A 51,927-nucleotide genomic window follows, 5' to 3' on the forward strand; every position below is an offset into this window, starting at 1 on the left:
TTCCTTCCACTGTGCCCACAAGCAAAGAGAAAACCTTCCCAAGTGTCAGCACAGAGAGAGGAGCCAACATGCCATGTGTTAATTGCTTCAACTGGTGTGATTAGAATGAGAGGAACAGGGTGATTGGAGGAGGAGCAACATATGCTCCCACCCACCTGATCCACGAAACACTTTAAGACCTCCAAAGGGAAACCACCAATGAGAGTTTGATTGACTGAACTGTACGGTCTTTGAAGAGCAGGGATCATGTCTACTGCACACTCTTAAGTGTTCTGCATAGAGTAAGTGCTCAATAAATACTATTGATTGGTTGAATGAATGGAAAATCCAAATGCTTCTCCAGACTGTAAGCTCCTTGTGGGAATAATAATAATACTATTTGTTAAGCACTTACTATGTGCCAAGCACTATATTGAACATTGGGGTAGATACAAGATAACAACATTCCACAAGAGGCTCACAGTCTAAGTAGGGAAACAGGCATTGAATTTCCACTCTGCAGATGAGGGAACTGAAGCACCGAGAAGTCAAGTGACTTGCCCAAGGTCACACAGTAGGCAAATGGTGGAGCCAGGATTAAACCCCCGGTCCTCTGACTTTCAGGCCTGTGCTCTTTCCACTAAAACCACACTGTCTCCTGTGGAATGCGTCTACCAACTCTGTTATATTGTACTCTCCTAAGCACTTGGTACAGGCTCTGCACACAGTAAGCACTCAATAAATAGGTTTTAATATGAATGCTTGACCACTTATCTGTATCTCCCCGCCGGACCACCAAATGTTTGCTGGAAACCTCTTAAAACTAGATTTCTCTGCAATGTTCTTGAGAAATGTAATCTATTCAATTAACAGAATACCTTTCTCCAGGGACTCCAAGGACAATATAAACGGCCTTATTTATCTTGGACCTAAACTGGGGGCCTGTATTGACCACTCCCTTGTAGAGATGGCAAGACTGAAGCACAGAGAGCTGAAGTTATTTGCCCAGTATCATTCAGTGAATTAAGAGCCAATGACAGGGGGCCTGACTTCTGGAGAAAATTTTATCTTCTAGATCATATCGCCTCTCTGCGTAAATGCCATTCCAGGGGTAAGTTTTGAAATGAGAAAAAGGGGGCTCTTTCAAATGGACCAGTTTCCTTTTTCAAGCAGGCCACTCTTCCAGAGCAAGGGGAACACCCTCCGGAGGGTAATGTATCAGAAGCTTTTTGAGGATGCGGCTAAAGATGTTGGATAAATTTCCATTCCAAACTTGCTATTTCCCTAATAAATTAGAACAGTAAGTTAGCATAGGGAGTGTTGGTGAAGGAGTCTCCCATCAAGTACACATTTGCCCTGAGACTTCAGGACCAAGAAACTGTGTGCAGAAATCGATGCTAGAGCTAGTAGTTTGCACTGCACCATGACGCTCTCTCCCCCTAGTCAGTCTTGTTATCACTAGGGCATGGAGGGCAACAAGGCAGAGGGAGCAGGGGACATCTCCGACTAAATCTCTATACGGTGACTTATCCACAACACTTTCCTCGCTCTGAACAACCTCTCCGTGTGGCAGTGAGAGTGGAGGCTTTGTATTGCTGAATGTGAGTACCCCAGTACGGTCTTTCAAATCTCCAATCAAGGAATGAGCTGGAGGATGGTTGCGGGAGTGACTGGGGGAGGATAGGGAAAGGGAAGCACAGGGAAGGTTGGTCAAGGGAGGGACAGAGGAAGGCAGTCGGGGAGGGGAAAGGATTCTTTCTAATACCCGATGGCGGCGGCGGCAGCAGCAGCTCAGCCCTGGTCTATGGGTGGAGCGGGTGCCACATGGCGATCTGCCTGCGGGGGTTCTTCAGCATCTCCTCCCAGTGGCTGAGCATGGAGCCCGAAGCGTGGAGGCCCAGGCTGCAGCGGCCCAGCACGAGGGTCTGCCCGGCTTCGTCCTGACCGAGCATCTCCAGCTCCACACTGGAGGCCCGCAGCAGGTCCTGGGGCACCTCGAACATGATCATCTCGTTCCACACCGGATTGATCTTATGCTTGGCCCGTTTTGTCTGCTTCTTCTTCAGCTTCAAGGCCTGGTGCTTCAGCATCACCTTGACTGACACATCTGCCCAAGTGGCAGAGGGAGAGGAAGGAAGGGAAAGGAGGGTCAGGAAACAAGGGGAAGGGAATGATGTACAATAATAATAATTGTAGTATTTGTTAAGCGCTTACTAGGTGCCAGGCACTGTACTAATCACTGGGGTGGATATGGGCAAATCGGGTTGGACACAGTCCCTATCCCATGTGGGGCTCACGGTCTCAATCCCCATTTTACAGATGAGCTAACTGAGGTATACAGAAGTGAAGTGACTTGCCTAAGGCCACACAGCAGGCAAGTGTCAGAGCCGGGATTAGAACCCATGACCTTCTGATTCCCAGACCCATGATCTACCCACTATGCAAAAGGTAAGTTTCTGGCCCTCTGCCTCTTTGGTTCTCAAACTGTGTCCTGTTGTCTGATAAAGGGATTAGCAGCTCTGGTGTACGGAATGCAGAGGAGAAGAAACCTGTCCAGCTTCCGTGCAGTAACTTGGGATCTGGTAGACTGTACGAACAGGAGCGTGGGGGGAAGAAAGGATGACCAGAGGATGAGGGAGTGAGTGAAAATAGGGAACTCAGTCTTTCAAGCAGTTCACATGAGTTCCTCTGAGGCCTACAAACTCCCCAGTGTACAAAATACAGGTAATTTCACTTCGGTAATTTTCCATAGTGTCTGCTTAACGCGTACTTTTTATGACTTCGTTTCACTAAAATCCCATCAGGACTAAAGCCATTAGCTATGGATAGAGACTTGGTCCCAAGCATTTTATGTATATATCCATTCATTATATTTTGTAAATTATTTATATTTTAATATCTGTCTCCACAACTAGACTGTAAAGTTCATTGTGGGCAGGGAACATGCCTACCAACTCTGTTGTATTGTTCTCTCTCAAGTGGTTAGTACAGTGCTCTGCCCACAGTAAGTGCTCAATAAATAATAATAATGATGGTATTTATTAAGCGCTTACTATGTGCCAAGCACTGTTCTAAGTGCTGGAGGGATACAAACCATTGATGATGACTTTAGTAAGGAGCCATTCTCAAGTACTACAGGAGAACTAAAGAACCAGCATGGCCATCCTCCCCAACACAAACTGTGTTTTCAATACACTTTCAGCCAAGTCTCTGGGCTACCTTACTTTATCCCATCTGCCTCCCTACTGTTAACAAGGTTTACTGAAATTTGAGATCAAATTTTATTAGGTACATGAAAATGGCTCCCACATTCTAAGAAAAAGTGTGATAAGGTTTGCTAGGTACCACATCAGGGTCTGGTCAATTATTTTAATTAGGATTACTGTGGCTAATTACTTTTCTAGGTTTATAGTTCTAATTATCACCCCTGGATGGTGAGTGTGTTATTTCACAACAGAAATTTGAGATGCAAAGTAGTAGGGCCTGATTGCCCCAGAAGGAAGCTGAAATGGAGGGTGAAGAGGTAAGAAACAGTGTAGCCTAGTGGATAGAGCACAGGCCTGGGAATCAGAAGGACCTGGGTTCTCATCTCTGCCACTTGTCTGCTGTGTGACCTTGGGCAAGTAACTTCACTTCTCTGTGCTTCAGTTACCTCATGTATAAAATGGAGACGCAGGCTGTGGGAAGTGGACTGTGTCCAACCTTGTACCTACCCCAGTGCTTAGTACAGTGGTAGAGAGTACTACTTAGTATAGAGAAGCAGCATGGCTCAGTGGAAAGAGTAGGGGTTTAGATCAGAGGTTGTTGGTTCTAATCCTGGTTCCGCCACTTGTCAGCTATGTGACTTTGGGCAAGTCATTTCACTTTTCTGTGCCTCAGTTACCTCATCTGGAAAATGGGGATTAAAGACTGTGAGCCCCACATGGGACAGGTTCACAGAATAACCTTGATCATTTAACCTTGAACAATGATTATAGAGAAGCAGTGTGGCTCAGTGGAAAGAGCCCGGGCTTTGGAGTCAGAGGTCATGGGTTCAAATCCCAGCTCCACCACTTGTCAGCTATGTGACTTTGGGCAAGTCACTTAACTCCTCTGGGCCTCAGTTACCTCATCTGTAAAATGGGGATTAAGACTGTGAGCCCCACATGGGACAACCTGATCACCTTGTAACCTCCCCAGTGCTTAGAACAGTGCTTTGCACATAGTAAGTGCTTAATAAATGCCATTATTATTATTTGCTTCTGTCTAAGGATTTAAAATGCAGAAGTCACACTTTCCAGGGAAACCAGGGAGCCCACTTGTCTGCCTTCCCCTCTAGACTGTAAGCTCTTTGTGGGCTGGGAAAATGTCTACAGTGCTCTGTATGCAGTAAGGACTCAATCATTACCATTGATTGATTGCTACCCTGAGATCAGGAACCAAGAAATCTTGCCATCCGACCAGGTCAAGCCAGGAGACCATGTTTCCACTCTAGTTTTCCTGAAGAACCCACTTCTCTCCCAAAGTTCCCCGCTAGCACTAAGGAAGGCCCTGGATCCTGGGCACTGGGAGAGTGTGATTTTGCAGACGATCTGGTGCATCTAATCCAAGATGGAGCAGATTTCTACTGCCTCGAGCCCCACTTTGCACACCCACCTCCCTTCTGCCATCACCCACTCTCAGCTGGTGTGGATGGAGTGATCTGCCAAATGCTGGTGAGTGAGAGAAGGGCTGGAACTAGGTAGGAAAAGAGAGAGGGAGAAGACCCTGAGTTGTGTTTTAGTTAGACCCAATGTGGCCTTTCTCTCCTCCTAGATTGGCCCAGGATTCAGTGCAAGCATTCAGCCCCGTCTTCATTTCTCCTTTCTTCCTGAACCTTCTCACATCGAGTCTGTCTGGATGCAGCGGGACATAATGCCGGAAGAAGTAGTTTGTGCGTTTGTGAGCAACATCAGACAAGGTACTTGCAAAAATGTGAGTGTTCCTTCAGGCAGAGTTTTGTAAGAATGCAGCCACCACAACAGGGGCAGCCTGGTTGTGCGATCTTTGCAATCCCCCCTTCCAACCTAAATATATACATTGCGTGTGTGTGTATGTGTGTTAGTGTGAGTGTGTGTGTTCGCAGGTAGGGGCAGGGAACGTGTCTGCTAATTAGGAAAAATTAATGGTATTTGTTAAGCGCTTACTATGTGCAAGGCACTGTACTAAGTGCAGGGTTTGGACAAATCGGGTTAGACACAGTCCCTGTCCCACGTAAGGAACACAGTCTCAATTCCCATTTTACAGATAAGGTAACTGGGGCACATTTAAGCAAAGTGACTTGCTCAAGGTCACACAGCAGACAAGTGGCAGAGCTGGGATTAGAACCCATGGCCATCTGACTCTCAAGCCCGTGCTCTATCCACTACATCATCATCATCATCAATTGTATTTATTGAGCACTTACTATGTGCAGAGCACTGTACTAAGCGCTTGGGAAGTACAAATTGGCAACATATAGAGACAGTCCCTACCCAACAGTGGGCTCAGAGTGTAGTGTACACACTCCAGTGCTTCTACAGAGAAGCAGCGTGGCTCAGTGGAAAGAGCACGGGCTTGGAAGTCAGAGGTCACAGGTTCAAATCCCGGCTCCGCCAATTGTCAGCTGTGTGACTTTGGGCAAGTCACTTCACTTCTCTGTGCCTTAGTGACCTCATCTGTAAAATGGGGATTAAGATTATGAGCCCCACATGGGACAACCTGATCACCTTGTATCCTCCCCAGTGCTTAGAACAGTGCTTTGCGCATAGTAAGCACTTAACAAATACCAAAATTATTATTATTATTATTATTACACCATGTAATTCGCTTTTATTGTATTCTCTCAAGCGCTTAGTACCGTGCTCTGCATATAGTGCTCAATAAATATAACTGGTTGATTGATTCAGGCACACATTTGAAGGCATGAATAGAAGCATCGGAACACCAGCTTTTCACCATATATCACAGATATCCTCGCCCCCTCTTGGCACACAAGCTGGTAGACCTCGCTCTGCCTCACTTACCTTTCCCCAGGAGATCTTTTGACTGGTTAGAGTGCAGATTCTTGGCTTTTATCAACACTACAAGGAGGCGGTTGGCTGCCGGGAGGTAGCTGATAGAGAGCAGAACTTCACCAGTTCCAGCTGCCAGCTCCTGAAAGACAAGGAGAGAAGCTGATTTGGTGCCGGATCCTTCTGGACCGGGATGGGGTCTGTCAGCCGATCGGCTTTCTGAACCTTCCAGGGAGCTGGGATGGAAGCAGGAGGCTCTTCGTTCTTCTCAGACAGCTGCCAAATGATGATAAGAGCTAGGGGCAGCATCCCAATCTACCTCCCATTACACACATTTGTGCAGCGTCCGCACTTCCGACATCAATTCCATCAAGCGCTTAGTCCGGTGCTCTGCACACAGTAAGCGCTCAATAAATACGATTGAATGAATGAACTTGCTTCGAATTTCAATCGCAGGATTAAAAGGACAAGGAGCAGGTCCAGCCACAGACCCACATAAAAACAACAAACTGGAAGGATCCCCACAGATTCATTCAAGGGCAAGAAGAGCCTCTAGGGAATCAGAAAATATCAGCAGCTATGCCTGCTGCTCTTAGCTAAGAGAGCAGCATGGGATCCTATTTAGTAGAATGAGGATGTCTTCCAGTGCTTAGAACAGTACATTGCACATAGTAAGCGCTTAATAAATGCCATTATTATTATTATTAAGCTGTATTATTATTATTATTATATATGTCAATTGGGGCTTTTTTAAATCAATTCTGGAGATTTCCTTTTTTTATTATCGTTATTTGTTAAGCGCTGACTGTGTGCCAGGTACGGTACTAAGCGCTGTGGTAGATATAAATTAATCAGGTTGGACACAGTCCCTAGTATTCATTCAATCATATTTATTGAGTGCTTACTGTGTGCAGAGCACTGTCCCATATAGGGCTCACACTCAATCCCCATTCTACAGATGAGGTAACTGAGGCAGAGAAAAGTGAAGTGACTTGCCCAAGGTCACACAGCAGACAAGAGGCTGAACTGGGATTAGGAGCCAGGTCCTTCTAACTCCCAGGCCCATGCTCTAACTGCTAGGCCATGCTGTTTCTCAGCGAGGGACTTCACTGGAAATGTCTGTTCCAATTTCTCTGTAACCTGGAGGGGGGAGAGAGGATGAAGACTGCAGCTTGCTATCTGAGAACACATTTCTTTAAGAATCAGAATTTGGTGTCTCACAAAGATATTAGTATGAGGGGCCAGTTGAACGATTCCAGCTGTAAGATACTTCCTAGTTCCACCTGTTTGTCTAATATGCTGTGGGGGTTTCCAGTTTAACACTGAGCAGGCCACAACACTTGTGAAAGGTGAGGATATTCAGGATCAGACTTCTTACTCCTGCATCCTTCCTTCTTTCCTTGACTCCCTTTCTTTTTTCCCCCACCTCATTCTCTGCCTTCTTTCTTTGCATCCTCCCTCATTCCATCCTTTCCTCCCTGGCCACTCTTCCATTTCTATTTAATCATTTTGGCTTTATGTTTAAGCTGCCTATGCAGTGGGATACCTTCCAGGGTCCCTGGTGACGCAAGTAGTATAGCTTTTCGCTAAGTGTTATCCAGCTAGAACTGGAACACAGCTCACTTGTCACCAATGTGACCGTTAACACATTCCTGACCAGCTATTGTAGCATCTCCTTATTTACGAGCCAGGCACTGCCCATCATTTGAATGTATGTGTCAATAATAATCAACAGCGAGAAGCAGCGTGGCCTGATGGAAAGAGCACGGGCTTGGGAGTCAGAGGACGTGGGTTCTAATCCCAGCTCTGCCACTTGTCTGCTGTGTGACCTTGGGCAAGCCACTTAACTTCTCTGTGCCTCAATTACCTCATCTGAAAAATGGGAATTAAGACTGTGAGCCCCATGTGGGACAACCTGATTACCTTATATCTACCCCAGTGCTTAGAACAGTGCTTGGCACATAGTAAGTGCTTAACAAATACCATTATTATTATTTTTAATAATAATGATAATAACAATAGTAATAATATTAAGCACTTATTATTTTTAATAATAATGATAATAACAATAGTAATAATATTAAGCACTTGCTACGTGCCAAGCATTATTGTAAGTGCTAGGGTAGATGCAAGATAATCAGGCTGGACATAGTCCCTTGTCCCCCATGGAGCTCACAGTCTAACGTAGGAAGGAGAACAAGTTTTGAATCCTCATTTCACAGATGTGGGAACTAAGGCCGAGAGAAGTTAAGTGACTTGCCCAAGGTGACCCAGCAAGCAAGTGGCAGAGCCAGGATCAGAACCCAGGTCCTCTGATATGCAGGCCCATGCTCCTTCCACTAAGTCACGATGCTTCTTTATATGCAAGTGCACACACACAAACACATATATACTTTGAAACATCCTCCAACCTACATCAAATATAGTTTCCAGATTTCAGAATACAGAGTGAAGTCCTGGACCCAGAAACAGAAATAACCAGCTCTGCAGTTTCCATGACTCTTGCTTTTAATAAGTTGTGCTCCATCACAGTCAGAGTAATTGTTCTTCTCAATTGTCATTCTCTCCAAAGATCCCTAGCCTTCAACAGGAGTCCCATATAGATAGAATTGTGGTATTTGTTAAATGCTTACTATGTACCAAGCCCTGTACTAAGAGCTGGGGTAGATACAAGATAATCAGGTCCCACACTGGGCTCACAGTCTAAGAGGTAGAACAGCAATTGAATCCCCATTTTACAGATGAAGGTAGCGAGTCACAGAGACATTAAGTGCCTTGCCCAAGGTCACACAGGAGGCAAGTGGCAGAACTGGGGTTAGAACCCAAGTCCTCTGACTCTAGGCCCATGCTCTTTCTTCTAGACTGTGAGCCCACTGTTGGGTAGGGACTGTCTCTATATGCTGCCAACTTGTACTTCCCAAGCGCTTAGTACAGTGCTCTGCACACAGTAAGCGCTCAATAAATACAATTGATTGATTGATTGATTTCTTCTAGGCCATGCTGCTTCCCTACAGATATGTGCCATTTACCCAGGCAGGGCTGCCTGTGGTCTGTCTTCTCCTGCCTAAAGCAATGTGATTGGCAGGAGAGATTTTTGTTTTGTTTTTTAATGGTATTTGTTAAGCACTTACTATGTGCCAGGCACTATACTAAGCACTGGGGTAGATACAAGCTAAGTTTGACCCAATCCATGTCCCACATGGGGTTCACAGTCTTAATCCCCATTTTACAGATGAGGTAACCGAGGCACAGAGAAGTGAAGTGACTTCCCAAGGTCACACAGCAGACAAGTGGTGGAGCCGGGATTAGAACCCAGCTCCTCTGACTACCAGGGCCGTGGTCTATCTACTAGGCAAAGTAGCCTCTCTCAGCCCTTTAGGATTTCTTCTATTCTAGAGAATGGGTTTTCCTGTTGCCAAAGCCTGGGCTTCTTCTATAACTACCCTGTGTCAGGGAGGTGAAAAGAGAGGAGAGGTTGGGACAAAGATATCAGGAACACCTGAAAGAGGACCCTAGCCCTATGGGGCGGGGGTCAACCACTGAAGGAAAAACTGGTGCTGAATCAACCCCCAAGTATTTCCCAGTCCCTTCCAATCTTTGCTTCTACTATTCTGTGACAGCAGCTTCAGCTCTACTCAGTTCCCCTCTACATTCTAGATTCTTGCCCTCTAAACTGTAAACTCACTTTGGGCAGGGAACATGCCTGCCAATTCTGTTGATTGTACCCTCCCGGGCATTTAGCGCTTAGAACAGTGCTCAGCACACAGTAAGCGCTCAATAAATACGATTGAATGAATGAATGAATTTAGAACAGTGCTCTGCACATAGTAAGCACTCAATAAATACTATTGATTGATTGTCAGTCAGCCTCACAGCACCTCTCCGCCCCCATCTCTAATAGTAATAATAATAATTATTGAGGCATTTGTTAAGCGCTTACTGTGTGCCAGACACTGTACCCGCGCACTGGGGTGGATACAAGCAAATCAGGTTGGACACAGTTCCTGTCCCACGTGGGGTTCCCATTCTCAATCCCTATTTTACAGATGAGGTAACCGAGGCACAGAGAAGTGAAGTGACTTCCCAAGGTCACACAGTAGACAATTGGCAGAGCCGGGATTAGAACTCACAAACCATGCTCCATCCACCACGCCATGCTGCTTCTCTAGAGGAATAGTCTCACTAAGGCTAGCCAATTTTACTCCAAAAAGCCTCTCACTAATACTGCAAGGTTCACGGCACATAAAATCTGGGAGCAAGTAATCATGTGAAGAACAATATTCTTTCACAGGGATGAGCAAGGTTCTCCTACATCTCCTTGCCAATCTCCTCACCAGTCCTCACCAATCTCCTCACCAGTCCTCACCAATCTCCTTCCTCCAGTGCCAGCCCAGCTCAGGGCTGGTCTTTTCCCCTTCCCCGAGTTTTGATTTATTCAAGACCTGGATTTCTTCACAGGTCAGCGAATACATCAGTTATGGCTGCTGCCCTAATAGGAGCTCAACATCCACTGCTGTAGTGAAACCCAGAGCAGGGAATCGTTTCAGCTTCCAGGGATTCCAAGTTTATTAACCTAATAGACCAGAATGCAAGTTCGTCTAACCGGGTCCAATTCTGTGACTGTTTCGCAAGTCCCTAATCATCGGACTAACTGTAGCATGTTTCAGACTTTTACTGTGTCTTCTTACCGTTTTTAATAGTAATAATTATGGCATTTCTTAAGTGTTAAAAGCACTGGGGTAGATACAAGGTAATCAAGGTGGACAAAGTCCCTATCCCGCATGGGGTTCACAGTCTAAATTGGATGGAGAGGAATTTAATCCCCAATTAACAGATGAAGTAACTGAGGCACAGAGAAGTTAAGTGACTTGCCCCAAGTCACATGGCCTTGGGTTCTAATCTTGAATCCGCCAGTTGCCTACTGTGTGACTTTGGGCAAGTCACTTAAATTCTCTGTGCCTCGGTTACCTCATCTGTAAAATAGGGATTAAGACCGTGAGCCCCAAGTGGGACATGGATTGTGCCCACCCTGATTATATCTACCCCAGCTCTTAGTACAGTACATGGCACACAGTGAGTCACAGTGAGTGCTTTACAAATGCCATAAAAACAAAGTGGCAGAGCCAGGATTAGAACGCAGATCCTCTGACACTAAGGCCCATGCTTTTTCCACTAGGCCATGGTCCTTCTGCTTTACTCACACAAAGGTTGCATGGCACTTATATCAGTTTTTCAAGTTCAAAATAGGGGGTGGGAGGGAGGGGAAGATGATAAAAATAGTGTTTTGACTAGATCACGTTTCTCTCCTAAAGTCAAATTGATCAATCAGTGGTATTGCTAGGATGAGTTCAGTAGAGTTAGTAGACACAGTCCCTGTGCTCTAGACAGTTTACAATCTAGTGAGGAGCTAGATTATCAAGCCAGTTAGGCAGTGGCAGCTATCATAAATTCTTCCAAAAAGCAAAGTTTCCAGAGGATTGTGGACATTCTTAACCAAACAGTTTCCAGATTTAAGCGTAGGTGATGGAGGTCTGAATCCAGAAACAGAAATAAACTAGTTCTGCAGTACCCTGTTTCTTCCTCCTCCTACCCCACCCCCAGCCAATATTATACTTTCCCAAAGTGAATTACTCTGTAAAAATTGCTACTTTTCACAAGTTCCTTCCCTGAAATCCTAAAGACCTGAATAGTAATCAGCTCACTCACTGAGTACAAAAAGATAACATAATAATTATGGTATCCGTTAAGTGCTGACTGTGTGCCAGGCACTGTACTAAGTGCTGAGGTAGATACAATCTAATCAGTTGAGGACACGGCCCCTGGCCCACCTAGGGCTCACACTCTTAATCCCCATTTTACAGATGAGGTAACTGAGGCCCAGAGAAGTGAAGTGACTTGCCCAAGGACACATAGGAGACAAGTGGTGGAGCTGGGATTAGAACCCAGGTCCTCTGACTCCTAAACCGGTGTTCTTTCCACTAGGCCGTGATGAGAAGTAGTGTGGCCTAGGGGAAAAAATACAGGACTGGAAGCCAGGACACTTGGATTCTAATCCCAATCCCACCCCTTATGTGATTTAGGACATATCAAGCAAATTATCTGTGCCTCAGTTTCCTCCTCTCCAAATTAGGAATGAAATATTTTTCTCCCTCTCCCTTAGGCTGTCAGCCCCATATGGAACATGAACTGTATCTAATCTAATTATACTGCATCCATCCTACAGCTTAGCCCAGTGCTTGGCACAGAGTAAACACTCATCAAATACCATAATTATTATTATTATTGCTATTTCTATTATTGTTGTCCCAGGACATGGGTCACTATCTGAAAACAGAACCAAGGCACTTTAGCTCTCAGTCAGCCAGTCAGTGGTATTTACTGAGCACCATGCTGAGCTCTGGGGAGGGTACAATACAATATTAAACAGACACATTCCCTGTCCATAATGAGCTTACAGTTCAGGGGGGAGACAGACATTAATATTTCTCAGTCCTGTTAGATCAGGAACTCTTTTACTATAAAACACATGGAGAAAGCAGTGGGCGATCCCAATTAGCTCTGGAACCCAGGAGACCCCAAATTCCGAGGCCCACGCCAGTCCTTCCTCCCCAAAGGAACCAAATCGGCTCTTGGGATAACACCAAGGCAGAAGGAGAAATACCTTCTCAGAGGTCTTCAGCTCTCCGCACTGGGCAACTCCCCAGGACACCCCCGGGCCGGCCAGGCTGAGCTTCATTTCCCCAGCCACGCTGTGCCGGGAGAACCTGTCGCAGTTCCTCAGGGTCAAGGTCAGGATAGCGGCGGCGAGTTCCTCCTCGGCCAGGGGGAACACGAGGGCTTCCTCCCAGACCGTGCGCGGCAGCCTCTTCTTCAACACCGTCTGGGCCTCGGTGGTGCCCGTCCTGCTCGTCACGCGTCCCTGGATGTAGCAGTCGCACCCCGCGTCCTGGTTCCCCGTCACTGCTGCAAAGCAGAGATAGGGCAGAGCTGGAGCAATGCAATCCTAGAAGCCTCTCGGGAGCCATGCTCCCAAGAATCCTGCTGGAGATTCCAGGTGGCTGGGAAGGGGCTTAAATTAGAGCCAGAAGGATTTATGAGTACGGGACTGGATCTGAAGGCTATTGTGCACTGGGACAGGCCAAAGGATTTGTACTGTCCTTTCCACTCAATAATAATAATGATAAAGACGGTATTTGTTAAGTGCTTACTATGTGCCAAGCACTGTTCTAAGCACTTGGGCAGATACAAGGTAATCAGGTTGTCCCACATGGGGCTCACAATCTTAATCCTCATTTTACAGATGAGGTAACTGAGGCATGGAGAAGTTAAAAGACTTGCCCAAGGTCACACAGCAGACAAGTGGTGGAGCCAGGAATAGAACCCATGTCCTCTGACTCCCAAGCTCGTGTTCTTTCCGCTAAACCATGCTGCTTTTCTGATCTGCACTAGATCTGGGCAGGGAATGTATCTACCAACCCTGCTGTATTGTAGTTTCCCAAGCACTTAGTAAAGTGCTCTGCATTCAGTAAGCACCCAATAAATACCACTGATTGAGTGAGAAAATCATCTGTTGGGGAGTGCGGAAGGTACCCTGCTTGGAGGCCACTTCCAGCTTCAGGGTTCTTTCCCTTGATTTATCCTTCCCTTCCCTGCTTGGGCTGCTCTATCAGCCACTTTATCATTAATCTATTTTTAGCATATTTTATTTGATAGCTTACCTTTGCTTTCATCATTTTGTCTTACATAAATATAAGTTAATATATATATATATATATATATATACTATGTGAAAGTATTTACCTATATATCGGGCCATTACCGTTCTTCCATCTCCCACATTAGATTAGAAGGTTCAAGGGGACAGGGAACATGTTTTTTACTGGCTTGTTTCCCAGGTACCTAGCAAAGTGCTCTGCATATAGAAGGTATTCAAAAAGTGCTGATGATTATGAACACTGATGTTTCAGGAGCAAATGGCTCAAGAGAACAAACTGGCCATTGTTTTTTATTAGTGTTGCTATTATTTTAATAGCATTTTAAATGGCTCATTTTTTGTTTAAAGTATTTGGCCTAAGCATTTGGCAATGTCAATTGTTTTGCTTTTACATCTTTATCATTCATCCATGCTAATAGTAATCATAATACTTATTATGATTATGATTATAATAATTATGGTACTTGTTAAGCACTTACTTTGTGCCAGGCACTGTACTAAGCCTGGGGCAGATAAAAGCAAATCGGATTGGACGAAGTCCCTTGTCCTGCGTGGGGCTCACAGTCTCAATCCCCATTTTACAGATGAGATAACTGAGGCACAGAGAAGTGAAATGACTTGCCCAAGGTCACATAGCAGAGAAGTGTCGGAGCTGGGATTAGAACCCAGGACCTTCTTACTCCCATTCTGCTTCTTAAAATGATCTGGCCTGGGACACCATCTGGATAGTTGAGGGAGTTGGCCCCAGGAGTTGCTGGACTATGGGGTAGAATCTGGCTCGGGGTTCCTAGAGAGGTGGGATTATGTCTATCAGATCAAGTGCTTAGTACACTGTTTTTCACACACTAAGTGCTCAGTAAATGCCACTGATTGATTGGCCATTCTTCTCTACCGCTTTTCATCTCCTCTGAGGGGAACCAAACAGGGCTAAAGGCTCTGAAAACAGCTCCAAACTCAATGGGAGATAACAAGACTGAAATATCCATTTACCTGTCTGCAGCTCAAGCACTACCATCTCTCTTGGGTATTTGCTGCCAAAAAAACTCTACCTGCACAAGTAGCCAAAGTTGAACCATTTAAGGGGACTGCCTCCCCTTCAACCAATTGGCTACAACGAATTAAATCTTAAAAAAAATAAAATAAAATCAGTGGGAGTTTAAATAGACTGGACTCAAAATTTTTCTAAAACAGCTGAATCCCTGAAAATCTCGCTAGAAAGAAGTCTTATGTGGGGAGACATCTCTAAGACAATCAATCAATTAATCATTGGTATTTATGAATCACTTATTACGCACAGAAGTGCGTAAGTACTTGGGAGAGTACGATACAACGGAATTTGCAGACACATTCCCTGCCCAAAATGAGTTTACAGTCTAGAGGGGGAGACAGACATTAGTAGGAATAAATAAGTAATTTATAATAAATAATTTAAAGATATGTACATCAGGGCTCTGGGGTTGGGAGTGGGACGAATAGCGAATGTCTAAAGGTCACAGATCCTACTGCTTAGAAGATGCAAAAAGGGCAGTTAGACAGAAAAAAGAGGGCTTAATCAGGGAAGGCCTCGTGGAGAAGATGTGACCTTAATTTTGCTTTGAAGGTCGAGAGAGTGGTGGTCTGGCATATATGGATGGGGAGGGAGTTCCCGGCTAGGGTCGAGATAGATGACAATGTGCAGACACAGCTGCTGCTGCCTGGAAACAAGTTGGAACCCTGTAACTGGTGAGAGTTTTAATCTGGCATGGACAATCTAGACACAGATTTGTGGAATGTCAACAACCCTAGGGTCCGTCCTTGGTGCTGGAGAGCCCAGGCAGGAGAAAGGTTTATCTTAACTTACCCAGGAAGAAGTATTCACCTAAGTGGATACAATTTATTTTTTTTCTGTGTGTATGTAAGTATGCATGTGTATTTGTTAAGCGCTTATTATATGTTATGCACCATTCTAAGCACTGAGGTAGGTACATGTTAATTAGGTCAGACACAATCCCTGTTCCACATGGTGCTCACAGTCTAAGAGAAGGGAGAAGAAGCATTTAATCCCCATTTTACAGAGGAGGAAACTGAGGCCCAGAGTAGTTAAGTGACTTGTCCAAGGTCCCACAGCAGGCCAATGGCAGAGCTGATTAGAACCCAGAGCCTCCTACTCCTAGGCCTTTGCTCTTTCCACGAGGCCAAACTGCTCCTCAAGTTTGGCCAAGTAGATGTGTGAGCTTTTTCACCTTAAATATGTGAGTATCACTTTGATTGTTTTCGATCATCGGGAAGAGAAACAATTTGGCCAGGTGTTCTATCGCAGCAAGCATGGTGCCTTCACAATTTCTCTCTTCCTCAAGACAGCAGATGGCTTTCATGTGCGTGAAGAGAGTTGGATTGAACAGCGTTGGAACCACCCAGTTCTAGAAAAAGAGAGCTTCCACTAGTGAGTAATAATAATAATAATAATAATAATAATAATAATAATAATAATAATGGTATTTGTTAAATGCTTACTATGTGCCAAGCACCATTCTAAGCACTAGGGAGGACACGAGGTAATCCGGTTGTCCCATGCGGGGCTCACAGTCTTAATCCCCATTTTACAGATGAAGTAATTGAGGCACAGAGAAATTAAGTGACTTGCCCGAAGTCACACAGCTGACAAGTGGCGGAGGTGGGATTAGAACCCATGACCTCTGACTCCCAAGCCCGGGGTCTTTCCACTGAGCCACACTGCTTCTCTATGAATGCAAGGACTACAGATGTATGAGTGGAGGCCAGGAGTCCCACTACGTGGATAATAGGATGACTAAATTAAACACTTAGGTCAGACCTAAATAAACAAATTATCTATATTATTCAGACAAAAAAAATGCACTTTGATCCAAACTATATAGATAATTATCCAGGTAGGCATATTTTTGTTTAGGGGCTGGAATTAATTATCTGGACAAATAAAAGCCACCTGTATTATGTGGCCTGAATTTCCTGGATAATTTGCTAGTGTAACACTGCCTCAAGTGAAAACTTTTTCTTTCATCTTAATGAGAAACATATAGTCACAATGATTTTTAATAGCTTTAAAAAACCCCACAAACATTCATTCAACTTTTCATGGGACTCGATCTAGGTGTTTGGGAACCTTCAAAGAGTTTAAGGTCATTTAAGTGAAAGAATGTCTACAAGAAGAGTTTAAGGACCACTCTGCTGATTGGCCTGAATCACACACTTGCCTCTAGACTGTGAGCTTGTTGTGGGTAGGGAATGTGTCCATTTATTATAATATCGTACTCTCCCAAGAGCTTTGTAGTATAGTGCTTTGCAAACACTAAGCGCTCAATAATTGAATGATTATGATTATGATTAATTGAATGATAATGATTGAATGAATGAATTTACCTAAGGAAAGGATGACTGAAGCCCAGTGGCAGAACAGGTGTTGGAGAGGACATTATGGCTCCCTAGGAGGTCACTCTCTGACTGCATGCCTTTGGACACAATGGGAGCAGAGGCTAATGGGATCACTTACAATACCATAATTAAAGAACAGGAACTCTTGTCCCAACTTACTGCCCTTTCTGCCTCAGGCTCACTCGCTCTGATTCTGTTCCTTGAAGCAAGTACTTGAAGATGCCTTGGCTGCCCTCCCGTGAGCTGGAAGGAGGTGGACAATCTCACCAATAAAACGTGAAGGGTAAGAGGACAGAACAGATTGATCTTTTACCTTCCAGGAGAGACACAGAGAGCTTGGCCTTCTGTCGGTCATAGGTCAGGGTGTAGTGGAGCTTAGGTGCCTGGTTCCAGCTGGCAGCTTTCTCGGGGTTCCACGTCTCAATGACGCACACATCTTCCACCACACCTGCATTAAGGTACACACAGCAGTCACCTCTTCTCCCCCCGGAAACTTCCTTCCCACCCTCCCTCCCAGCACTTCTCCTTTTTCTCAGGGAGGCAGCAGTCTCCGTAGAATCCCAGAACCTCCAGGCATTCCATGGAGACTGGACCTTCTCCTTTTGTGTATGCTCCCAGGTTCCCAAGACAGTGCTCTGTAAACATCTGGTGCTCAACAAATTCTGACAAGGATGACAACATCTCCCTCTCAAGAGAGAGAGAGGATGGAAATTATCCTCCCCATTTTTGGAGATGGCAGCAATTGAGGCTCATTATTATCACCAAAAGTCCACCTTTAAAACCCTCCTAAAATTACATTTCCTCCGAGAGGCCTTCCCTGATTAAGCCCTCATTTCTCTTACCCACCCTACCCTCTGCATCGACTAGGCACTTGGATGTGTACCCCTTAAGCACTTTGATTCTCACCCCAGATCCACAGCACTTAGGTAAATATCCTTTTACTCTACGATTTCACCTGTTTGTAATTTATTTTCAAGTTTTTCTTCTTCTGAGAAGCAGCGTGGTTTGTAGATACAGTCCTGTCCTGGGAGTCAGAACGGACTTAGGCAAGTCACTTAACTTCTCTGTGCCTCAATTCCCTCATCTGGAAAATGGGGATTAAGACTGTAAGCCTTATGTGGGACAGGGACTATGTACAAACCAGTTACCTTGCACCAACCCCAGCACTAAACACAGTGCCTGGCACATAGTAAGTGCTTAACAAATACCACAGTTATTATTATTCTCCTGTGGACTTCTGCTCTTTATGGACTGGGATCATGTCTACCGACTCCACTATATCATACTTTTCCAAGTGCTTAGTACAGTGCCCGATATACAGCAAGAAGTCAATAAATACCATCAAAAAATCGTATTTGTTAAGCACTTACTATATACCAGGTACTGTACTAAGCTCTGGGGTAGCTATAAGCTAATCAGGTTGGACATAGTCCATGTCCTACATGGGGCTCTGTCAGCCATCGCCCCGGAGATAGGTTCGTTCAGTAATCGGCGCAGCGAGAGAGAGAGAGGCCGGGGACGGAGAGCCTGAGTTTTATATAAAATTTATTCCGTGAGGTGAATTGAATTATTTAATTGTTTAGGTGCAATTATGAATTGAACTTCCCTTTCCAGAGGAATGTGATTGATTAGTAATATTCGAGCTTCCCTAACAGGAGGAACACAATCATATGTTACTTGCACGTGGGTGAGGCGGCTAGCTCTCACCCAGGAGCACTTCCCACTCGGGAAGAATCCACGTGCTTTCCCACAAAGGAGGAATCCATTACATTACCCGCGCACGTGGTGGGTGGCTAGTTCTCACCATGTGCTCTCCCTACACAGGAGGAATCCACTTCTATTTCCCATCTGCAGCAGGGCAACTGGCTCCCACCCACGAACGTTCAGCGAGACACTCACCCATCCCGCGGCCCTACCCTCAGTGTGTTGGTTCTGGTTGCAGAGTGGGCGTCTGGCCTTCTGGGCAGAGAAAGACACATGGGCCACTGCTGCTGCTGCGACTGCTCCTCCTGCTGCTGCGTGACCTTGGGCAAGTTGGTGTTCTGCCCCAGAAGGTCAGAGGCAACAGGTATTTATCACTCTGCTCCTAGGCCATTCCAGCTTCCAGCCTCAGTTTATCCAATCTCTGCCCTCCCCCTTCCTCCATAACTGATTTGATTGCCACGGAGGCGAGGGACACCTTCTGTATTCCCGGCTTGGGCTGTCAATCTAGCAGTTTTGGTTGTGGGGGAGGTATCTCAACCTCACTTCCAAGTTCCGCCTGCTGACTCAGGCGACCACGAGATAGCATTCGACCTTGAGATCGTCGGTACCTCAGGGTCACCTTGGGACAGGCTCACTGTCTTAATCCCCATTTTACTGATGAGATAACTGAGGCGCAGAGAAGTGAAGCGACTTGCCCAAGGTCACAGAGCAGACAAGTGGCAGAGCCAGAATTAGAACCCAGGTCCTTCTGATTCCCAAGCCCATGCTCTATCCACTACACCACACTGCTTTTGGTTAACTGACAAACAGTCCCTCTGAATAGATGCTAGAAGCCACCATTTCTCTTTAGTCCTATAGAGGCTTGAAAGAGTTAATGTATTTTACAATGAGACCTCACTTATGAATCGGGAGCTACTTAGACTGTGGGAGAATCTGACTCATTACCATACTACAGGGATGTGTAACAAAATTGAGCAACTGCGGAATGTGGTGGATCATCATTCAATCGTATTTGTTGAGTGCTTACTGTGTGCAGAATGATAAATCATTCACCGGTATTTATGTTGCAGTTACTATGTGCAGAGCACTGTACTAAGCGGTTGGGAGAGTACAACAGAATTAGCTGACAAATTCCTCTCCCATAACGAGCCTACAGTCTAGGTGAAGAGTCAAAGGAGTTTGTTGCTTTCAATTATGTCAGGTTGAGCACGACTTTGGTGAGATAGCGACACTCAGAAACTCAGGGAGAATTTTACACTAGAGACTCTACTTCATTTGATCATAGTACTAGGACTGGCAGGACCCCCAGGAGATCCTTGAAGACCTGGCCAGGGCTATTTGGTAAGGGATGATGTTGCCAGTGTCTGCAGGGAAAATGGAAAGTAGTCCAAATCGGCGAGTCGGTTTCCAGTAGCCTCCGCAAGTCTGACTTAGATCAGAAGGGATGTTGGGATGGTTTGCTGAAAGGGCTTTAAAGCCAATCTGCACCTGATCCCAGCTCCCATCGCCAAGACTAAGACCGTGACATCGAGGACCTTACGGTTCACCCTGAAGTCCTCTCAGGTACACTGACCTGACCAACTTCCCCTTTTGAAAAGCCAGGGAACCAGAATATACAAGTGATTTGTGTGTTCACATGGAAAGTGGAATCACCACAGCCTTCTTCAGCCTTGCAGAAGCGGCGTGGCTTAGTGGAAAGAGCCCAGGTTTGGGAGTCAGAGGTCATGGGTTCTAATCCCACCTCCGCCACTTGTCAGCTGTGTGACTTTGGGCCAGTCACTTCACTTCTCTGTGCCTCAGTTACCTCATCTGTAAAATGGGGATGAAGACTGTGAGCCCCACGTGGGACAACCTGATTACCCTCTATCTACCACAGCGCTTAGAACAGTGTTTGGCACATAGTAAGCACTTAACAAATACCAACATTATTATTATTATTATTATTATCATCATCAACGGGCTCAGTCTGGTCTGGTCTGGTCTTCTAGACTGTGAGCCCACTGTTGGGTAGGGACCGTCTCTATATGTTGCCAACTTATACTTCCCAAGCACTTAGTACAGTGCTCTGCATACAGTAAGTGCTCAATAAATATGATTGAATGAATGAATGAATGAATGGTCACTTATGTATCTCCCAAGACTCCCAATGAAGCCCCAAACCTTGGTCTCCCTCTGAATACTCAGACCTTTGGGTGACTGGTAGTCATTCCTCGGCCTACTCCACTTCAGACTTATAATAATAACAATAATGTTGGTATCTGTTAAGTGCTTACTATGTGCCCAACACCGTTCTAAGTGCAGGGGTAGATACAAGGTTATCAGGTTGTCCCACGTGGGGCTCACAGTCTTCATCCCCATTTTACAGATAAGGTTACTGAGGCACAGAGATATTAAGTGACTTGCCCAAGGTCACAAAGCTGACAAGTGGCAGAACCTGGATTAGAACCCACAACCTCAAGCTCCCAAGCCTGTGCTCTTTCCACCAAGCCACACTTCTTCCATAAAGGACATGCTTACATTCTGGATATCTGAGGAAGAACGAATCAGGTAATATTCCCTCGCATTTAGTCGCAAATGAGCTCCAAGGAGCTTCAAGGGCTTTAATAGGCTCCAGTTTGTTCAGGCACAAGACAGCTCTCTGAAGAGAGAAAGGTTGAACTAGGCCTCAAGAGTGCTCTTTCTCTCCATTTAAGTACAAGCAAAAATCCATCCAAGAACACCTCAGTGTCGAGCCTGTAGACAAACGGGCTTTAGCCTCAATCTCCCTGAGGTAGTCTAGCCTGTTCAGGGATTTTAGGATCCATTTTTCCAGAGTGGTGTTGGGAAGGAGCTGGGTTTAGAATTTTGGATTTCTGACTCCCAGTCTTCATAGGTCACACCAGAATGGAGTTACTCCAATGCCTCAGAGCAAGGGCTGAGATTCTGACTAGCAATCCATTGTGTATATATGTACATGCTTATTATTCTACTTATTTTATTAATAATGTGTATATATCTATAATTCTATTTATTAATACTGATGCTATTGATGCCTATCTACTTGTTTTGTTTTCTGTCTCCCCCCTTCTAGACTGTGAGCTTGTTGCTGGGTAGGGATTGTCTCTGTTGCCGAGTTGTACTTTCCAAGTGCTTAGTACAGTGGTCTGTACACAGTAAGCACTCAGTAAATACGATTGAATGAAGGAATGAAATAAAAAACACTCTTCTGTGCCAAAGTCCCGGAAAGCAGGCTAGGGACCTGGTTTAAAGACGAGCTTGGGAGTCATGACTTGGATGCTAATCCCAACTCCACTTGTCTACTGTGTGATTTTGGGCAAGTCACTTCATTTCTCTGTACCTCAGTTCCCTCATGTAAAATGGGATTAAGACTGTAAGCCCCATGTGCAACAGGGACTGTGTCCAACTTGATTGTCTTGTATCTACCCCAGCACTCAGTACAGTGTCTGGCACAAGGTAAGTGTTTAAAAAATACTATAAAAATCCCCCAAAACCTGACGACCTTTTATCTATCCCAGTGCTTAGAACAGTAAGAGCTCAACACATACGACAATTATTACTATTATCGTTATAAGACTCAAGTTTCTTAGAACCACAAATGTGTCCCCTAGGGCTGGAGGGAGGTGCCTTTACCATTCTGAGGAAGGATGAACAGCTCCTCTGTGACCTGCCGCTTGAGCCGGCTATCATTCAGGGCTGGGATGCTGACGGGAGTGGCCTCCTCGGCAACTTTCAGGCTGTAATCGGTGTAGTTGATGACCTCTGGAGCAGTTACTGCTGGCTTTGGCCCATAGATATCAGGGAACTTCAGGAGGGCCCGAGGCTGCACAGGTTCTGTCGATTTTTTAACATTGAACTGTAATACAAACCATTCAGATTAATAATATCCCGGCCCTTTCAGCTGCCCAAGGATCCTCTATGTAGCACCGAGGGGACATTCATTCATTCAGTCATTCATTCAATTGTATTTATTGAGCGTTTACTGTGTGCAGAGCACTGTACTGAGCACTTGGGAGAGTACAATATAACAGACATTCCTTGACAACGAGTTTACAGTCTATCACCACAGCACTTACATAATAATGATGGCATTTGTTAAGCGTTTACTATGTGCAAAGCACATATGTAGAAGCACGTATGTAGAAACATATGTTTAAATCATAGGTTATAAAATATTTATGTCTGTCCCTCTACACTTTAGAGCTCATTATGGACAGAGAACGTGTCTGCTAATTCTGTTGTATTGTACTCTCCCAAGTGCCTGGTACAGTGCTCTGCACACAGTATGAGCTCAACAAATATCATTGATTGATTGATTTATTGATCACCACTACCCTGTGGAGGACAAAGACAGGACTCATCTGATGACACAGGCAGTACATAGAGTAGGACTGCAGGACAGGAAAGTAGGAATGGGGAATAGCATCCCAACCGCAGGCAAGAAAATGAGCCCATTCCAAACTGGTCTGGTCTACACCCTCTAACACCAGTGGTCTTCTCAAGACATGACAACTTTGCAAGTGGCACAATTCCCCAGATGCCATTGCATCTGTAGACACCAACGGAGCCTCTTCGCTTTACTTCACTTTTCTCAATATTTTTGAGCAAATTCATTCCCTTCAGGGGAGAACAATCTCATATTACTCCAGGCTGAGGGATGTTGACACATCACTGATGTGACATTCATTCATTCATTCATTCATTCATTCAATCATATTTATTGAGCATTTACTGTGTGCAGAGCACTGTACTAAGCGCTTGGGAAGTACAAGTTGGCAACATATAGAGACGGTTCCTACCCAACAGTGGGTTCACAGTCTAGAAGGGGGAGACAGAGAACAAAACAAAACATATTAACAAAATAAAATAAATAGAATAAATATGTACAAATAAAATAAATAAGTAAATAGAGTAATAAATACATACAAACATATATACATATATACAGGTGCTGTGGGGAGGAGAAGGAGGTAAGGTGGGGGGGATGGAGAGGGATAGGAGGGGGAGAGGAAGGAGGGGGCTCAGTCTGGGAAGGCCTCCTGGAGGAGGTGAGCTCTCAGTAGGGCCTTGAAGGGAGGAAGAGAGTTTGCTTGGCTGATGTGGGGAGGAAGGGCATTCCAGGCCAGAGGGATGACGTGGGCCGGGGGTCGACGGCGGGACAGGCGAGAATGAGGCACAGTGAGAAGATTAGTGGCAGAGAAGCGGAGGGTGAGGGCTGGGCTGTAGAAGAAGAGAAGGGAGGTAAGGTAGGAGGGGGTGAGGTGATGGACAGCCTTGAAGCCGAGGGTGAGGAGTTTCTGCCTGATGCGTAGGTTGATTGGTAGCCACTGGAGATTTTTGAGGAGGAGAGTAACATGCCCAGAGCGTTTCTGGACAAAGATAATCTGGGCAGTGGTGTGAAATACGGATTGAAGTTGGGAGAGACAGGAGGATGGGAGATCGGAGAGGAGGCTGATACAGTAATCCAGACAGGATAGGAGCTATACTGTGAGCCCACTGTTGGGTAGGGACTGTCTCTATATGTTGACAACCTGTACTTCCCAAGTGCTTATCTGCACACAATAAACACTCAATAAATGCGAATGAATGAATGAATGAGAGCTTGAACGAGCAGGGTAGCTGTTTGGATGGAGAGGAAAGGGCGGATCTTGGCAATGTTGCGAAGGTGAGACCGGCAGGTTTCGGTGACAGATTGGATGTGAAGGGTGAACGAGACAGCGGAGTCAAGGATGACACCAAGGTTGCAGGTTTGTGAGACGGGAAGGATGATAGTGCCGTCAACAGTGAACACAGCATCCATTTTCACTCTGTTAATCTCCCCCAACTGGTTCCAACTGGTTCTCTTTTCTCATGTTGGATTTTAGCTATGTTGCTTGAAATTTGGGGGCACCACTTCCTTCTACCTCTCCTTAATCTTTTTCACCAGGTGCTGAGGATCACAGAAGGTAAAAAGGAGATGGGAGTGAAGGGGATTAGGCGCGACGGCCTGGGAGTCCAGGAATTTGTTTCCAACTCTGTCAGCGGTGTTCTAGGCGAGAGTAGTTTTTAAAGAATGGCCCACTAGATGCCTCCTTTTGTTTTCTATCCCCTTCTTGATAAGTGTTCACCACTGGGCAGACCTTTCGGGCAGTAGTGATTTAAGAGAATGGCCTACAGTGGCTCAGACTTTTCCTCTGTCCCCAGCCACGATCGTAACTGTCATCCAAGCCTATCATCAGGAAGTGATCATTTCAGCCCTCACCGGTGGGTGGATTTCTTGTTTCACATCTGCTTCATCAATTAGATCTAAAACATCCCGTGGCAGTGTTTGGCAAATAGTAAGCTTAACAAGTACCATACAACAAACAAACAAACAAACAATTTGTTCCAGGTCCTCTAACCTGGCAGTGAGGCCCCTGTCAATTTGGATGTGAGACCCCAAGCTTTTTTTCAGTACCTAGGAAGGGAGAGAGAAGGACGAGTGGAAAGAACTCGAGAGAAGACTGTGTTGCTAACTGCACTGGTTAACAGAACCAGAGTGGCAAGGGTAGGAATGTGCTCAGCTGGCAGTATTTAGCCTCCTACTCTTTTCCACTTTCCTTGGACGTAACTTCTCTAGATCTGGCAGAGACCTGTTAAGGTGGCAGCATCCTGGGCAAAGGGAGCCCAGAGCCCAGTTCACTGGAACCTGTCAGTTCTCTTCTGTGTCTCCCTTGCACTGTGTCTCCTCACCCTTGCACTCTATTCACCCATCTCCAGTCCCACAGCACTTCTGTACATATCCATAATTTATTTATTTATATTAATGTATGTATCCCTTCTAGACTGTAGGCTCATTGTGGGCAGGGAATGGGTCTACCAACTCTATTATATTGTACTCTCCCGAGCTCTTGGTACACTGCTCTGCACACAGTAAGTACTCAATAAATACGATTGATTGGTTGATTCTCCAGGATATTTAAGCTTGGGAGGTAGTAAGGCAGGGGTTTATTTCCCAGCCAAACGACCTCCTGAAGAATCCCACTTTATTTGCACATTCGGTTACTGTATATTCCCAGGCCAAGAAGAAATCAACAAAAAAGGCATCAGCACTTCAAGGATCTTCTCAATGCACCTTCCACCTCTGAGGATGGCACATTAGTGGAAAGAGCCCGGGCTTGGGAGTCAGAGATCATGGGTTCTAATCCTGGCTCTGCCACATGTCTGCTGTGTGACTTTGGGCAAGTCACTTAACTTCTCTGAACTTCAGTTATCTCATCTGTAAAATGGGGATTAAGACTGTGAGCCCCACGTGAGACAACCTGAGCACCTTGTATCCCCCCCAGTGCTTAGAATAGTGCTTCACACATAGTAAGTGCTTAACAAATGTCCTCCTCATCATCATCATGATGAAGAATATTTAACTGGCCAACAACTGAAGACCTAGATTTCCCTCCAACAGACCACTAATGTAAGCTCTTTGAGGGGTGAGATCTTGTCTACAAATTCTATTGTATTATATTCTCCAAGGTGCTTAGTACAGTACACACAGTCAGCACTTAATAAATTCCACTGACTGCGAACACAATACCACAGTTAGAGGTAGAGCTCCTGAATCTGATGACCTATAGATAGGGAGGAAATATTGCTCGCAAGATCCTAGCCAGTCTCAGACTGACTACTGAATAAAATATAATAATAATAATAACAACAATATTAAGTGCTCACTAGGTACTAAGCACTAAGAGCTAGGGTAGATACAAGAGAATCAGGTTGGACACAGTCCAGGTCCTACATGGGGCTCACAGTCAAAGGAGGAGAGACAGCAAGTATTGAGTCCCCATTTTACAGATGAGGAAACTGAGGCACAGAGAAGTTAAGTGTCTTGCCCAACGTTACCCCTCAGGTAAGTGGCAGAACTGGGATTGGAATTCAGGTCCTCTGACTCCTAGCGCAGGGCTCTTTCCATCAGGCCACACTGCTCCTTAGCCACGCACTACCAGTGTGACATCCCAACTTCTAACCAGAGTGGGGCACAGGGGTCATGTTCTTTATTGCAAGACAGATAGAGTGGGAATAGCAAGCAACATCCAAGCCTGTATAAGGTGCTTCTAGACCTTACAAGAACACTTGCCGTGCCCAGCACATCTTGGCTGTGGCACATACTAAAAAAGTTTGGCTGCCCTGAAAATTCAGCACAATGTTAAGACCACTCCATGAAAATATGGAATCGGAGGGGTCTTGTCTGTTCCTCTTCCTGTCACCCACGGAGTAAAGTGGAGTTGTGTTCAAGTCCACCCTTGGTCAGTTTTCTCTGCCCGACCAAGCTAGGGGCCCATGTCAACAGAATCTGGAAGCTGGCATCAGAATACCATTCCAATGCCCTTGGAAACTCTTTCAATTTAGGACAAGAACATCACTAAAAGACCCTGCACATTCAGGAGGTCGTATAAGCTGTTAACTGGACTCACACAGAGTCTTAAAAACTGCTTAGGAGTGAAAAAAACAGCTGGAGAGAATCCTGCTTTTAGTCGAGAGACATAGTTGCAAAGGGCTGGCTTCTACTTCATTCATTCATTCATTCAATCAATCACATTTATTGAGCACTTACTGTGTGCAGAGCACTGTACTAAGCACTTGGGAAGTACAAGTCGGCAACATATAGAGACATTCCCTACCCAACAACGGGCTCCATTCATGGTGGAGTTCCTCAGTTTGTTTAATTGAATCAGAGTACTTGAAAATGTCAAACTGTTTTCTCAAAGCTACTTTAGATAGCAAACCCAAGGTATTTCTTGAGAAGGGCATCATTCATTCAATCAATCAGTGGTATTTATTGAGCACTTACTGTGTGCAGGGCACCGTACTATGAGCTTAAAAGTGTACAGTACAAGTAGAGCTGGGAGACCCAATCCCTGCCCACAAGGAGTTTCAATCAATGGGAAGCAGTGTGGCCTAGTGGAAAAAGCCCAGGCCTGGGAGTGAGAGGGCCTGGGTTCTAAAACCGGCTTTTCCACTTTCCTGCTGTGTGAACTTGAGTAAGTAATTTAACTTCTCTGAGCCTCAGTTTCCTCAACTGTAAAATGGAGATTACCTGTCTGCCCTTCTCCTTAGACTTGAGCCCAACGTGGGACAGGGATTAATCCTGGTTAACTGGTATCTAACCCAGCCCTTCGAACAGTGCTTGACACATAGTGAGCACTTTGTCTTGTCTTGTTTCCAACCCATAGCGACACCACGGACACATCTCTCCCAGAGTGCTCCGCTCTCCAACTGCAATCATTCTGGTAGTGTATCCACAGAGTTTTCTTTGTAAAAATATGTAAGTGGTTTACCATTGCCGCCTTCTGTACAGTAAATGCGAGTCTCCATTCTTGACGCTCTCCCATGCTGCTGTTGCCCAGCATGGGTGAGTTTTGACTTGTAGCAGAGTGCCTTCCACTCACTATCCACTGACCAAGCTAGGAATGAAATGGGTAGGCCCCTGCTTGACTCTCCCTCTCATAGCTGAGACTGGTAGAGTACTGGAAACGCTCCAGGAGCAACCCTGAGAGACTGGTAAGCACTTTACAGATACAATAATAATAATAGGAGTATTCAGTCTAGAAGGAAGAGCCTACCCATAATACTCTGCCTCATTGCATAAAACTTGCTTATGATTCATTTGCCTCCAGATAAGTGAGCTCTTCTTTTATTAATACCATTAATCACTCATTCAAAAGCTTTTTTCCCTTTGCCCTCTTGATTTTTAATGAAACCACTTCTGAGAATTTTCATTTTCAGATGAATATGGTTGAGGTTGGTAGTTTTCATCTTCCTCTGTATACTTATTTATATTCCTGTCTCTTGCCAGAAATATGTTTACTATTTATTTTATGCTAACTATATAAAAAGACCCTGCTTCTGTGGAGATTAACTGAGCGAGGACACTGTGTTCTAACTTTAAAAACTGAAATGGAGAGTTTCAATTAAAAGGCAGATCATGCATCACAAAAGACAGACTAGAATGACAAGGAAGATAATTTCACTTGGTTAATTAGGCGGCTGAAAGAAGATCCATAGAAGAATGTTTTCTGGGTCTATATTTTTTCTTTGGATTACGATCTGGCTGTTTTTGTTAGCTTTACAACTGGCTTCAGAAATTATGGCTTCTTTCACTTAAAAATGAAATTTAATTGTACTATTAGTTCAAGATGGCCTATGCTTGTTGATTAAAGTGTTTTGGAAACTAACAGGAAATTAAGGATTTTCCAACAACACACAGTGTGGAAGAAATGGTTGTACAAAGTCACTGGTCTGGGCACTCGGACTCTAATGGGGGTTTTCTTTAATAATAATAATAACGATGGTATTTGTTAAGCGCTTACTATGTGTGAAGCACTGTTCTAAGAGCTGGGGTTGATACAAGGTAATCAGGTTGTCCCACGTGGGGCTCACAGTCTTAATCCCCATTTTACAGATGAGGTAACTGAGGCACAGAGAAGTGAAGTGACTTGCCCCAAATCACACAGCTGGTAAGTGAAGGAGCCGGGATTAGAAACCACGACCTCTGACTCCCAAGCCCGGGCTCTTACCACTAAGCTACGCTGCTTCTCTTTACCATGAGGTTCATCAAGAACCCAAGCCATGCATTTTAGGAGAATCAAAAATTTCATTTTGATCAATCCAATTACCTTATCATAGCCAAGGCTAAACTAACAAAATTATTCTCACCATTCAGACCTCGCAAAAGACTTTTACTTCAGTGATCTGTATAATTCAGGCAAAAGCAATTTATATTTGAAATAAGAGGATTGTTTGAGGCCAAAGTGAAAGGATTTTTGAGGTTTATTCACGTACCGTGGAAGCTGATTTTCCCATAATCTGAATCACGTGTTAAATGGGGAAAAAGATTTTGAGGCCACAGAAATAACCTATATGTCATAGCTGGCAGTTGCAGGGTAGGCATTGGAAATATACCCAGCTGCAGCAAGTACCCAGCAGTCCTTCTAGACTGTAAACTCCTGTGAGCAGGGAACGTTTTCTACGTGTCTACTATGATATATTCACTCAAACGCTTAGTACAGTGCTCTGCACACAGTAAGCTCTCAATAAATACCACTGATTTATTGATTGATAGTCCCTCTGACAGATACCTGACCCTGTGAACCATGTCAACAGAGGGAGACTTTGGTTTGTTTTTTCTTTAAAATGCACTTTGCCACTTTCAAGCTAGTTCAGGAAGGTGAGGTTTCTATGTAGTCAGGAGAAATTCTGAGGATTCATGGTACTTACAAGATTTAAACTCTTTTCTCTAAAGCCTTTTTCTGCCAAGCAAAAGCATGACGACTGAAACCCATCCATTTTCAGGTTTAAGCTGCCAAGCTTAAGAGAGAAATTAGCAATCAATCAATCAATCATATTCATTTAGGGTTTACTGTGTGCAGAACATTGTATGAAGCGCTTGGGAGAATACAATATAACAGAGATGGTAGACGCATTCCCTGCCCACAAAGAGTTTACAGTCTAGAGGAGGACACAGACATTAGTGTAAATTACAAATGTACATAATTGGTGTAGGGTTGAGGAAGGGGTGAATAAAGGGAGCAAATCCAAGTGCAAGAGCTATGCAGAAGGGAGTGGGAGAAGAGGAAATGAGGACTTAGAGAAGGTCTCTTGGAGATGTTCCTTCAATAAGACTTTGAAGGTGGGGAGAGTGATTATCTGTTGCCTAGGAAGAGCAAGGGTGTTCTGGGCCAGAGGCAGGACATGGGTGAGATTTTGGAGGCGAGACAGATGAGACTGAGGTTGGGATTAGAGGAGCCAAGTGTGCAGGCAGGGTTGTAGTAGCGAGATGAGGTAGGAGGGGGAAAGATGATTGAGTGTCTTAAAGCCTACGGTAAGGAGTTTATATTTGATGTGGAGGTGGTTGGGCAATCACTGGAGATCCTTGAAGAGTGGGGAAACACGGAATGATCATTTCTGTAGAAAAATGATCCAGGCAGCAGGAGAAGTGGGGAGAGACAGGAGGCAGGGAGGTCAGCAAGGAGTCTGATGCAGTAATTAAGGTGGGATAGGATAAATGCTGGGATTAACATGGTAACTGTTTTGATGGAGAGGAAAGGGCAGATTTTAGAGATGTCGTAAAGGTTGAACTGACAGGATTTAGTGATAGATTGGATATGTGGGTTGAATGAGAGAGAAGAGGCAAAGATAATGCCACAGTTATGGGCTTGTGAGACAGGATAGATGATGGTGCTGTCTACAGTGATGGGAAAATCGGGGGAGGATAGGGTTTGGGTGACAAGATAAGGAATTCTGTTTTGGACATGTAAACTTCGAGGTGTCAGTGGAACATCCAAGTGGAGGTGTCTTGAAGACAAGAGGAAAGAGAGGGAGAGAGATCAAGGCTGGAGATGTAGATCTGGGAAATGTCCACATAGAGGTAGTAGTTGAAGCCTTGGGAGTGAATGAGTTCTCCGTGTGAGTGGGGGTAGATGGAGAATAGAAGGAGTGAACCTTGTGGGACTCCCACAGTTAGAGGGTGGGAGGCAGAGTACTGAATGCCGGAAATTAAGATAGCTCAGGCACTGTACTCTGGTCATTTGGAGAATGGGTTCCCCAGAATTTGTGGGGGAGATGCTAGGCAGCTGCATTAGCTCAGAGAATTTTCTGCACAGCCAATATAATTTTCTCCAAATCCTAAAAAAGTGCAGATAGTACCAACTGAGCAAAGTACCAACTGAACAAAGTCTATATCTGTCTCTCTGACTTTCTCTGTCTCCTATTATGGTCTCTCTCACCTGCTGCCTTTCAGAATCATAGACTTGGTCAAAACATTTCTAATCATTGAAAGTTCAAAAAAAAAGTCCAAGGCCACTGGAAAGAGAAAATGAAAAGCATTTCTGAACCACTGAATCAAAGGATAAAAAAAAAAAACCCAGCTATGAATGTAGGCACTTGCAGGCTGTGGTTGAAGTTGCCTCTTCAAAGGCGAAATCTGAGGGGAAATACACAGCTGGAGCCTGCAGGTTTGCTCCTTGCCCTGAATCGGAACGCCACGACTGTGGGTACCAATTAAATATCATTTCCTGGGCTCCTAAGGATGCGTGGCATCTCTGACTGTGGAAGGTGCTGTTCTTCACTCAGAAATAATCTAGGCTAATTTATTGCTAAAAAATTCTTACAGCCCTTCTGTGTTGCTAAGCAACCAGCCAAAACATGTTTACCATGAAAACGGTCCAGCCAAGGGAGTTGAGACTGAACCCACATTTCTGAAGGCTTTCAAGGAGGTGTGCCAATCAGTGTGAAGCCTTCCACCGCAGGGAGGCTATTTTGCTGCTGGACTGAAAGAGGGACAGTTCTTTAGAGAACACTGGTCGGTGCAATCAAAGCCAGGGTGGCCCACTTAATTGAAGAGACCCGCTTTAAATGGGACCCGTAGGTGTCTCTGGTTAGGCTTTTGTACGTGTGAATGGAGCAAGGAAATTATGCTGGGTCCCAGGAGTCTTGTGAAAATAGTAGCTTAAAGGAGAAGCCACCAAAAAAGAAAAAAAAAACCCACAAAGAACCTTCCAATTTTCAAAAAGCTTTAGAGAAAGTGTCTAAAGGAAGCATGTACAAAAACTTGGTAGCCATAACGTGACGTTTTAGGGAGCAAGGGGGAGGGGAGGGTTGATGGAGAAACATGAAATCAAATCTAGAAGTCCAGTTCTTTTGTACATTTAGAAGCAAAATAGGCAGAACAGAGGTATTCACTAATCATAAAGTTAAACACTAGACTAGTTGAGTCAAAGACTGGAGTCCCAAGTCTTTTCAGAAAGAAACAAAGGAACTTAAGACTGGGGCTGGGAACATGTCTATACGGTTGAGGAAATGCACAGTGGAATGAAGAATAAAATGGTTCATTCTCTCTCTAATGGGAAAGAAATTTCTCCCCCTGTGACCTATTGTGTACCTTCTTGGGGTCCAGGATGAGACAGGAACAGAGTCTCCAAAGTCCAATTCTGTTTTGGGTTGAGCCCAAGAAAAAGAGCACAAAATGAGCAGCTTTGAGGTCAAAGAGTGGTTTCCTCCAAAGGAAGATTGAAGGATGAATTCATCCATTTTTGGATGAAGCGGCACCATGGTCTGAGAGATACTTGATAGCGCAGAGGAAGGAGACAGTTGTTTGAGGAGGTCAATATCAACCGACTTTCACTTTTTAAAATAATATTTGTGAAGTGCTTACTATGGGTCAAGCACTGTTCTAAGCACTGGGATAAATACAAGTTAATCAGATTGGACGAATTCCTGTCCCATGTGAGGCTCACAGTGGGGACAATCATACGTATGTATGTGTAGATAGTCATTCTTAGTACTTGAAGACATAGCTGATGACAAAAATCACCTATGAGTGCGTGTGTGATCGAAAAGACCAGTGTGGGACCCATGGATGTGGCTTAACTGGGATGCCTAGGAAACAGAATTCTGTGACCTCTGGATTGCCAACACAAACCTTTGGTTGTGTGGATGGCTTCCCTGGTTTGGCTGCCGGCTGTTGTTGCTGTTAGTGATATTTGTTACACATTTAGTATGTGTCAAACACTGTTCTAAACCCCAGGGTAGATGCAAGCCAATTAGGTTGGACACAGTACCTCATTCACAAGGGGCTCACAGTCTAAGTAGGTAGGTGAACAGGAGAACTGAAGCACAGAGAAGTTGTGTCTTGCCCAGGGTCACACAGCACGCAATTGACAAATCTGGGATTAGAACCCAGCTCCTCTGATTCCCAAGCCTGTGCTCTTTCCACCAGGCCATGCCGCTGACTCAACCCCTCTCTTAATTTAGACTTACTGTCATCGGGTAATGCTTGGCTGATTCAGGGAACAGTATAAGCAGTGTTGCTCAGTGGAAAGAGCACGGGCTTTGGAGTCAGAGGTCATGGGTTCAAATCCCTGCTCTGCCAACTGTCAGCTGTGTGACTTTGGACCAGTAACTAAACTTTTCTGTGCCTCAGTTACCTCATCTGTAAAATGGGGATTAAAACTGTGAGCCCCCCGCGGGACAACCTGATCACCCTGTAACCTCCCCAGCACTTAGAACAGTGCTTTGCACATAGTAAGAGCTTAACAAATACTATTATTATTATTATTATTATTATTGCATGTCTTGTTGTGGGTGTGCCTCTAAGGTGCAGTCATTTTCATAGAGCAAATCTTGAATGATGATGGTCCCTGGATGATGCTCTACTCTGTTGAATTGAAAGAGTCTCCCAGAGGTGCGGAAGTGTATTTTATTACCTACATCCAGGACTCCTGTTGCGTCTTTCAGGATGGCTGCATATCCCTGCCATGATTCCACTGGCGATGGGGAAAGGGACAGCTCTAACCAGCCAGCCTGGCATGAAAGTTTCAGAACCTCCATTATTTTTTCAGAGCAGACAGATTTGCTAAATTCCATAGCCCGGACCAATGATGCTATTGTATACTTTCATTAGGTCTATGAAAGATCGGGTGGAGGTTCCAGTGTTGTTCTTTACACTTTTCCTGGATCTAACATGCCGCAAACATCATGTTTGCCGTACCACACTGTGATCTGAAGTCACGTTATGATTCTAGGATGCTTCCTGAAGACCTCTGACCACTTCCCAAAGCAATTTTGGGCTAACTACTAATCATAAGAATTGTGGTATTTGTTCATTCATTCATTCAATCATAATTACTGACTGTGAAGCACTATACTAAGTGCTTGGGAGGGTACAATATAACAATAAACAGACACATTCCCTGTCCACAATGAGTTTACAGTCTGGAGATGAGCTTACAGTCTGAAGTGCTTACTATTCATTCACTGTACTATGCACTTGGGAAGTACAAGTCGGCAACATAATAATGATGCCATTTGCTCATCGCTTACTATGTGCAAAGCACTGTTCTAAGCACTGGGTGATCAGGTTGTCCCACATGGGGCTCACAATCTTAATCCCCATTTTACAGATGAGGGAACTGAGGCCCAGAGAAATGAAGTGACTTGCCCAGGGCCACACAGCTGACAATTGGCGGAGCCGGAATTTGAACCCACAACTTCTGACTCCCAAGCCCGGGCTCTGTCCACTAAGCCATGCTGCTACTATGTGCCAAGCGTTGGACTAAGTCCTGGCTTAGATATAAGATAATCAAGTCATACAGTCTCTGTCCCAAATGGGGCTCCCAGTCTCAGGGGGAGGGAGAACAAACCCCCATTATACAGATGAGGAAACTAAGGCACGGAGAACTTGAGTGCCTTGGCCACAGTCACACAGCAGGTGAGGGGCAAAGCTGGAACTAAAACCCAGGAACTCTGATTCTCTGGTCCACACTCTTTCCACTAGAATATGATGCTTCAGACACATCCAGACAGCCAGTGCAAAAGCCAGATTTCTAAACAACACCACCTCCTGAACCCAAAACAATGGCCAGTCCTCCTTTCAGCCACTCAAGGTAAGGCAAGAAAATGTCTGGAGCCCACATTAGTCGATGCTCTTGATAACTCCCAGCCAACCAGCCTGGACACTCATCCAAAGGCTAAAAAAGGCTAACTGACCGATGGAGAATGGTCAATGAAGTTTATTTAGCACTTACTATGTGCAGGGCACTGTACTAAGTGCTTGGATGAGTACAATAAGCAGAATTAGCAGATACATTCCCCCCAAGTGAGCAAGCCCACAAAGAGTTTACAGTCTAGAGGAGGAAGAGATCCAGGCACTGTATGATTTTAAATCATTTTCAGCAGCAGGACCAGATTTGGGTGCAGGTGACCCAGGCTACCCCTGGAGATGCCAGGCCTGGTGAACACCCAGACTGGAGGTGCCAGTCACGAGCCTCCCATTGGTGAGATGAAATGAATACAGTCATGCCATCAGATCCCTAATAAAACTGGCAGCCCCGCTTTGTTGATAGGATGGCTGTTTAAATCAAAGAATGTTTTATCTGCTTGTATTGAACTCTCCGAAGTGCTTTTAGCAATAATAATAATAATAATAATGGCATTTATTAAGCGCATACTATGTGCAAAGCACTGTTCTAAGTGCCGGGGAGGTCACAAGGTGATCAGGTTGTCCCACGGGGGGCTCACAGTCTTAACCCCCATTTTACAGATGAGGTAGCTGAGGCCCAGAGAAGTTAAGTGACTTGCCCAAAGTCACACAGCTGACAAGTGGCGGAGCCGGGATTTGAACCCATGACCTCGGACTCCAAAGCCCGGGCTCTTTCCACTGAGCCACGCTGCTTCTCTGTACAGTGCAGACAACTGAACCTAGTACAGTGCTCTGCTCACCTCCTCCAGGAGGCCGTCCCAGACTGAGCCCCCTCCTTCCTCTCCCCCTCTTCCCCCTCTCCATCCCCCCCCCGCCTTACCTCCGTCCCTTCCCCACAGCACCTGTATATATGTATATATGTTTGTACGTATTTATTACTCTATTTATTTTACTTGTACGTATCTATTCTATTTATTTTATTTTGTTAATATGTTTTCTTTTGTTCTCTGTCTCCCGCTTCTAGACTGTGAGCCCACTGTTGGGTAGGGACCGTCTCTATATGTTGCCAACTTGTACTTCCCAAATGCTTAGTACAGTGCTCTGCACACAGTAAGCGCTCAATAAATACGATTGAGTGATTGATTGATAGTAAGAGCTCAATAAATACCACTAATTGATTCCAGTCTCACCACTCATTCATTCAATCGTATTTACTGAGCGCTTACTGTGTGCAGAGCACTGTACTAAGCACTTGGGAAGTACAAGTCGGCAACATACAGAGACGGTCCCTGCCCGACAACGGGCTCAGCAGTCAGGACATTCCACTCTAAGGATGTTGTCCTGGTCTCTCTTCCCTGTCCTTTTAGGGGAAGGGGAAAGATGCCTCACCAGTCAGCTGGGGGAGCGTTCCCAAGGGCCCTGCGCAAGTTTGACCCACTGCCCCCCTTGGGTGCTGGCATAATAGGTGAGTCCTTTGGAGGGCAAGAGGTGCCATTTAGCTTTGGGGTGGCCCTGATCAGCAGCTCTGGGAGCTCATTCCCCTACAACTAGACTTCCTGGGATTCCTGCTCCTGAGCATCAACTGGTCACTCCCCAAAGGTGATCGTAGAACAAAACCCATTTCCTTGCCCTGGGGCTACCCAGAATGACAAGTGTCAGCAGTATTTTGGGACCACAGGGCAATCAATCAATCAATCAATCATATTTATTGAGCGCTTACTATGTGCAGAGCACTGTACTAAGCGCTTGGGAAGTACAAATTGGCAACACATAGAGACAGTCCCTACCCAACAGTGGGCTCACAGTCTAAAAGGGGGAGACAGAGAACAAAACCAAACATACCAACAAAATAAAATAAATAGGATAGAAATGTACAAGTAAAATAAATAAATAAATAGAGTAATAAATATGTGCAACCATATATACATATATACAGGTGCTGTGGGGAAGGGAAGGAGGTAAGATGGGGGGATGGAGAGGGGGACGAGGGGGAGAGGAAGGAAGGGGCAGACTCCAGGGAGACCATGGAGTTCATTATATGAGGTTTTTCTCTGAAGCTGGAAGCAGATGGGATAAAATCGCAGACCAGTCCTAAAATCCTAGACTCCTATGTCTGGCAGAATCCTTAAGAATCCCCCCACCCACTAAATCTGGGTGAAAATGCAAACTACCTAAAAGCTTTCCTTAAAAATCTCCAGGGGAATCCTTAGGCTTTCTCTCTCCTGAGCCACAGGTAACTTCAACCTTCCCAGACTGAGCCCCCTCCTTCCTCTCCTCCTTCTCCCCCTCCCCGCCCCGGCCTTACCTCCTTTCCTTCCCCACAGCACCTGTATATATGTATATATGTTTGTACGTATTTATTACTCTATTTATTCATTTATTTTATTTGTACATATTTATTCTATTTATTTTATTTTGTTCATATGTTTTGTTTTGTTGCCTGTCTCCCCCTTCTAGACTGTGAGCCCGCTGTTGGGTAGGGACCGTCTCTGTTGCCAACTTGGACTTCCCAAGCGCTTAGTACAGTGCTCTGCACACAGTAAGCGCTCAATAAATACGATTGAATGAATGAATTAATGATATGCACACACACCCCCTCCCCCAGCCCTAGCCTAAATCCCCCCTGCTGCAGTTTCACGATTTTCAACTTCCAGAGGTTCTGAGGAATGGCAAGCGCATTTCACCAGGTAAATGAGTCGGCTCCCTTTCTGGAGGGTAGTTTAAGCTTCCTGAAATCCTAGTTATCCGGCTACCCTCCCTCCCTCCATGCAAGTCTTTAGCCTGTATCCTTTGCTCCCTGATTGATTGGAGGCTAACAGGGAACTGAACTCTCCCTATGTGATTCACCAGAAAACCCAGAGAGGGGTTTTCTTTCTTTGGGAAGGTGTGCCGCCCCTTTCTTTCCTTCCCTTTCACTTCCATCACCTGCACCTCTCCCTTAGGACAGCCTCGCTTCCTCCCACCCTCTCCTACTCCGCGGTCACGTCTCCCTACAACGCCGTCTCCCCCCCACCACCAGAAAGGATGCTGCAAATCATTCATTCATTCATTCAATTGTATTTATTGAGCACTTATTGTGTGCAGAACACTGCACTAGTGCTCAGCGCTTAGAACAGTGCTTTGCACATAGTAAGAGCTTAAGAAATGCCATCATCATTATTATTATTATTACTAAGCACTTGGAAAGTACCAACCGGCAACATATAGAGACGGGCCCTACCCAAACGAGGGGCTCACAGTCTAGAAGGGGGAGCCAGACAACAAAACAAAACAAGTAGACAGGCGTCAAAACCATCAGAATAGATAGATAGACGTATAGCTATATACACATCATTAATTCATTCATTCAACCGTATTTATTGAGCGCTTACTGTGAGCAGAGCACTGTACTAAGTGCTTGTCATTAATAGAGCAACAAAGATGTACAAATGCTAGGGGAAGGGGGGAGGGCTGGGGGAATTCATTCATTCATTCAATCGTATTTATTGAGCGCTTACTGTGTGCAGAGCACTGTACTAAGCGCTTGGGAAGTACAAGTTGGCCACATATAGAGACGGTCCCTACCCAACAACAGGCTCACAGTTTAGAAAGGGGAGACAGACAACAAAACAAAACATGTGGACAGATGTCATCAGAATAAATAGAAGTAAAGCTAGATGCACATCATGGACAAAATAAATAGAATAGTAAATATGTACAAGTGAAATAAATAGAGTAATAAATCTGTACAAACATATATACAGGTAATGGGGGGGAGGAGGTAGGGCAGGGGGCTCACAGTCTAGAAGGGGGAGACAGGGGAGATGGGGAGGGGAGCCTGTTGTTGGGTTGGGACCGTCTCTATACGTTGCCGATTTGTATTTCCCAAGCGCTTAGTACAGTGCTCTGCACACAATAAGCACTTAATAAATGGGGATGAAGACTGTGAGCCCCCCGTGGGACAACCTGATCACCTTGTAACCTCCCCAGCGCTTAGAACAGTGCTTTGCACATAGTAAGCGCTTAATAAATTCATTCAATCGTATTTATTGAGCGCTTTCTGTGTGCAGAGCACTGTACTAAGCGCTTGGGAAATACAAATCGGCAACGTAGAGAGACGGTCCCTACCCAACAGCGGGCTCACAGTCTAGAGGGGGGAGACGGAGAACAAAACAAGACATATGAACAAAATAAAATAAGTAGAATAAATATGTACAAATAAAATAGAGTAATAAGTCCGTACCAACATATAGAGAATAAATGCCATCATCATCATCATCATCAATCGTATTTATTGAGCGCTTACAGTGTGCAAAGCACTGTACTAAGCGCTTGGGAAATACAAATCGGCAACGTAGAGAGACGGTCCCTACCCAACAGCGGGCTCACAGTCTAGAGGGGGGAGACGGAGAACAAAACAAGACATATGAACAAAATAAAATAAGTAGAATAAATATGTACAAATAAAATAGAGTAATAAGTCCGTACCAACATATAGAGAATAAATGCCGTCATCATCATCATCATCATCATCATCAATCGTATTTCTTGAGCGCTTACTGTGTGCAGAGCACTGTGCTAAGCGCTTGGGAAGTCCAAGTTGGCAACATCTAGAGACAGCCCCTACCCAACAGTGGGCTCACAAGGGGGGGACAGAGAACAGAACCAAACATACTAACAAAATAAAATAGCTAGAATAGATAGGTACAAGTAAGATAAATAAATAAATCATCATCATTACCATCAATTATTAATAACAAATATGGGCTCACAAGGGGGGGACAGAGAACAGAACCAAACATACTAACAAAATAAAATGAATAGAATAGATAGGTACAAGTAAGATAAATAAATCATCATTACCATCAATTATTAATAACAAATATGGGCTCACAAGGGGGGGGGGGACAGAGAACAGAACCAAACATACTAACAAAATAAAATAAATAGAATAGACAGGTACAAGTAAGATAAATAAATAAATCATCATCATTACCATCAATTATTAATAACAAATATGGGCTCACAAGGTGGGGGGACAGAGAACAGAACCAAACATACTAACAAAATAAAATAAATAGAATAGACAGGTACAAGTAAGATAAATGAATAAATCATCATCATCACCATCAATTATTAATAAGAAATATGGGCTCACAAGGGGGGGGGGGGACAGAGAACAGAACCAAACATACTAACAAAATAAAATAAATAGAATAGACAGGTACAAGTAAGATAAATCATCATCATCACCATCAATTATTAATAACAAATATGGGCTCACAAGGGGGGGGACAGAGAACAGAACCAAACATACTAACAAAATAAAATAAATAGAATAGACAGGTACAAGTAAGATAAATAAATCATCATCATTACCGTCAATTATTAATAACAAATACGGCCAACTGCGGTTAGCACAGTGCTCTGCACACAGTAAGCGCTCAATCGTCCATACGATTGAACGAATGAGTGATTGAATGAATGGCTGAATGTGGAGGAGCAGGGGGCCGGTACCCCTCGCCTCGTGCCCCGGGCATCCCGGGCATCCCGGGCATCCCAGGCGATGCCCCCACCTCCCCAGTGGCCTCGGGCAGCCCCGCGCCGTTACCGGCTGTCCGGGCTGCAGCACGCTGGGCTTGGGCTTCTCCTGGTCGTCGGGCTGTTTTTCGGAGCCCCCGTCCTTGGGGTGCATGTGCCTGCACAAGCAGGTGAAGCCACAGAGGGCCAGCAGGCTGGTGGCGGTGCCCAGGGTGGCGCCCAGGGCGATGATGGGCACGGACAGCACCATGCCTCTCGCACCCCCGGCCCGCTCCGCTCTGCTCGGCCGTGCCAGCCAGCGCCCCCTCGCGGCGGCCGACGGCTGCCCGGCCCGCTGGACTGCGCGTGCGCCGGCCGAGCGAGGCCCGAGCTCCGCTCCGCGCCCGGGGGGCGGGGCCGGAGGGTGACGTCACCAAAGGGGGCGTGGCCTTCTCGGAGCGCCGTGGGCGCCTGCCGCCCTCACCTTTCATTCATTCGTTCGTTCGTTCGTTCATTCATTCGTCCATTCATTCACTCGTTCATTCATTCACCGAGCCCCCTCCTTCCCCTCCCCCCTCCATCCCTCGTTCGTTCATTCATTCATTCGTTCGTTCATCAATCAATCAATCAATCAATCGTATTTATTGAGCGCTTACTGTGTGCAGAGCACTGTACTAAGCGCTTGGGAAGTACAAATTGGCAACATAGAGAGACGGTCCCTACCCAACCTTGGGCTCACAGTCTAAAAGGGGGAGACAGAGAAAAAAAACCAAACATACCAACAAAATGAAATAAATAGAATAGATATGTACAAGTAAAATAAATAAATAAATAGAGTAATAAATATGTACAAACATACATACATTCATTCATTCGTTCATTCATTCATTCATTCGTTCGTTCATTCGTTCGTTCATTCATTCATTCGTTCATTCATTCACTGAGCCCCCTCCTTCCTCTCCCCCTCTCCATCCCTCTTTCGTTCATTCATTCATTCATTCATTCGTTCGTTCATTCGTTCGTTCGTTCATTCACTGAGCCCCCTCCTTCCTCTCCCCCCTCCATCCCTCGTTCGTTCATTCATTCATTCGTTCGTTCGTTCATTCGTTCGTTCATTCATTCATTCATTCATTCATTCATTCACTGAGCCCCCTCCTTCCTCTCCCCCTCTCCATCCCTCGTTCGTTCATTCATTCGTTCATTCGTTCGTTCATTCATTCATTCGTTCATTCATTCGTTCGTTCATTCGTTCGTTCATTCATTCATTCGTTCATTCATTCGTTCGTTCATTCGTTCGTTCGTTCATTCATTCATTCGCTGGTTCATTCATTCATTCACTGAGCCCCCTCCTTCCTCTCCCCCTCTCCATCCCTCGTCCGTTCATTCATTCATTCGTTCGTTCGTTCATTCGTTCGTTCATTCGTTCATTCATTCACTGAGCCCCCTCCTTCCTCTCCCCCCTCCATCCCTCGTTCGTTCATTCATTCATTCGTTCGTTCATTCATTCGTTCGTTCATTCATTCACTGAGCCCCCTCCTTCCTCTCGGCCTCTCTATCCCCCCCACCTTACCTCCTTCCCTTCCCCACAGCACCTGTATATGTTTGTTCGTATCTATTACTCTATTCATTTATTTATTTTACTTGTACATATCTATTCTATTTATTTTATTTTGTTAATACGTTTGGTTTTGTTGTCTGTCTCCCCCTTCTAGACTGTGAGCCCGTTGTTGGGTAGGGACCGTCTCTAGATGTTGCCAACTTGGACTTCCCAAGCGCTTAGTACAGTACTCTGCACATAGTAAGCACTCAATAAATATGATTGATGATGATGATGAATAAATACGATTGATTGATTCATTCATTCATTCGTTCGTTCGTTCATTCCTTCATTCCTTCATTCGTTCATTCATTCACTGAGCCCCCTCCTTCCTCTCCCCCTCTCCATCATCATCATCATCAATCGTATTTATTGAGAGCTTACTGTGTGCAGAGCACTGTACTAAGCGCTTGGGAAGTACAAGTTGGCAACATATAGAGACAGTCCCTACCCAACAGTGGGCTCACAGTCTAAAAGGGGTGACAAAGAACAAAACCAAACATACTAACTAAATAAAATAAATAGAATCCATCCCCCCCTCACCGCCTTACCTCCTTCCCTTCCCCACAGCACCTGTATATATGTTTGTACATACTTATTACTCTATTTATTTATTTTACTTGTTCATATTTATTCTATTTATTTCATTTTGCTTTGTTGTCCATCTCCCCCTTCTAGACTGTGAGCCCGCTGTTGGGTAGAGACCGTCTCTAGATGTTGCCAACTTGGACTTCCCAAGCGCTCAGTACAGTGCTCTGCACACAGTAAGCGCTCAATAAATACGATTGATTGATTCATTCATTCATTCATTCATTTGTTCGTTCATTCATTCGTTCATTCATTCGTTCGTTCGTTCGTTCGTTCATTCACTCATTGATGATGGATGATGATGATGATGGTAGTTGTTAAGCACTTACTATGTGCAAAGCACCATTCTAAGCGCTGGGGAGGTTACAAGGTGATCACGTTGTCCCACGGGGGGCTCACAGTTTTAATCCCCATTTTACAGATGAGGTAACTGAGGCACAGAGAAGTTAAGTGACTTGCCCAAAGTCACACAGCACTCATTCATTCATTCACTCATTCACTCACTCATTCATTCACTCACTCATTCACCCCATTCATTCATTCAATCGTATTTATTGAGCCTTTACTGTGTGCAGAGTACTGGACTAAGCGCTTGGGAAGTACAAGTCGGCAACATCTAGAGACGGTCCCTACCCAACAACGGGCTCACAGTCTAGAAGGGGGAGACAGACAATGAAACAAAACAAGTAGACAGAGAAGCAGCTTGGGCTCAGTGGAAAGAGCCAGGACTTGGGAGTCAGAGGTCGTGGGTTCAAATCCCGGCTCCGCCACTTGTCAGCTGTGTGACTTTGGGTAAGTCACTTCACATTTCTGGGCCTCAGTTCCCTCATCTGTAAAATGGGGATTAAGATTGTGAACCCCATGTGGGACAACCCAATCACCTTGTATCCCTCCAGCGCTTAAAACAGTGCTTTGAACATAGTAAGTGTTTAACAAATACCATTATTATTATTATTACCATCAGAATAGATAAATAGAATTATAGATATATACACATCATACACACCTTGCCTTTTCTTCCAGTACATGGTATTCGTTATAAACGCTTACTAGGGGTCAGGTCCCCTATGCAGGGAAGCAGCGTGGCTTAGTGGAAAGAGCACAGGCCTGCGAGTCAGAAGGTCGTGGGTTCTAATCCACCACTTGTCAGCTTTGGGCAAGTCTCCTTGGGAGGAGAATGAGTCTGACAAAAGACCTCTCTCTCTCCCCCATGACCATGAACATGGACTGGGATTCGCAAGAGCGGAGTTTGGCGGGAAATCCCCTAATGAGAATAACAATGATTTTTCATTATTAGGTTCTATTATCAAGTATTATATTAAATTAGTATATCATATAACTAATAAAAATCGATCTACTACTTACCAATACTCATTAATGTTAGTACAATATCAACAAACTAATAATAAATTAATAGCAATATGTATTAGTATTATATTAAATATAATGTTCTATGAAATAAATTAAATTATTAATGAATGGCAAGTATATATTAAATAAACTAATTTAAATATTACATATTTATATTAAACTAACTCTCATTCACTATTTTGAGAAGCCGCATGGCTTAGTGGAAAGAGCACGGCTTTGGGAGTCAGCGGATGTGGGTTCGAATTCTTCCTCTGCTACTTGTCGGCTGCCTGACTTTGGGCAAGTCACTTAACTTCTCTGTGCCTCAGTTACCTCATCTGTAAAATGGGGATTAAGACAGTGAGCCCCACGTGGGACAACCTGATTACCTTGTATCTACCCTAGTGCTTAGAACAGTGCCTGGCACATATTAAGCACTTAACAAATAACATTATTAAGAAGCAACATGGCTCAGTAGAAAGAGGTCATCCTTGGGAGTAGAGGACGTGGGTTTTAATCCGGGTTCCACCACATGTCTGTTGTGTGACCTTGGGCAAGCCACTTTACTTCTCTGTGCCTCAGTTACCTCATCTGGAAAATGGGGATTAAGACTGTGAGCCCCATGTGGGTCAACCTGATTACCTTGCATCTACTCCAGTGCTTAGAACACTGCCTGGCACATAGTAAGCATTTAACAAATATCATCATTATTATTATTATTATTGTCAGCTGTGGGACTTTGGGCAAGTCACTTAACTTCCCTGTGCCTCAGTTACCTCAGCTGTAAAATGGGGATGAGACTGTGAGCCCTTTGTGGGACAACCTGAACAGTACTTGGCACATAGTAAGCGCTTAACAAATACCATCATCATTATTGTTATTATTACTATTGTCAGCTGTGTGACTTTGGGTAAGTCACTTAAGTTCTCTGTACCTAAATTACCTCATCTGGAAAATGGGGATTAAGACTTTTAACCCCCTGTGGGACAATCTGATTACCTTGTTCTCCCCCTCCCACCCCATGCTTAGAACAGTGCTTGGCACATAGTAAGCGCTTAACAAATATCATCCTTATTATTACTAAGCGCTGAGGCTGATGCAAGCCAACTGGGTTGGGTACAGAGTGGCTTAGTGGCAAGAGCACGGGCCTGGGAGCTAGAGGACATGGGTTCTAATCCCACCTCCACCACTTGTCTGCTATGTGACTTTGGGAAAGTCACTTCACTTCTCTGTGCCTCAATACCCTCATCTGTAAAATGGGGATTAAGACCTTAAGCCCCACTTAGGATTCAGAGGATGAGGGTTCTAAACCCGGCTCTGCCACATGTCTGCTGTGTGACCTTGGGCAAATCACTTCATTTCTCTGTGCCTCAGTTACCTCATCTGTAAAATGGGGACTAAGACCTGTGAGCCCCATGTGGGACAACTTGATTACCTTGTATCTATCCCAGTGCTTAGAACAGTGCTTGGCACATAGTAAGCACTTAACAAATACCATCATCATCATCATCATTATTATTATTATTACAGCTCATATCCCACATGGGTCTCACTGTCTTCATTCCCATTTTTTACCCGGTGGAATACGTTTGCCTTTCCCAGAACCTCCGGGATTTTCATGTGTGAAATAGCAGCAGGAGGGATTTAGGCTAAAGCAGAGGGTGATCATTTCACCTCTAAGAGTGTTGAGTTACCTGGGGCTCAGGAGAGAGGGAGGCTATGGATTCACCTGGAGGTTTTTAAGGCACAGAGGAAGTGAAGTGACTTGGCCAAGGTCACATAGAAGACAAGCAGCAGAGCAAGGATTAGAACCCAGGTCCTTCAAACTCCCAGGCCCATACTCTATTCACTAGTATATGCTGCTTCCAGTACCTGCTGCATCAGCCCCTTCACAACAGATATCTGAAATCCCCTGGCCAGAAGGACTGTGAGCCCACTGTTGGGTAGGGACCGTCTCTATATGTTGCCAACTTATACTTCCCAAGCGCTTAGTACAGTGCTCTACACACAGTAAGTGCTCAATAAATACGATTGAATGAATGAATGAAAAGTGCCCTCCACACTTATTATCATTATGTATTAATAAGTATAATTATATTAATAATAATAATGGTATTTGTTAAGCACTTACTAGGTGCCAAGCACTGTTCTAAGCTCTGGGGTAGATACAAGGTAATTCAGTTGTCCCAAATGGGGCTCACTGTTCTTAATCTCCATTTTACAGATGAGGTAACTGAGGCACAGGGAAATGAAGTGATTTGCCCAAGGTCACACAGCAGATAAGTGGCAGAGCTGGGCTTAGAACCCACATCCTCTGACTCCCAAGCCCGTGGTTTTGCCAATAGACCACACATTTGACTCCCACCCCCGACCCCTCACCTCTTCAACCCTGTGCTTAGTACAGTGCCTGACACATAGTAAGCACTCAACAAATACTATTATTATTATGATTAACAATAATCATAATAATAATGGCATTTGTTAAGCGCTTACTATGTGCAAAGCACTGTTTTAAGCGCTGGGGAGATACAAGGTGACCAGGTTGTCCCACGGGGGGCTCACAGTCTTAATCCCCATTTTACAGATGAGGTAATTGAGGCCCAGAGAAGTTAAGTGACTTGCCCAAAGTCACACAGCTGACAAGTGGCGGAGCCGGGATTTGAACCCATGACGTCTGACTCCAAAGCCCGTGCTCTTTCCACCGAGCCATGCTGCTTCTTTAACCACATTAACCCCCAACCCCTACCTTCCATTCCGTCACCTTCTCACCTATCCCAGCCCCGACATAGACCTTCCACCCCACCTCATTCTCTCATCCCACCACTCCCAGATGCTCACTTAAAACCTCCATGCCCTGTCCCCTCACCCTTTAACCCCTGCCCCTTCTCTCCACCTTGCACCGCAAACTTGCACCTCCACCCCCAATGACCTAACATCCACGCTCCACCCCTCGCCTCCAACCCTCCACCCCTCGCCTCCAACCCTCCACCGACCATCCTGGGCTACTCTCATTCAACTTGTATATTCAATCTGGATCCAAATCCTGTTGGTTCTACCTTCATATCACTAGGATCCAAATTGTTAGAATTCCGTCCTCTCCATTCAAACTGCTACTATGCTGATTCAAGCACTTCCGTCCCATCTTCACTATGGCATCAGCCTCCTTGCTATCTTTCCTGCATCCTACCTCTCCCCACTCCAGATCATCCCTTACTCTGCTACCTGGATCATTTTTCTTCAAATCCATTCAGTCCATACCTCCTTACTCCTCAAAAACCTCCAAACGTTGCCCATCCATCTCTGCATCAAACAAAAACTCCTTACGATACATTTGAAAGCACTCAATCAGCTAGTCCCCTTCTACCTTGTCTCTCTAATCTCCAACAATTTAACCGGCACATTTTGCTCCTCTCATACCAACCTACTCACTGTACCTTCATCTCTTCTGTTTCACCACCTGCATTTAGTTCACGTCTTCCCTCTGGCCAGGAACTCTCTCCCCCTTCATGTCCAGTGCTCTACCCATATTCAAAACCTTATTAAAACTACATCTTCTCCAAGAGGTCTTCCCTGATTAACTTTCTGCACCCTACAGCCCCACCCTTCTGCATCACTTTGGCACGAAGGATTTGTACATTTTATTCATTCATTCATTCATTCAGTTGTTTTTATTGAGTGCTTACTGTGTGTAGAGCACTGAAGTACAACTTGGCAACAGTTAGAGACAATCCCTACCCAACAATGGGCTCACAGTCTAGAAGGGGAAGACAGACAACAAAACAAAACAAGTAGACAGGCATCAGTAACATCAAAATAGATAAATAGAATACATCACTGATGATGATGATGATAATGATTGTATCTGTTAAGCGCTTACTATGTGCCAAGCACTGTTCTAAGCACTGGGGTAGATACAAGGTAATCAGGTTGTCCCACGTGGGGCTCACAGTCTTAATCCCCATTTTACAGATGAGGTAAATGAGGCACAGAGAAGTTAAGTGACTTGCCCAAGATCACTCAGCAGACAAGTGGCAGAGCCGGGATTAGGACCGACGACCTCTGACTTCCAAGCCTGTGGTCTTTCCACTAAGCCATGCTGCTTCCCTGATGTCCATAGCCATAATTTATTTTAATATCTGTCCCTCCCTCAAGACCATAAACTCATTTTGGGTAGAGAACGTATTTACCAACTTTGTTGTATTGTACTTTCCCAGGCACTTAGTAGAGTCCTCTGCACACAGTAGGCACTCAGTAAATACCATTGATTGATTGCCAAGCATTGTACTAAGCACTAGGGTAGTTACATGGTAATCAGGTTGGACAAAGTTCCTGTCCCATAGGGGTCTGACAGATTAAGTGGTTTCATGTGAGCTCACATGAGGCCCACAGTTTTACAGATGAGGAAACTGAGGCACAGACAAGTCCTACTTAGACTGTGAACTCCATGCAGGACAGGGACTGTGCCCAACCTAATTAATTTGTATCTACTCCAGCGCTTAGAACCGTGTTTGGCACATAGTAAGCACTTAACAAGTACCATTAGAATAAAGGAGTCAAGTGACTTCTCCAAGGTCACACAACAGACTAGTGGCAGGCCGGGATTAGAATCCAGGGCCTCTTACTCCCAGATCCTTGCTTTTTCCTCTAGCCCATGCCGCTTCCCTCCTCTATTCTCCCTCATCCTAAAATTATGAGCCCTGTGTCAGATGGGGACCGTGTCCTATATGATTATGTTGTATCTGCTCCACCACTTAGTAAAGTGCCTGGCGTATAGTAAGCGCTTAACAGATTCCACCGTTATTATTGTCATCTCACAAAACAGCAAGAGGAGCAGGAATAGAATCCAGAAGTTCTAACTCCCAGTCCAGCCATCCAACTGCGGGGCCTTCCCCTGACTGCATTGTTCTTGGCAAGGGTTTATTAGCTAGCTCAGTGTTATTTTTATCCCCGCGGTGGCCCTTTACAAGATATTCCTGAGAAACCCAGATGTTGTTTTCTTTGCAAGCTGGATATTGGGCTAAACTCACCAAGAAGGAGGGTGCCGTGATTAGACGGTGCACGAAGGTGATACGGATGTACCGACAAAAGGACAAGGAAGCACAGCAAGTGAATGGAGTCAGGTGAGGCAATTAGAACAGTGCCAGTGCTTAGAATGGTGCTTGGCACTTAGTGAGCGCTTAACAAAAACCATCATCATTATTATTATTATGAAAGCCCCACCTCTTTGGCCACTCTGAAGGTCAACACTGATAAAATAATAATAATAATGAATGTATTTATTAAGCACTTACTATGTGTCAAGTACTGTTCTAAGCACTGGGCTAGACACAAGCTATTTTTTTTAATGGTGTTTTTAAAGCGCTTACTATGTGCCAGGCATTGTACTAAGCACTGAGGAGATACAAATAATCAGATTGGACACAGTCCATGTCCCACATGGGGTTCAGTCTTAATTGCTATTTTACAGATGAGGTTTCAGACCCAGAGAAGTTAAGTGACTTGCCCACCGTCACACAGCAGACAAGTGGCAGAGACGGGATTAAAACCGACCTCCTTCTAACTCCCATGCCCATGCTCTATCCACTAAGCCTTGCGGCTAGGGTGGGCCACTAGTCCTGACAGAGGAATGTTTCAATCCAGAGAATATGAATTCTAAGATAGACTGGAAGTTTGAACATGAAATAAGAGCAAGTGGGATGCCGGAGAACTGGAAGTTTGAACATGAAATAAGAGCAAGTGGGATGCCGGAGAACTGGAAGTTTGAACATTAAATAAGAGCAAGTGGGATGCCGGAGAAATGATCTGTCCTTGCTCTGAAGACAAAGCCTGTATTGGCATCCTGGGTAAGTGTAATATTATATTTCTGGCAGTGAGAGTTGGCATTCACCAGAGTGGGTTGCTCAAGGAGACTCTGGGCTCTGCAAAGTTATTTTAAAACAGGAAGCATCATGGCTGAGTGGAAAGAGTTGAAATCTGGGAGGAAGAAGGATGTGGGTTCTAGTCCCAGCTCTGCCACTTGTCTGCTGGGTGACCTTTGGCAAGTCTCTTAACTTCTCTGTGCCTCAGTTCCCTCATCTTTAAAATGGGGATTACGACTGTGAGCCCCATGTGGGACAGGGACTGTGTCCAACCTGATTAGCTTGTATCTACTCCAGTGCTTAGTATTCCAGCTCCACCATTTGTCTATTTTGTGACCTTAGGCAAGTCACTTCACTTCTCTGGGCCTCAGTTACCTCATCTACAAAATAGGGATTGAGACTGTGAGTCCCATGTGGGACAGGGACTGTGTCTAACCCTATTTGCTTGTAACCACCCCAGCGCTTCATACAGTGCCTGGCATATAGTAAGCACTTAACAAATACCCCATTTCTAATAATAATAGTAATAATGGCATTTATTAAGCACTTTGCAAAGCACTGTTCTAAGCACTGGGGAAGTACAAGTTGGCACCATATAGAGACGGTCCCTACCCAACAGCGGGCTCACAGTCTAGAAGGGAGAGACAGACAACAAAACAAAACATATTAACAAAAAATAAGTAGAATAAATATGTACAAATAAAATAAATAAATGGAGTAATAATAATAATGATAATAATAATGGCATTTATTAAGCACTTACTATATGCAAAGCACTGTTCTAAGTGCTTGGGAAGTCCAAGTTGGCAACGTCTAGAGACGGTCCCTACCCAACAGTGGGCTCACAGTCTAGAAGGGGGAGACAGACAACAAAACAAAACATATTAACAAAAAATAAGTAGAATAAATATGCACAAATAAAATACAGTAATAATAATAATGGCATTTATTGAGCACTTACTATGTGCAAAGCACCATTCTAAGCGCTGGGGAGGTTACAAGGTGATCAGGTTGTCCCACGGGGGGCTCACAGTATTAATACCCCTTTTACAGATGAGGGAACTGAGGCCCAGAGAAGTGAAATGACTTGCCCAAAGTCACACAGCTGACAATTGGCAGAGCTGGGATATGAACCCATGACCTCTGACTCCAAAGCCCGGGCTCTTTCCACTGCGCCATGCTGCTTCTCCATAATTTTGGTATTTGTTAAGCACTTACTATGTGCCAAGCACTGTTCTAAGCGGTGGGGAGGATACAAGGTGATCAGGTTGTCCCACGTGGGGCTCACAATCTTAGTATTACATTGTCTGACACAGAGTAACCACTTAACAACTACCATAAAAAAATGAGGAAAATCTCACCTGCCTGGGTTTTCATTCGCAGGGTGGAAAGGGGCAATCAATACCATTGATTGAGTGATTGATTGATTGAGAAGTAGCATGGCTTAGTGGAAAGAGCCTGGGCGTGGGACTCAGAGGTCGCGGGTTCTAATCCCTGCTCCACCATTTATCAGCCGTGTGACCTTGGGAAAGTCACAACTTCTCTGTGCCTCAGTTACCTCATCTGTAAAATGGGAATTAAGACTGTGAGCACCACGTGGGACAACCTGATTATCTTGTATTTACCCCAGCGCTTAGAACAGTGCTTGGCACATAGTAAGCACTTAACAAATACCATCATCATCATGATCATGACCAACTGCCTTCAAAGAGTTTTCCCCCACATGTGATCATCCCAACATGCCTACTTCCCCAAACCAAAACTATCTGGCTGTTTGGGGAAGGGGAGGGGGCCCCGAGAAGCATGCT

At 44.9% G+C, this 51,927-nt stretch overlaps 1 protein-coding gene and 1 non-coding gene across 2 annotated transcripts; both read right to left on the minus strand.

The window, feature by feature from the left end:
* Positions 1-654: 654 nt before the first annotated feature.
* SYT13 (synaptotagmin 13) lies at positions 655-41,019 on the minus strand. The gene is made up of 6 exons (XM_038764672.1): positions 40,818-41,019; positions 22,429-22,651; positions 17,408-17,542; positions 12,652-12,953; positions 6,003-6,132; positions 655-2,086 (listed from the first exon to the last, which is right to left on the minus strand). The coding sequence occupies exons 1-6, from the start codon at positions 40,995-40,997 to the stop codon at positions 1,782-1,784; spliced, it is 1,275 nt and encodes a 424-aa protein (XP_038620600.1). The 5' UTR covers positions 40,998-41,019; the 3' UTR covers positions 655-1,781.
* On the minus strand, positions 28,173-28,310 carry LOC119944258. Its single transcript, XR_005455754.1, has one exon. It is a non-coding gene; the product is annotated as a small nucleolar RNA SNORA7 (small nucleolar RNA).
* Positions 41,020-51,927: the final 10,908 nt, after the last annotated feature.

This window comes from Tachyglossus aculeatus, chromosome 22 (genome assembly GCF_015852505.1).
Source record: "Tachyglossus aculeatus isolate mTacAcu1 chromosome 22, mTacAcu1.pri, whole genome shotgun sequence".
Taxonomy (NCBI): Eukaryota; Metazoa; Chordata; class Mammalia; order Monotremata; family Tachyglossidae; genus Tachyglossus; species Tachyglossus aculeatus.

Excerpts from the sequence above, each read along its gene's own strand:
- SYT13 (XM_038764672.1), bottom strand. The coding sequence starts at position 40,997 with ATGGTGCTGTCCGTGCCCATCATCGCCCTGGGCGCCACCCTGGGCACC. Across the intron at positions 22,652-40,817 it reads TGCTGCAGCCCGGACAGCCG|TTCAATGTTAAAAAATCGAC; the intron begins GTAACGGCGCGG and ends TTTGTATTACAG. Across the intron at positions 12,954-17,407 it reads CTCTGTGTCTCTCCTGGAAG|CAGTGACGGGGAACCAGGAC; the intron begins GTAAAAGATCAA and ends TCTGCTTTGCAG.